Below are 71,681 nucleotides of genomic sequence, written 5' to 3' on the forward strand. Positions count from 1 at the left end.
TCTTTTTAACAGTTTCTCTAAGTTGTGATAAAACTCACTTAAAAAGTTAATAAAAAGCCCTACTATCAACTTTGAATAGCTTAAATATAAAACAATACAATGCTTGAATAGTAAAAACCTTCTATTTTGCATTTTCCTTTGAAAACTTGGCTCTTTATCTGTTGCTAATTCATTTTTTTTTTCTTTTTGCCAAACAAAATGAGAGAAAATTCACTGTTAAAGAACTGTTTTCCTCTTTTATTGTACTTTGAAAAATACTTAAATATATTTTCACTTTTCCACTTTATGCTATTCAGACAAACGTTTTACGTGTAATAACTGAGAACATCCCAAATTAACCAACTCTTGCGCCATATTTTATTTGAAATTTCTAAACACTCAAGGACACTTATATGGACTCAAATATTTTTTTTTAAAAAGTATTAAAAATGTGTAAAGTTGTGGTGATTTGAATCCCAGCTGGAATATTTTAATCTGGAGTTTATATTTTTTTCTCCAACTTCTTCCAACAGCCTAAAAAGATTCTTCATGGTGTCTCTAAATTCACCTGGGTGAACAGCAGTTAGGATAGGCTCCAGCAACCGTCTAATACCAAAAGGGATTCAGAAAAGAATGTAAAAGTTGTTTTAAAGAAACAAGTTTTGAGATTTGAGTTGAAGGTGGGTAGTAAATAAACAAAACCAAAGTAACAAAGACGGAAGGAAACCGGTCATATTCAGAGAATGAAAGCTTTAAACATTTCACCCTAACTTAATTTGTATTAGAAACATTCAGCCATTTTAATTTAACAGACACAAAACATCAGTATTCTAAATCAGGACAGCATGTACTGGCTTCAGTTAAATTATAGTTTTCTATACAAAAATAACACTTTTTTTTTTTTTTTTTACTTTTCATCTATGATTTCTGTAAAAGCTACTTTAGGGACAGGCGTTACAAATTAGCCATGGCTATAAATAAACACTGTGATACTGGCATCAGTTTGTTTTAACGTAATGATCTAAAAAAAGTAAAACAAACAACAAAAAAAAACAGCATAACATTTAAGAGAACACTAGATTTCCAGAAACAAACACACAATGACAGACAAAGGAATTAAATAAAAAATGTTCAAGTTATTTCCACAAATCAAAATGAGATGTTAAAAAACACAAGACACCAGAAAAGGGAGGTATTATGGGAGATCTCTGATTGGATGAAGACATTTGATTTTTATCAATGTTTGCATATTAATAAAAGTTTACTGATCAATTCGGAGCACATCCAGTATCGCTTCACGCCAAATACCTTTTGATTGATATGATGGACAAATGTCTTTATCCAATCAGTGATGTTCCGTAACATCCACCTTTTTCGTTTCTTCTTCTGCTTTCTGAAACATTTCATTTTTATTCTGTTGTAATTGTGTTTTAGCTTCTGGAATTTTAGTTGTTTTCTTAAATGTAATTTACATTTTTTTTTTTTTTCTTTTTAAGTTTTTGTGATTTTTTGTGTTGAGTGATTTTGCACCTCAGGGCCACCGTAGTTTTCACATATTTTCATGATCTTATATTTAGAACATTAGATTTATCGCAGCATTCAAACAAATTCAGTATGTTCATTTGTTAGAGATTCAGAAATGATAAATGAATCTAATTATCAAATATTGACCACTTTGGAGGTACTTAAAGAAAATAAATCAAATATACATCTGTTGCACTTTTCCATAAATAATCACTAAGTCCTTTATATTACAGGTCAAAACTACAAAAAAAATAAACAGAAGAAGAAAACCAAATTAAAGATATCTCACCAACATTAAAACCTGCATATAGCTGAACGTCTGGTGAAATCAAAAAGGTCTTCAGATGTTTAAACCTCAGGAGTCCGTGGAAGGTAGAGACGGAAGCGTTTAGACGCCATGGCTGGGAACGCTCTGTCCCCTCTAGTTTGAAAATGTGTCTGAGGGAAAACCAATAAAACCTGACCTGAAGATCTAAGAGCACAAGATGGTTTGTAGAACCGGAGAAGCTCAGAGATGTGATGTGGGTCTGACCGAGAAGTAAATAAGTGAAAATGGAATCTTAAAAAAATGACGTGAGGGTGATGCGAGCTGAAAAACTTCCATCCTGTTCGTCTTTAAAAACCATATTATTATATATTTAAACATGGATGATTTGATGACTTTAAACTGTAAAATAAACCTTTCATTTATTTGAGATTTCTGTTAAAATTATTTCAAAAAAGGGATTAAAATGTGAATAAAACAAGGATGTATTTTTAAAAAAATTAAAAAAAGTTCATGCACCACAAAGCAAATTGATTTTTATTTTTATCCAGGGCTAAAAATCTATTTAAACATCTGTTTAAAGGAAATGGGAGCAGCTGACACGCTTCACCTCCACAGAATCACATAAAACTGCAGTTTCCATTTCAGCTGCAGTAAATTGACTCCTGGCTCAGAAATAAAATAAAAAAAACACAGAGGATGGATGAGACAAAGTGAAAGAGGAAAAATGTATATTACAAAAAAAAAAAAAAATCTATTAGAGATTAGGGGAAAAATGGATTATCCGCTCAAGCCAAAGTCCACAACATCCTGGGTTTGTTTGCAGATAACGTCCAGCGCTCCCTCATGGACCACCGACACATCACTCACTGGTCAGCCGGTCCTGCCAGGAAATCTGCAGAACCTTGACCCGGTCTGCGCCACACACCAGCTGACCTGGGAGCTCTCCGGTTGGTCTGTTTACTTTAGCATTAATCATTTGTCCTTTCAGCAGTCACAGCATCCGCAGACGATGACTGCAGGCGTCTGCTCAGCCCATCACCTCCTTGGGTTCCGACCAGGGCTGCCACGATTAGCCGACTAATCGACGGTCGACGACTAATTTAATTGTCGATTAGTCGTTACTTTATATTATATGGAGTCTGAGTGTAGTAAAGTTGAAAGTTAGAATGGTATTCTGCTAGCTGTTCTGACTATTTTGGCATTTATTAAGGTTTTTAGCTAATTTTTTTTTGCTAATATTTCAGCTACATACTAGCTATTTTGGCCAATTTAGGAATTTTTCCGTTTTTAGGCTAATTTGGAGTTTAGCCAATATTTCAGCAACATGCTAGCTATTTTGGCAAATTTGGGATTTTTTTTCAGTTTTTTTAGTCCATTTTGAAGTCTAATAATTCAGCTGCATGCTACCTATTTTGGCTAATTTAGGAATTTTTCTTTTTTTGGCTAATTTGGAGTTTAGCTAATTTTTCAGCTGCATAGCTATTTTGGATAATTCGGGATTTTTCTTTTTTAGTCTATTTTAAAGTCTAACTGATAATTCAGCTGCATGCTGCCTATTTTAGCATATTTGGGATTTTTTTTTCTGTTTTTTAGTCTATTTTGGAGTTTAGCTAATATTTCAGCTGCATGCTAGCTATTTTACAAATTTTGGATTTTCTTTCAGTTTTTAGACTATTTTGGAGTTTAGCTAATATTTCAGCTGCATGCTAGCTGTTTTGGCAAACTTTTTTTTTCAGTTTTTTAGGCTAAGTTTACATTTAACTAGTATTTTAACTGACCATCAGCTTTAGCATTTTCAGCTATCAGCCTCAGTGACTTTCAGTTATCAATTTCAGCATCTTCAGCGGCTAAATTCAGCTTACAGCATTCACACTAGCATTATCACAGGTAATGCTTTATATAGTTTTTAGTTAGTTTAAAGCTAATGATGGTTAGGGTGTGTGCTTCACATCCAGATTGCATTTCAGATTAACCGACTAATCAGAAAAAATAGTCTGATTAGTCGACTATTAAAATAATCGTTTGTGGCAGCACTTGTTCCGAGACATCCATGACTGCATTTTCCTTCTACGGACATTCCTGGTCCTCGGTGGAGCAGCACAAAGACGAAACTCCTTCAGGAGATGTGACTTTTATTAGAAAAGGTTACAGGAATCCTAATAAATATGTAAGTCAGAAGCATGAATGAAGTTTGCAGTTTTTTTTTTTTTATAAGAGGCCACACATTCATGTCGGAGTCAGGAAGAGACCGGCCCTCTCTGTGGAAAACGTCTTCCCAGCTTCCAGTTTGAGGGATTCATGGCAGCAGGTGGAGAAGAAAGCAAAGGAGGCTCTCGCTTCATCACTGAGGAAGAACGGAAAGTCTGACGTGTGCTTTGAGCAAAGGCAGATGTTCCACATATCTGCAGCTCAATCCACCTGGGATTTATTGGGATGTGCTGGAAGTGAAGGATGAGGCAGACAGCAACTTGGCGGGACTTAGGGCTGCGAGCATGACCCAAGTTTCCTACTCGCTGCAGAATCTTCAGGAATGTTGTCCCGGAAAAATGGAAATCTGTGGATTCTTTTATTTTAGGATGTCGAGGAGGTTTCAGGGTAATGGATATTCCAAGAAAAAAAAAAAAGAACTGGAAACAGTGAAGTCAAAAAACTGTCCGGGAATGTGGCGGGAGGAGTCGATTAGACTGAATGATTCGGAGATGGGAGCAGCTGCTCTCCGGCAGGTTTACAGTCGGAGCGACTGGCCTTCCAGAAGGTGATGCGGAAAAACAGTTCACCGTTTTATCAGCCGTTCCCACAAACCACTTTTCCACAGGAAGCCGGTTCTGCCCAAACACAGTCAGGTGTGGGAACTGGCCCTCAGAGACCATGAACTCGGTCATGTGTAGACGACCAAAGACCACATTCCAGCTAAATAAATTCTTCTGCAGCTCAGAATCGTACATTATTATGTACAATGGATTTCCAGGAAGTTTGACACCAACTAAAAATCCTGATTTCTGTGCATTAAAAAAAACACCTAATTCATGCTTTACTACAAAAAGCCTCTCCATACTTTATAGAAAACACTTCAAAACTAAAGCAGGTTTGGGATGTTTAGCCTTCATTCGACCTTTGTTTCTGAACGCAGACAGATCTGAGTGAATGAATGGGATCAACGTTCAGGAAAACACTCAGACTTCTATAACATGTATAGTTTTTTATTGAACAGACTGAGAATTATACATCAGAAGATTATAAAACAAAGCTAGAATGACTGAGGAAAATCCAGAACAGAAAGGGGCGGGGCTTGGAGGCTGTTACACAGATGCTGAAAGGAAACCAAAGTGTTGGATCTTCCATCTTCTGATACCTGAAGAGGAAAGAAATGTCCGTAAGAAACAAATGCTAAATCAAACAAAAAGGACAGATTATCTTTTGATCTCTTAGCCAAAATTTAAAAAAATCTATTTTCTAGGACAGTTATCCCAGGAGTTCAGAGATCATTAGGGCAGAGTAAGCCAACTTTTATTTCCCATCATCCTTTTGTCCACACTAGCTTACAGCCTCTCACAACCCCAACTGCAGCACCTAACGTCACCAATATAGGCTGTTTTTTTAACAGCAATTTTCCACCAGATTCACAATATGAGTAAAGAAATACACAGAAATGTATTTTTAATCCAAAATATATATATATATATATATATATATATATATATATGTTCTTTTTAAATGATGAAATGCCTCAAAAACAAGTAAAAAATATAAAAAAGGGTTTAACATACCTGTTTTCTACCAGATAACTTAAGCCTTTAGCAGCTGAACTCCAGTTTTTATGTTCTTTGATTTACTGTAACTTTTCAACCGTTAACACAATCAGTGTAATTCCAGTGGGTTCTGAAGGAGAAAAGCGGCGTGATTCGGAATCTACTGGAATCGTTGATCGTGTTAACGGCTGAACAGTATGTTAAATATTTTATGGGTTAAATGTTTCTTTCTCTATAAAACCAAGCAGAAACATAAACGTAAGTTGGAATCAACTCAAGAGTCCTACCTTTTTTTTAACAAAAATCCGACAGAAGAAAAATTAGGACAAATGTTTTCCTGCATATTTTAGAAATTGCTCTCGCTGAGCACCCCCCCCCCTGATCCCGGCTTTCCCCGCTGTTTGTGTTGGACCTATGCAGCGTTGCACGTGATGAGACAGATGAGGTGTCGATGACCAAATTAGGGCCTCGGCGTTCTCCTCCTTTCTGAGACTGAAGAGGTGTGTGACGGATGAAATGCCGGCTCGACGGTAGAAGCTGCTCTGACGATGAACTTTTAATTCTGAATTCAAAAGTGTTTCCAGACTTCTAACTTCATGACTTATCGACATGAACTTCACTGCTCTGTTGGTTCTTGCAGAGTCAAAGAAGTTCAGCATGTATAGTTGGAATAATAGATGTGATTTGGGTTTAAGAGCAGTAGATGTTTGTGTGGGCTGACCTTTGCTGAAGGAGTGTTTCTACTCATCGATATACTCGAACGGCTCGGGAGGCTCCGGCTCCTGCTCTTCCTCCTCTATTTTGGGTCCGTGTGCCGAGACCGGCTCCACCAGCTCCTCTTCCTCTTCACTGGTGTCCTTCAAGATGATGATCCCACCAGTGTGCAGCTGATGGAGGACAGGATTAATTAAGCATCATGAAGACAGTGATGCTCGTTTCGGAGCAGAAATGTCTTTTTTTAACAGCTGGGATTTCAGTAAATCAATAAATGTCCTGATGCTGAGCACACTTCCACATTGGTGTCAAAAAATCGCCATTAAATCACAAACAAACCCTTAAAAGGAAACGTAACTTTAGACAAACTGCAGCAGCTTTGTAGCGCTCTTAACAGGACCCAAATTCAAACATTGCTTCCTCTTTATGAGGCGGGGGCGGGTGCTTGTGGGGGACAGCGTGGCGTCCTGCACAGAACTGTCCACATCACCAGCAAAGCTCTCTTTCTAGGTCGGTTCTGGATCAACTTCCTTCTATTCAGGTTTTAATCTTTCATTTAGTTTGGACCAAAGCAGTGGATTCTGCCTGGTTCCGGTCTCGCTGGATCTTACCGGTTTGAAGGGCTGGTAGCGGCAGCTCTCCGGCATGGCGAGGACTTTGAGCTGAGCTGGCATGGCTCTGGCCGGGTTCTCCATGAGCTGGAAGTTGGGCTCTGCTTCTTTTTTCTTCTCTTTCTCCTTGTCTTCGTCTTTCTTTTCTTTTTCTGTTTCTTGGACTTCCTGTGAAGAAGAAAGCAGAATTTTTCTGCATCAGAATCACTAAACTATTGAAGAGTTTTCTGGTAATAAAACTGACTGATGGTTGTAAATGCTTTCAAATTAGTAAGATAAACGTTTTGACGATTTTTCCGTCTGCTGTCTAATAAAAAGGAAAAAGCTCCCTTCTCAGCGCCTCAGCTCGGACGCCACACGGCAGAAAATACCAGGAAAACAGTCCCAGACGGACAGAGTCTGTCGGCAAACGCCGGGTCTGTGAGAGTGCAGCGATGAAGAAACACGGAGCAAAAGCAGGTCAAAGACTCAAACTCTTTGAAAGTACCCCATTAACTTTCAACTTCTGTGCTGAACCTACAGGAGATTCTCAGTGAAGCTGTTTTGGAGTCACCGTCAGGTTTCCTCACTGTGCTCTTTTGGTCTCAGAAAAGACCATTTGTGTGTTTTGAGGGTCATGGAGTTCAAGTTCCTTCCACAACAACAATAAATTGTTGTAGACTCAGATTACATTTCTTAAAGAAGCTTTTAATTTGAAAAGACCACCCACATTGTTTTTATTTCCATTAAATCTTTACGTTTAAAGTTGCTTACTTTAAGCAGTTTGTGCATATTAGAATAAACAAAAACAAATTCATAAAAAAAAAAAAAAATGAAATGAGTGAAAACAATAAAAGGCTTCAAAGTTGATGGCTTTTCCACTCACCACTTCCATCCTCTCCTCCTCCTTCTCTTTCTTCTCCTTCTCCTTTTTCTTGGCTTTGGCTGTGATGGAGAGAACGGCGGTGGATACCTGCCACGCCGAGACACGGTTCCACAGTGTAAGTTAATACTGCCGACATTTAGGCCTTCTAACACGAACTGTATGCAAAAGACTGTCGACCACAACCTAAACAACTTGTATTTTGCTCCTCAAGAGTGGAGAAAAAGGCTAAAATAATAAATAGGACGAGCCAGAAAACGGATTGAAATTATTCACAAATCAATATAATGAGGGTTTCATTTCAGAACACATGCTCGCTCTCACCTTCTCCTTCTCTTTCTCCTTGGGAACCTCCAGAGCTGGAGGGTAGGCGAAGGTGGACGGCTTACAGTTGGAGCGGTACTGCACCTTTGGCATCTAAACAGAAAGCGGAACATGACTGTGTGTGGATGTTCAAAAGCTGAAAAACACTAGTGATCATGAAAACCAAAGAACTTTCTGAACTCTCTATTCCTCACACAGCTACAGACTCCTCCTCATGGAGACGCGACGACCCGCTCTGTCAGCTTTTTGTAGACAATCAGCTACAGCTGCAGCGGCGAGGGCTTCATGTTTGGTGTATTCTTTAAATTATGACTCTTTGCTGAAACTATTTTTCTTTTACTCTAACAGTATTTGTTTTATTACTACATAAAAAGTCAGTCTACTGTGGAGAAAACACCACTTTTAGAAACCAGTACCTTCAGGTCCTTGTTGAGCCCGATTATAGCTGTTGGTGTGAAAGATAGTGACAGGAAGTGGGAGAGGGGGAACCAGAACCAGAACTGGGTGAAGACCAGCAGGCCGACCACGGATGGCATGTGAGTGTGCCCGGTTCTGGACTGCAGAGAGATGGTCACGTTTCTTCCACCTGGAGCACAGACAGGAAGTGAACAAGCAGGAAAATCAGAAGCTTGGAGCTTGAATGAAGTACAAACAGCTTTTGTTTGACATATTTTCCTTAAAAAAGGAAGCTTTTCCAAGGAAATGAGGGTGTGGGGGGTGGGACATTCACCACCCTAGGTATACCGACTTCTGTCTGTCCTCGGAGCTGTATTTTTTAAGGCGGTATTTAAGGAGACAATAAGGGGAGGTCGTCACACCCAGGACAGTATTGTCTCCCTTTGAATGTGCATGTCAGCTCTCATTTATCATGAAGTTCTGGATCAGACATGATTCATCAGGACATGAATCAACCAAAATTCCCCTTTTTCCAGCTGCACTGTAGTCGCAGGTGAAATTTAAACCGTATTTTGCAAAATATTTGTAATCTGGATTTACATGTGCTGTTTTATTTGCCTAAAATTAGACATACAGTATTTAGTCATCCAGCAATTGTGTAAGTTCTCCCACTTAAAAAGATGAGAGGCCTGTAATTTTGATCATAGGTATACTTCAACTACGAGACACAAAATGAGAAAAAAAAAATCCAGAAAAATCAAATTTTTTGATTTTTGAAGAATTTTTTGTGCAAATGATTCTGGAAAATAAGCATCTGGTTACCTACAAACAAGCAAGATTTCTGGCTCTACCTCAATGCTTTATAGAAGGTAAACACGGAGGGGGGGCATCATGCTTTGGTCTGTTTTTTAGTAAATAGATTAGGATGACTAATCCGTGTAAAGAAAAGAATAAATGGGGCATCAGCATCAGCATTGAAGATGAAACACAGCTGGATCTTTCAGCAAACACACTGCCAGGGTAACGAAGGAATAACTTGATAAGAAGCATTTCAAGGTCATGGAGTGGCCTAGTAAGACTCCAGAACCCCATTGAAAACCTTTGGAGGGAGTTGAAAGTCCATGACAGTCCCAAAACGTCCCTGCTCTAGAGGAGATCTGCATGGAGGAATGGACCAAAATACCAGCAATGGTTTGTGAAAACCTTGTGAGGACTTTCAGAAAATGTTTGATTGCTGTCATTGACAACAAAGGGGATATGACAAAGTATTGAGTTGAACCTTGGTTATTTGAATACGTGTTTTTCACCATAATTTACAAATACATTATTTAAAAATCCGACAATGGGATTTTCTGGATTGATTTTTTTCATCACAAAGTTGAAGTATATATAATGAAGATTACAGGTCTCTCTTATCTTTTTAAGTTGAAGAACGTGCACAATTGGTGGCTGACTGAATATTTTTTTGCCCCACTGGAAATCAATTCTGTGGACCGTAAGATTTCAGTTACAGATTATGGACCTTGTAATCATTTTTGTTGCGTATTGAATTGCCCACATATATTTTTATTATAAACTGAATGTATTAGTTTGAAGGTATAAAATATAGTTAAAACCTTTCAGACTGTATTTATACACAAATAATTAGGAAAATACAATAAAAGAAATATGATTTTTTGATTTTTTTACTTAAGAAAATCTTTAGAAAATGTGGTTATTTATGGTGTCATGTTGGGGGTGGGCCTGGCTTTGTGCATCTGTGCTGATTAACGGGGGTCAAAGTTGCAGCAGAAAGAACGTTCTCCACCCTCCTTTCTTCATAACTCAGGACAAAAAGCGGATTCATGAGCAAGCTCTACAAAGGTGAAACTTTAAAAAAAAGGAACACTCCTGAGGAAAAGCTGCCAGGGAGTAGCACTTCCAACTAAAGATGAATTCAATCCAAACAATCCCATCTAAATCATCTGCTGTCTCCTAGATTTGGATCCACTTTGATCTGAGGAGCGGTGCGCCTTAATCAGGGGAGCCTTATCTCCACAGCTGAATCAGAGCTTAAAGCTTCCACGTCCCTCAAATTAGCTACCGGCCCGAGTGACTAAAGAGCTGGGCTCGCCGCGCCACAGTCGACTGACGAAAAGTCTTTTAAATACTTAAGAGAGGTTGAGTGCTCTTGACCTGCCACCCCCTCCTTTCCACACCAGCTGTTTTTGCCAACTCAGACCGTGGTGGTGGGCCAATTTTCATTCCTAGGAGTTGTCAGGATAGCTACGATCCCTCTGAGGTGTAGCGTGACTATAACAACAAGCAGCTTGCGTGCTCAAACAGAAAACACTGGAATTTAAAAGAGACCCACCGAAGAAAAGACGTGAATAAAGAAAGAAAAGACGAGGATGAAAAGAGAGAATGAGCAGAGACGGATATTTCCTGCGTAATGAGCAGCGGTGGTCATGGAACTGGGCTCTAATCGCTTCCGCCAGTCAAATTAAAAGACAATTACCGTGCACCTCCAACACTCCTGACGCCCTGCAACAACCAGGCTAGTTAAGGATTCGTACAGAGGTAGTTGGAGAAGGTCTGACACACAACTAAAACTTTGCGTGTCCTGCTTGAAAACCACTCTGTGGATGATTACAGTGGAGTTTAACAACAAATAAACTGGGGGATTTGTACAGCATCACCGTGGAAAAAAAAGAAAAAAAATGCACATTATTGGTAAGTTTTTGCATGAAAAATGAAATGTGATGGAGACCAAAGTATAAACTTTATTTCAGCACCTCTGAATGAGCTGCTTTGCTGTTAACTGGTGTTTAAAACTCTCTAAGAGACATATTAAAAGGTGCAAGCTAAACTTTTTATATTTATATGAATCCAAGAGCTCGATTATTGATTTTTAATTGCATAAATGGCAAAAAAAAAAAAAGATTACAATTAAACGTTTTGCTGATTATTTTGTTTGTCTTCCATAACCTGGACAATAATCTACATATCATGATAGGACCACCTCACAGGAGATAATTTCCAAGACACACAGGATCTGGATATTTGCTTTCTTAATCAGAAGTGTGATAATTATAAATAATAATAATAAAAACAAAAGGGGCACACCAAACTGAAAGTAGAGGTTAAAAAAGAAAGACTGAGGACGTCATGGAAGGTTACGTTCTCCAGAAGCAGAAACTTAGAAAGGGTTTTCTCATGTTAACACGAGGCAGAGACTTAAAGTGTTTCTGCACACGAGTGAATGTACAGTTTGTGTGCGTTAGGTGGGGCGGCCTAGCTCGGCCTGGGAGGGTGTGCGGCTCTGTCGGACCTCACACACATTCACACACAGCGCTTGCCTGAGTCCACAAACAGCCACGCACAGACACACAAACACAGAGACAAACAGTAATCACTAGGAGGCCGACGGGCCACGTTGTGGAGAGCACGGCGGCGCTGAGGTAGGACCGCCAGGCGCTAATGCACCTTAGCATGATCTGTTCCAGAGACTGAGTGCACGGGTGGTCAACTTAAGGAGGTCTTTCTATGTTTGCATGAGTGTAAAGGCGATCCAATTAGGGTGCAGACATGTACACACAAAAACCACAAACCCACATAACATTTAGAGGAGTTCACTTCAATTACAGTATAATTAAGAAATACAGATTTTTTTTCTTCATACTCCACTAATAAGCAGGGGTCACATGAGTTGTACAGCACCACATACCCCTCAATCTCTGTGACAGACGGGGTAAACCCAAAGTTGCTGTGTTTGGAGACTGACCTGCATCCAGAATTCCCTGGGCCAGGATGGCGCCAAACTTGGCCATGACATCATCATGTTTGTCGTTGATCACTTTCGCATAAAGCTGCCTGAACTGGTTGACCTACAAATGAACATGAAATGTTTAGATATACCACACAATAAACAAGTGCTGTATGATCTGCTGACAGACGTGAGTCAGAAACTAAAACACAGAAACCCAACATGGCACTGATTCTGTGGGGGGGGTCAGCACCGGTTGGTGCACTAGGTAGTGCCTTGGCAGTTCCTCGGTTCATTAGGGTAGAGCTAAAAGTCCAACACCTCCCACAACGTTTGGTGTTGGGGAAAAAAAACCTTATACACTCTTACACAACTTAAGCTCTAGAGGCAGTTGCCACAGAGATTGAAATGGCTTTTTTTCCATGTCAAACTAGAAGTTCTGTGAGAGTAAAGCATGCAGGTATGCCTGAACCAATCCCAGTAGAAGTCTTCCTTGACCAAAACTCAACGCTCTACCTTTACAAGTCTTATTCTAGAGTCTTTCAGAAACTTCTCGTGATCCATCTCATATTTTAATCAGAACATTGTGATCTCAGAGGCATCAGGAATCATTAAACGTTCACTGAAGCATGCTGGTATTTAGCACAGAACCAGACGGGGAACGTGACAACATTGTTCTGAGCTCAAAGCTTTGCTATATAAAGTCTGGATCTCATTTAAAATAAAAATCCTCTGCTGCTTTATGGATTCTATAGGAAGTCTTAGATCCATAATGATGGCTGCACAATGCACTCACCTTGGGACAGGTAACCTCCGTCTGCTGGATCATGATGAGTGCTGAGGCGATGAGGGCGCCCTGTCTCACGTAATTCACCGGATCGTTAGTCATAGGTTCCAATAAGTTGATTGCTTCCTGCACAGCAAAACACAGAAGTTAAAAATTAATATAAATTTGGAGCCTTTTGTCCTGAAACTGCAAAAACTCAAAAACTGAACTTCAGAAATGCCAGATGGAGTGCTGGATTACTCAAAGACATTTGAAAGCGTTCCTGGAGAAGCACAAAATATTTACTTTTGGTGCTGTGCACAGTAACCATGTGGCATTTATTTGATTTAAGAATGACCAGCTGTTGCTATGTTTTCCTGGTATCTTTTGTAGGTACAGAGTGTTGTGATAGTGGTTTCTGGGTAATTGAGTTCTTCAGGTTGGTTTAACCTAAAAAATGTCAACAATCAATATTTTCTGTTCAACTAGGAATTTTTTGTAGTTCGAGATGGGAGTGTGTTGTAGCTGTATCAGAATGTATAAGTCAATACAAACAAAGGTTGTTTTTCTTTTCAAACTAAGAGATTACTGCCTCAGAGGCACTTCTGTCTGGTTAAATACAGGAAAAGGAATTATCAACAGAGACAAACAGAGCTCACAAATTAATGACATTACTGTCATCCATATCTGGTTGCCGCTGACAACCGAGTTAACAGTTGCCATCTTCTCATGATTACAGTGAAAGGAGGAGAGATTAAAGGAGGACCACCCCCTGTTCTTTTATGTCTCGGCTCTTTTCTGTTGCTTTGACTCGAGCAGAGATGGCAGGAGGGAAGAGTCAGCAGTGATAGAGGAATGATGGTGGTGGGAAAATCAGCATTCTAACTTCAACTGGAAAGGTAGCAGTACAAGTGTAAAGAAAGCATTGATAAAACCACATCCCGTCTACGATGGGCTCAACAAGGGGAGAGGTGGGGTAAATTAGGGTATTTACTGTCAGAATTAATAAGCAGAGCAGGTTTATAGTACAAGAAAATGCCGGTTCAAAAGCATTTCTGGGGTTTTCCTTCAACTTTTTGCCAGAACGTGAAAAGACCTTTAACCTGTTGTTAATTCAAGATGTCTGAAAACTGTCTGGAAGATTGTGTAAATAAAGCTCTCACTCTGAAACAAAGCAGAGAACGTCTAACCTCAACATCATTTCCATTTTAATGCACATTTATAAAAAGGTATCAGATGACAGGTTTGTGAAACAAACATTTCATTTCCACAAAAATGTGTTTGGGAAAATTGCTTCCATTCAGTGAACTGGGCAGAGATTATTATTTTTTTAGATGTCATTATGGAGCAAATATTAGGGCAAAAGTACCAGAATAATGAGAAGGATCAGTGAAGGTAAAACAAAGTGTGGTCCAGATCTCTTTGCACATCATCATCACTGTCACAGAGAAAACGCTGTCCTGAGAAGTCCTGCAGCCCTGGAGCTTATCTGCTTGGAAATATAAACGCTGGCGCTGAAGAGTACAGATTACAATGATTCAAAAACTGTGGCTGGGACTTTGTCGTGTGACGCTCGACAGCCAACCTGACTGAGACAACACTGGAGCTGAGAGCACTCTTGATTTCTGCCCCTACACACTAATATTTAGACTTCAGTGGGCTTGAATACAAACAACAACTTTGACTGGTTTCTGAGTCAATCTGCAGTGAACTGTTGTCTTTTAAGGTCTCCGTGCCTCCATAGGTTTGTGAATTTTGAGTTGTGTTAATTTGTGGAAGAAATTTAAGGAAAAAAAAAAAAAAAAGATATTTGACCATTTGCAAGGGGAAGAGTGTAAAAAGAACGTCATTCTGCCTGACAGAAACATGTTTTCCGGTTTCCTTGAAAGCCAACAAGGTTAAAGCTACATTTGCTTTTAAAAAATGGCCCAAAACATGTTTTACAACTAAAAAACTTATTATTGGGAGTCAACCTTAAACAGATTTATTGAATTAAAAGAAGTGAAAAATTAATTTCAGTATAAGTTTTTAGGCAAGCTTCTGCTAATTATTTTAGAACCAACAACTTTCTTCTATAGCAAAATTGGAGCTCAGTAACCAGAGAGATAAATGCACCATTGTGGAAATATTTTCCCTTAAAGACCATGGAAAAAAGCCTCACCTTGTTGCCAGTTCCTGCACAGCAAATTCCCAGAGCCATGGCAGCTCCACAGCGCACGTGAGGGTTGTAGCTCTCGGACAGAAGAGACACCACACTGGGACACTGTTCCGGGGTCCTGCAGAGACAGGCGGAGAATAATCAGAACTGGAAAATAAAAACACACCTGTTAGTCGTGCTGTTAGCCGTGTTTTCATTTGGGGGATCAATTGGTAGAACCCAAAATCTGACTTATCTACTTCAATGCAAAAGTAGAAGTATTTTTTTTTCTTTCGCTTTTAGAAAAAGGATAAAGAAGTCAAAGTTTTGCTTTTAAAAACACTCAACTCAAATTAATCTATTCAACATAGGAACACATACGGATAATATACATAACGTAAAACAAAATGCACAATAATAAAAATAATGATGAATGATTAAAATATATATAGATATATTTGCAAAATCTAGCTCAATTTTTTTCCCCAAACATCAATGCTGGTGATCCATGTTACACAATTTAATTACAATTTTGAGCTTGAGTGCAAAGAAGAAAACAAAAAACACGTTTGAGGTTAAATCCTAAATCTTTGTTTGGATGAGTGAGCAGCAGTGCCGACAACACAAGGTTTAATTTTTTTTGGAGCAGGACAGATGCATAAATAACAAGAAAACAAGAAAAAAAATTGTGTCGTTGAAAGTCACCTAATCTATACAGAACGATGACAAGTTTCTGTAGACTAGCAAAGGAAATATTCTTTTAGTCGGTCTAAAAAATCTGAAATATGTTAAATCTGAATTTGAGGAGGTTTTCCAGCTCATATCGTCACTTTTTAAAAATAGAAAAAAGCAGAGCAACAATGGCATAAAAGAGTTCTCCCCTTGAACCGTTTCTACCTCACCCATAGTGTCTGGTTTCAAATGGGGGAGAGAACAGAGAGTGACAAATGTAAACAGTGGGGTGGCTGTGTTGAAGGAAATTACCTCCCTGAACTGCTGGCATGTGGCCAGCGACAAGACATTCATCTGTTTTGTATAGAGCCTGACTCACTGGCAGGACAGAGGGGAGGGAGTTGAGGAAAGAGTGAGACGGCGAATGAGACAGGAGAGAGTGGAGCGGAGCAGGCTGTGAAGAAGAAGCAGTGATTAGGAATGGGAGCGAGGCGGAGGCGCCACAACATCTGAAAGTTTTAAACCTGTGATTGCAGCAAGTGATGCAAAGCAAGACTCCAGTTTGCTCTGACACGAGGAACCAGAGCGCAGTGCACGAGGACTGCACCGTCTAAAGAGACTTGAATGCAGCTACTGCAGCAACTCGTGAGAATCGGGGTACGAGGAATGGATAGAGAACGTGGAATAAAAAATTAAACAAAAAGTGTAAAGACTGAAGTGGACTGAGCTGTATCGCATTCTCCAGATTGTCAAAACCAAGGAAGAAAGCTTAAAAACCAGGACAATTTAGAGAATCAAACCACTTTTGGAAAGAAGGTAAGAATCTATTTTAATAAAATACAGTTTAATAATGTCAATAAAAAAAACAGGTAAGACATTATCATTGCTCCTTCAACAGACCTTTTCCAAATGAATGGATAAAAGCTCCAGCTGCATGGAAAGTAGGCGTCCTGCTGAGGAAGTACCGCTCTGGTTGGGATTATTTTAGGATTGATGTGTTTCTGCATCGGACCGTTTTACTTTTGACCCTGTCAAACAGTGAATCGTCAACCACTTGTTGTTTTGTGGATAGTGCAAAGGAAGATGCATCTTGTGCTCAAACCTTGAGCCACCCCACTACACTCTGCACCCTAGCCTGTGGGACCCTGTGACCATGCTGACCGCCTGTCCATCACCACAACGATCAGAGCCCCGACCCACGCTCAGGCCCGCTGGAATCTCAACAGCAACATGTCTCAGCCAGTCGTGGCACAACTCGACACTAACGGCTCACGAGCGGCTGAAGCGCCTGAGATTCAGCTGAAGTGGGCCGCCCTGCTCATCATCATAGTCATCATCCCCACTATTGGAGGGAACATCTTAGTCATTCTTGCAGTGTCACTTGAAAGGAAGCTGCAAAATGCCACTAACTACTTTCTGATGTCACTGGCTGTAGCTGACCTGCTGGTGGGACTCTTAGTGATGCCGATCGCCCTGGTTACAGTTCTCTACAGTAAGTCAAGTCTGGGACTTTGCATTTATGAAATGAATGAAATACTAAAACACATGCAGTAAAATATATGTCTATATCAGATATAAGTTATTAAAATAAACAGCAACTAACTTTCTTTCATTGGTAGTTCCTATAAAATGTAAAAAAAATATGTTTGCCTAAAGAAAGGAGATTTTAAGGAAGCACGGGTAAAATAAATAAAAATATAGGTACATGCTAATAGCTTTTGAGTAGTAGTAGATATAATCAAGGCCAAACTAATTACCATTAATGAAATGTAACAAGGTAGTGGACCTTAATAACTCTGGTAATGTGGCAGCAGCAGTTGCACAGCTTGCACATCTTGGGAACTTCTAACAAGTGTGGAAAAAATGCAAACAAACAAACAGAATACTTTTGTTAGCTCTTGGAATTGTGTTGTGTATAAACAACAGGGACACAAGTTTGTTTTATCTTTGGAACGGCTGATTTATTACAAATACAGTTCTCTGTGACAGCAAAGCCATCATTCTCCATTCATTTAATTAGAGGAAAATGAGCCCGATCATAATGACGTCTCTGACAACAGGCACACAGGGGTGAAGGATAGTGTATTGCAAACTCATTTGTAGCCATGCTTCCTTCACTTTGTAATGGTTTTCACAAGAACTGGATGAAATACTAAAGTTGCATCAAATTAATTTAACCCATAAGAGCCAGACCCATTTTTCCTTAAAGAGAAAATTATATATACTTTCAAGTGGCCCACATAACATGGGTCTGTTGTTTTTCAGTTACACTGATTTTTCACTAGCTGTTCTTATTGGTTCAAATTAAGTTGTGAAATCAGTTAAAGTAAAATTACCTTAAAAAGTTATTATAAAAATATATAAAATATAAGTAAACACGGTTTGGTTGCAAATTTGTACACAGTCTTCCTATTTTTTTTAAATAAACCTTCCTTCCATGAGGTAATAGGGGTTATAAGAACAGATGAAATCTGTTCTAGTGCTTGTTGTATTAAACCTACACAGATGTCATTATTAAACGGTTAACAGAGATGAAACTAAAAGGAGCTCTGTAAACACACACGAGAGTAAATTATCAGGAGGTGAAACAGCACAGAGTAGATGAGCAACAACACAGACGGGAGCAGGAGCAGCACCTCATCCTTTAACTGAAGGACTTCAGACACTCCCAGCCGTACACAAGGGGACAAAGTATGACCAGATCTCAGCCAAATATATGGTGCTTGTGTGAAGCAATGTGAGACCTGGTATAAAAGGTATTCTAAATAAATGACATCAAAATTTAAAAAGGAACGTGATCAATAGTTGAGTCAGATAGTAAAACTTAAACACATCAGTTTCAACTGAGCACAAACAGGATTTGAGCTGCACTAATGCATTTTGTTTCCTATGTTTTTCTCTCATCAATGTCTAAATGCTGCTCGTCTGGTAACAACACCCTGTAGACTTTTGTTATTTGGTGTGCTGTAGGATCCGGTTAAGATCCAGGAGGCTGTTCACCAATTGACACGGCATCCATCTAATCCTGCTGTCGTTTATGAGTTTTGATGGTGATAGATACATAGATTGTCGCATCTCTTGATAAACATAAAAACTTGAAAAAACCCTTCATCACATTATGTGCTCCATGGTAAGAAAACTACAGTTTCACAATAATAATCTTGGTTAAACTTCCTTTCTGCAGCGAAGTAGTAATGGGATAACAGTCTCTCAAGACTCAGTTAAACACTTGAAACACAACCTGCATTCCAACAACCTTCCTTGTGTCGTTTGCAGTTTGACTATTAGCCAAACATGAAAAAGAATGTAAAGCTGAAAACATGTCTTTATTCCTTTAACAAAAACACTTAAAAAATTAAGGAAGTGAAAATCTCTATAACATAATTTACAGGAATAGCTAAGTTCACTTTTTTCATTTACTAAACAACTTAAACTTCTTTAAATTAGTTTTAAACTGTGCCCTTTATTCCCAAAGAAAATATAAGGAAATACTCATAGGTTAGATTTGTTTAAACTGAGAGTTACAGGGTCATGTATATATGGTAAAAAAAATAAATCATATATGTAATTTCTCTACTACTGAATTTTAATTAAATGTCCAGTCGAGCCATTTTCAGTCCACACCTTACATGACCAACTACAGAGGGACAATTTACTTTGCTTTTTTTGCTTGATTGTGCAGCCAACGGGTATACAATAAAAGAGCAAAGGAAATTTGAGAGCTGAACCATTAGGATGCACTTATTCTCATCCATTTTCTCTGCTTCCCAAAATAAAGATGTTTTTTCTCTTATTTTTCCTCAGCAGATCTGCTTTAAGCATCGTGTCTGTGTTTAAAGTAAGGTTCTGTACTAATCCAAACTCAACTACAAATTGGACCAAGTTCTCTGGGAATCATTTAAAATATGCACAAAAGGCTGCGTTTACATGGCCCGTTAGAAGCTACACAACTAACACAATAACCTCCACTTTCTTAATGACACCTAATGGAAGGAACTTCCGTTCTTGAGTCCCACCTACCTGCTGCCTATTAACAAGATTATTCCATTCGCCACTAACTGGTTTTTGCAGAGTAAGGCTGATAAGCTGCACATTGGCAGGAATATGAAAAGATAATATCTTTCCACACCTGTAATCCCCAATAAATATTGTGCTAAGAAAAAAAAATAAAAAATCAGCTGCTTCATAAAAATGCTCTACCTGCATATGTTTATGTAAAGCAGTTTCCAACCTCGAACAATAAACATAAAGAACAAATAATAGAAACACAAAAATGTATTTCGATGATAACCATAGAGCTTCAAAAGGGATTATTTTTGTATTTAGTAAACTTTTAAAATATATTCTTCAACAACTGTAAAACAATACAAAAATGTTGCAGTAAAACACTAAAAAATAAAGTTGAACAAGTTTAAATGCACCAGAAAATAAAAGATTATCCTATTTTATTCTGTATTATTCATGTTCTATAAAATAAAAGATTGAGCGTAAGATTGTTTTACTTTGCATGTAAATCAGAAAATAGTTCCATAAAGTTTTTCTTGAGACAAAACTCTATTGTTTGTTGAATAAACTTCACAGAAACATTAAAAGTGTGACTCAAAGATTGTTGGAGTGAGGGGAAAAAAATGTGTTGAAAGGCTGAGAAAAGGGTAAAACAAAGCAGTATTATATGAAATATTTCCAGCCACAATCATTTGCAATGTTAATAGATGAGAGACAAAAGCCAGATTTCTTGCCAGTTTTAAGCCTGAGACTCAAAATAAACATTACTGTTGAGGATCGTCTCAGCCACAATCTACATAAAGAGCTTCTAGTTCCATAAACAGTCAGTGAACCCTCTTGTTTCCAGTAAAGTCATTCCTCACGGAGATAAACAAACACCAATCTTTTGCACGACTGCTACCTCTAATCTCCTGCCATTCTGCTAGACTTAAGATCAAGTTCTTGGAGGCATAAAAATAACATTACAAACTCACAAACTGAACTATAAGAAAATGCATTTGTTGACTGGTTTCCGTCTCTTCTTCTCTGCAGACTCTGGATGGCCTCTTCCGGAGTTCCTCTGCCCCATTTGGCTTTTTCTTGACGTGCTTTTTTCTACAGCGTCCATCATGCATCTATGTGCCATCTCCCTGGACCGTTACATCGCCATCAAGAAGCCGATCCAACACAGCCAGTACAAATCCAGAGCCAAAGCAATGGTCAAAATTGCTCTTGTGTGGCTTATATCCATTTGTAAGCATCAACTCAGACTTTTAAAACGAAATTTTGAATATTTTATGGTTTGGTTTGCTAAAGCAAAAGCACACCAATAAGCTGATCACCTGTTTTTGTTACGTTTCAGGTATTGCAATTCCCATTCCAATAAAGGGGCTTACGAACTACCATATTTCCAACAACATCACTTTCAACAGCAACCACACCTGCCTGCTGAAGACGGACACCTTTCGGGAGTTTATCATTTTTGGCTCTTTAGCAGCATTTTTCATCCCACTCATGATCATGATGGTCATCTACTTGCTTACTGTGCAGGTGTTGCGCAAAAAGGTTTATCTGCTCAAGTCAAAAGTAACTCAGCGCTTTAACTCACAGATAGTCTCCTCAGTTTTCCAAAGGGACGTAGTTACAACACCACCTGAAATGGAACCAGTAGACATGCTGGATACCAAACTTCCAAGGATGCAGGACAAACTGAACGAAGGATCGATGAGCACTCCTCCTACAGAGGACGAACTCTCCTTTCGGAGAATGTCCACAATGGGGAAGAAGTCAATGCAGACTCTTAGTAATGAGCAGCGAGCTTCAAAGGTGCTTGGCATTGTCTTCCTACTGTTTGTGGTCATGTGGTGTCCATTTTTTATTACAAACATCACATCTGCTTTGTGCACTAGTTGTAACGCGAGCATCGTTTCTCGCCTGATGGAGATCTTTGTTTGGGTGGGTTATGTGTCTTCAGGTATTAACCCGCTGGTCTACACACTTTTCAACAAAACCTTCAGGGAAGCATTTACCCGTTACATCACTTGCAATTATAAGAACAGCACAAGCAGCAGGCCAGGGCAACATCTGGCAGCAACACAGGGAGACTGGAAATTAACGGGGATTTCATTCAAATCGTCCATGACCGAGAACTCAAAACTGTTGGTGAAACAGGGAATGAAGAACGGCATCGGTGCCATGGGCTGCCAAAGCCCACTGAGGTGTCGCCACACGCCTGGCGGTGTTATGTTAGACACATTACTGCTGACGGAAAATGAGAATTCTAAGCAGGAGGAACACATAAGTTGTGTATAAAGATGATCTAAACATGAAAGAACTTGACGTGTATCAGATTAATGGTGCAAATTTAACGCCAAAAGCCAAAATGTCTCCTCACATAAAATAATCCTGCCAGCCCTAAAGGCAATAATGTGAATCGCCGGCACGACAAGTCACACAAAAAGACGAAAACATCAGATGCTTAAAAATGGAGGTGACTTCAAGACAACAGGTTTCCCTAAAACCAAACGAAGAAAAACTTTAATCTGAGATTTTCTTTGATCCCCACAAAACTCAAGCTGCCAGACATGATTATCTGGAAAATCTGTTGTACATAAAATGTGCTGTTCTGATATTTGCCTGTATGCTATAAACCATCTCAGACCACATGCTCCTATTTACTAAAACTTTTATGCAAAATAAAAAAAGGAAATATTGCATTTTTGAAATTACATGTCTTCTGTCGGCTTGGACAAACTTTTTGGGGTGCATCACCCTGCAGTTGTGGCGTGTTCCAACAGATATCAAAGGGGAACAAAATGTTAACAAATAAATGATCAAGTAATTTTTCAAAATATAGTGTAATATATACATGATATATATCATATGGTGCCACAAATGAAAATGAGAGGGTAAAAACCCAGAAAAGTGTGAAAAATCTGTTTTAGTTGGTTACAAGTTGTGTGGACTTAAACTTCACACATTTAAAGCTTTAAATTTGATCAAATAAAAAGGAGAAACATCACATCTGAGGAGGGCTAGACCAGCTTAATAGTGATTTGTCATTACTGTATTTTGGCTTAAAGCAATTCAGTCTTATATATTTTGGGATCAATGGTGATGAATAACAAAAAGTTATTGATGTGAGACTTTGGTAAATGTCCAACTTCTGTGTTGTTGTGCATGAGCGGGAAACGTAAGGCGTTATCCTTAAGTCTGGAAAGTGTAGACAAACTGTATTGCTCTGGTTCACGAGTCTTTCTAAACAAAGAAGATTTACATAGAGTTCATCCTGCAGCCAATTGATCACACGGACCATCAAAGCCTTTTTTGGTTTAAACATGTACACCCTGGTATGGTGTAATGGCTGAACTGTTCATGAAGCAGAACTCAGGTCTCTGATGAGTAAAGTCACAATAAAAGGGATAGTACTTCAAAATAAATGATAGAAAAACGAAATTAGATTGAAAAAAATAATGAGAAAAACTTGTACTAAGAAAGTATTTTTTAATACTAAGACTAATTAAGAGTTGTAAAGAGTTAAAATTAATGGATTTTATTTTATATTCTTTATGGTCTGACTTGTGATTCCTACCTGAACAAAATGAAGCCAATGGACTCCACAGCAGCTCTTCGGACATCGTCATTCACATCACTTACCTTTAAAAAAAAAGAAAGCAGGCCGACAATAAGAAAAGATTGAACTATGACCTCCTGGCTCTGATGACACTGTATGTTTTAGATTCTAAAGGACTGACATCCTCAATAACTCTCAAGTTTAGTTTGCATACAGTGCCACCTACAGGGCAACAGGTAAACACATTCTCCACAAACCCAAAGAGATATGCTTTTACTTAATTTTCCTTAGAAGGAAGAATGATTTGTCAAACTCAAGGAAAAGAAACTACTGAAACATTTTATCATAGGTGTGGGGAAGGACTTTACAAAAAACTATTTCATAACAAAGAAATTTGTTTTTTAGGGAAACATGTCAAAAAGGTTCAAATGAATAATTTGAGCAATTGTTGTTGAACACCAAAACAAGAAATATTAAACAGCAGGACACATCCAGGAGTCTTGGCATCGATTTCAATGCCAGCAGTATAAATATGCCCTCCTCATCCTCCAATTGATTATATACTCTACAGAAGGGTAAAAGGAAACACTCACAGCGACATGGAGCAGACGTCGGATGGCCTTGTTGTTCCCGGAGCCGCAGTAAGCCATCCCAACCGTGTACATGCCAGATCGCCTCAGAATGGGATCCTATGAAATACAGTGAAAGAAAGCAGCACTTTGAGATGGTGTGTCTGGATTCACAGCAAAGATCAACACAGGCTGAGTCATTTCCCACGTCTCGCTCTTAAAGAACAAATCCTGGCACACAGAACAGAGAAACAAGCTCAAGTTTGACATGGTATAAACACAACTTGCTTTGGTAAGAATACTAAGAGCACTTAATACATAAAGCATTTTAACATTACAACTGAAAGCATAATGAAGTTCAAGTACACTTACGTTTTTTTTTTCTCTGTGGAGCTCAACAAAACTGTTTTTTTCTAAACTGCATAAACATATAAGCATTTTCCATCTAAATACTAAACTTTGCATTAATATGACAATCTGCAGCTTGTTATGTCAGTGACTATTAATGTAAGCTAACAAAACATTTTGGCATTTAACTTGTTTTAAAGGGGCCCTACCATAAAAATTCTACTTTTTTAGATTTTAAGTGCATTTTACTGTTCATTCCTCACTATAAAAGAACCCCAAAGCAGTATGTTGTATGTGCATCCATCTTTGAAGAAGTCTAGATTATTTTTGCCGGAGAAATACAGAGACGCTGTCACAGAATCTAGGGTGATTTCATGAAATGGACGGCTCCACATGCAGTGGCAGGCGGAGCTTCAGGAATCGAGTTGTTTTACTTCCGGGTAGGAAAAAAACTCATGAAAAATAACTCATATTTCATAAATAATTTGTTTTTTAGTGTTCCAAAGGTAATATATGATCATATATATAGATATAGTTTACTCTGAAAGGCTTAAGAAAATCAAGGTATGACCCCTTACGTCGTACCTTATCTCTACAGAGGCTTTCAATGAGGGCATCTGCTTCCTCCATCCGTGCATACATGACCATGGCAATTCCCACTGCAAGGCCACGCAGGATCTTCTCATGTTGGGTCTCCTGAGCATAGCCCACCATGTCCTCGATTGCCTGGGCTGATTTTGAGCCAAGCATCACCAGACCCAGAGCCAAACCTGCAGCTTCACCTGAAAAATCACATCATGTTATTTTTGTGTTTAATACTATGAGAAAGAGGAAAGAGAAAACAATAGCAGGGGTCTAGGGTAAATTTTTGTACTGGTTGCACCGGTGCGCCTAACTTTTTTTCTTAGGTGCACCAACCAGCACAAAAGTTTGGTGCACCGACCTTCCCGACCTCATTGCATTTAACACAGCACTTTTACATGGTCACTTTTCTTTTTATTTGCCATCAATATCTGCATCAGGACTTAAACTTACATACACATATATGTTTTTTTTAATATAGAAAGAAGTCTATAGTGTAAATGCACACCTGTGACAGCATCGTCCTGGTAAAGGTTTGACTTGAGGAGGTCATAGACATCCTGCCTGGCTGTGCCAAGGGCAGCCAAACCCAGACCGAGGGCACCACCATGGCGAACAATCTGTGACAGAAAACCAGCCAGCAGGAAAGACAGCAGTGAGTTTAACAAAAGAGAAAGTTAAACATCAGATTGTCTCAGACAAACCACCTTCTATTTAGACAAATATTATATTACTTTTAAATTAGGCTGTATAGAATCTTATTTTGCAAATCTCTTTTTCATGAGTCATGAAGACATTTCTTGACCCAGCCTTTAGAGGTCTTTGGAGGAAGTGTATTATTTGGTACTTCCTGATGAGTTTAAATTCAGTGCAACGTAGAGGCTTGATAAAAAATATAAGAAAACTCTCACATCATTGCTTGCATTCTTGAGTTGGCTGAGCAGGTAATCGATGATGTCTCCGCCGTGGTTTGCATGAATGAGTCCCAGAGCGTAAAGGCCTCCTCCTTCCTGGTATGCAGAGCCGGGTGATGTGTCTTTGGGCAGATATGTGGCCATCAACTGGAGCGCCTCTTTTTCATGACCCTGTGACAAAAAAAAAAAAAATACAATCAACGTGAAAAAATGTAAAGAAAATTAACTGGTTTCAGGATTGTTTTGTAGTTAAATAAAAACAACTTTACCTTGTGGATGACACCAAGACTTGCTGTAGCTGTAAATTTTGCCCAGTTGGTGGCTCTGGCTAGCCATTCCAAGTTTTCTCTGCAAAAACAGGCAAACTTTTTTTTTACCTCTTTTGCCTTTTAAGAGCTTGTGAATATCCTTCTGTCTCCACTATTACCTGAGGAACTGGTCACTTGTGGTCCCTGAGTGCATAAAAGAGTTGGCTATGACCGTGGCTGTGTGACACACCGAATTCCGGACTGCGTCCTGGGTGAAACAAACAAAAAAAACTTCTTTAGAATTACAAAGCCTTCTGGGTAAGTGATGGTTTTCCATTTGAAGTAACTTTGAGCACCTTTGTGTTTTTTAGAATCATTAGATCTGTGTTGTTATTTCGGATTAAGAACTGTAAGTGCAGCTCGATGGCCATCTCCCCACTTAGAATCTTGATCATCTTGGCATTCTGGTCTTTAGGTTCATCCTTCTGCATATAATTCAGACAAGCAACAAAAGGATAAATATTAGTCATATGAATGCATCACAGGTAGAGTATGAAAAAGTTACTCTTTTTACAAGTATACCGTTTCTGAGGGCTTTCCTGCAGGAGAGCTGCCAGCCTTATCATCCGTCTCCATTGCCTCACTATAACAAGACAAACAGCTCCTTTATGTCATTACAGTAAACTGATAATAGTGAGCGGTAAATAGCATTGGTTAGCAAATTAACAAGTTTTTTTTTTTTAAGAGTTATGACTTTTTTCTTATATTATTTCATTCATTTATACAGTTCAATCAAAAGTACTTAAATGTTTTTTTTCATGATGTAATCTTTAAATTCATCCTGGTTGTTCATTATTTATAAATACCTAAAATCAATTCAAATACTGAGAAGAACCAGTAGATTTTCATCTATTCCAGTGATACCTGTCTTTGTCTGCTGTTGGAACAGTGCCTGTATTTGTGGAGCCAGGAACGGCGGGGATCGGCGTTCCAACTGTGTGCAAGTTCTGAATCACAGATGACAGGAACTGCTGACTGGCGCTCTCGTAGAGGTCGAAACAGATCTGGTACGCCATCAGCAGGTTGTCCTCTTTAACCAGTTTCTCCAGGATGTCACTCACAGCTTGAGGGTCATCCAGGAAGATCAAGCACTTTGATGAAAAAAAGAGAAAAGTCTAAGAGTAATATAAAGCTTTCATCATAATATATGAATAACCTGCTTATAATCCCTGGGTTTTGATCACATTAATGACAATTTACTATCAGGAATTACAATAGAATGTAATATTTTTACCAATTAGCGACAAATCGTTTTAAATTTATGATGGTGAACTGTAATATATTGCATCATTGAATAATTAAAACAAGAAACTTTACTATATTCAGAACATTTTGAAACAAATTATGTTAACACATTAACTTACTACAAACCCATTTTTAATATTTGAATAATGATTTAATCAAAATGTAATGTAGAAGCGTCAATAGAACAAGCAAGAATGGACACCAAAGAACTTACTTAAAATGAGCATTATGTTGATTAAGAAAAACAAACAAAAACATTATTCTCTACTTGAAGGGCATTTTTCAGTCTGTCTGAAGTGTAATCTATCTAAATGTCCCACAACATTACTTATTGTTTTTTGAGGCTAACAAAGGCTGAAGAAAATCTTTTCAAAGAAACTTGCAGATATGAAAGCACTGTAACACAGAATCCTCTTTTTATCTAAGTTGATGAGCTCCACTCACACCTAAGGACCATATGTCATTTACTGCACTTCTGAGATGGATATAAAAGCATTTTCTTCTCACCTGTTGTAACCCTAACAATAGAGGGAAAAATATAAAATACTAGTACGGTCTACTTTTTTGTGTGTAGAGGTGGGGTGGGAGAGGATTTTAACCAGAACCCAAAAGAGCATCCTTTTACTTTATATTCATTAGCAATTTATTTTATTATCGTGTTACTTTGAATTTAAAAACATAGTTACTATAACATTTCTGATTTTGAGGGACACTTTTCCAAAAGGAAAAAAAGGTCCTACTTGGTTTTTAATTTTTAAGAATCTAACTTGCTTTTCAATTTTCTTCTCACTTTCAGATTTGTTACATTAGATTATTTTTTGCAATAAAAACATATTTTGGTCTTTATCTCGACTTTGATTGAAATTTGTTGACGTTTTAGTATCTCAGTGAAAAGAAAAAAAAGAGAAAAGGATGAAACAAAAAATGAAAGAGGAATAGAAACAAAAAAAACTTAACAGTGTTGCAGTTACCTGGCAGACATTAATGAAATCGGGCTTCTCCAAGTTCATGTAGAGTTTCACCAAAACCCTCAGCACTTCGTTACGGAACTTTTTATTTTGCATCAGAGACATGCACACCTTTAGACTGTAGGCAAGGAGGCCACTGACATCATTCTGCATTTTGGGAAGAAAAGTGTTGGAAATTGGAGAAAATTTAAATAAGACCACAAAACTATATATTTTTTAAATTATTCAAAAAAATATGCAATAAAATGTTTAAAAAGTTACATAAAAATGTTCACTAGAATTAAGAAATTATAATAGCTGTAATTAAAATAGCTGGCATATATTTTGGAGATTTAGGACAATTCCATCCAAAGAATGTAAGTTATAATCCAGACAGAGGGCTGTTTAGCTGTAAATATTATTTAACATCTACTCTGTTTCATTTGCAACATTAATGAAGATGCTTAAAGAAGATGCTGACCGATTCCAAAATAGTTTTCTCAAAAATGTCAAGACGTCTAGTTTCCAAGGCAATGCCAATGGCCTGCTTGTACTTGTGATCATCAAGGCAGCGCAAGAACATCTTGTTGACAATCCCCTCAAGGCGGGGGTCGATGCTCTTCTTCTCCTCATCCTCTGGGAGCTCGGCATTCTCCACCCGCAGCTTGGTGTAATGATCAATGCATTTGGCTGCAGAATAGAAAGAATGGATTACAATTCTTAAATTTGTCTAAAATTGAAATCAGTACTCCAGCCTACATTAAAATTTGGGTTCAAATGAAAGCATACGCTCAAAACATTATTTTTGAGTTGATCCATTTAGTTTATAACTTTACATAAACTTACCAATGATAGTTTCCACATATTCTGAGTCATCTGTGACACTGAAGAGATCTCCAGCACCAAGAGCATAATTTAAAGATTCTTCAAAGGCTCCAAGGTGGTAAAAAACCTTTGAGGCCACCAGAGCAGCAAATGCTCTGCTCCGAAAAGTCTCATCTTCATACAGAACCTCGCTGGAAACAGAAAAGAAACGGTAAAACAAGACCAAAAAAGGAGTACTTGAGAAGCATGTTTGACAAATCTTTACCTATTTTATATTTAAAACATGATCCGAGATTGCATGGGCTTTAATTCTTAGTTAAATTTACATGTTTATGTTCTTGATTTTTCCAAGGGGGTGTAATGGATCACAAAACTCACGGCTCGTTAACCGTGTCACAGTTTTAAGGTCACGGATCAGTAAAAAGTAAAAAAAAAAAAAAAAACAAACAAAGATAAAACTAGGGTAGTACAATTTTGTCCTGTTTGTTTGTAGCTTTGAGCTTACATTTTATCAACAGATCCTGAAATCTCAGCCCAGAAGTCATTCACAATGGAGTCCAGCTTTTGCAGAGCAAACTCCTGTAAATGAAATAGAAGTGTTACGCACACACTCATTAACACAAGTTAAAATACTGAACTAATTTTTATTTCACGTTGGACTCTTCAGAAATATTTTTACCATTTTAAAAAAGTTGCAACAAGTTGTTTTTTTTTTTCAGTTAAAGACAATTAAATATAACAATTCATTATCAATGTTCAAATCTGCAACTGAGTCCATGTGTGTGTGCTTATATTGCTATTATTAACTACTATTTTTTTTTATTTATCTAAAGCATTTTGAGGTATTTTATAGCAGAAAATGTACTATATAAATCATGTTGAACTTGGATTTCTTCAAAATTGCAGAAAACATATCATGAAAGAAGTTAAATCTTTTTTCTAACTATAGTAAAATCATCATCCACCTCTGTTCAACACTATTCTCATGTCCTCCTTTACTCCATCCCATTGACCTCCTTTAATCACAGTCTGTTTCATCTGCATGCAATCCAAACCACTGTCGCATACATTACACACTTTAACATTAAAGATCCACCATCATAGATTTTTTTTTTTTTTACCTTGAGTTGAGGGTCCTCTTCGTCAAGGAGTGAAATTATTCCAGCTTAAAAAAAAGAACAATGTATATATTAGAACTTTTAACCTTTCTTCGACAAAACTACTGGAAATTCAAAAACCATAAGTGGATTCATGACCACTCATACACTTGTAACATTTAACCTAATCAACACTTCAATATTACAAAAACAACGTTACATAGCGTAATGCGTATAGCCTCACTCTATTTTTAAAGTTGAAATACTTTGTAAAACACAAAAACATGATAAATGAACAATAACTTCGGAGAGCATGGTAAAGAATGTCGCCATGCGATTATACGATTATTTAAACAATTCCTATTGGAATAGAAGCTAGGTGGTCACAGCAGTAGATGACACTGCCTTAGCTACGAGTCATACAGGAATGCATAATGCGTTTTTTTTAAAAAACATCTAACAACTACTGAATGATAGTAAACACAGTTTTTTGTAGTTTAAGCAAGTTTCGCTGGGTAAAACACTCGGATTATGAGATCAGTTTCCCTGGTAAACGGCTGGTTAGGGTTGCTGCTACCGCTGTGTGACTCAGCTAATTCAATGGCAGCTAGCTTAAGTTGCCGCTATCAAAAATATGGAGTTTTTGGAGTCTTACCCGCCGATGTTATCATGACTGGTTCTTTTATCGCTCCTTAATTTAAGAATGTTAGTTTAAATTTGGAATTTGGTACCTTTATCTGAGACTAATGGTACAAAACACTTGTACTCTGTAAGAAAAACCAGACCAGTAACTAGGCTTTTTTGTCCCTCTCTGGAGGACCTCAATCATAGCTGGCCAACGTGTGCCTGTATGATAAGGCACAAATATTTACAACATTATTTGTAAGATTAAATTTTAACGTACCTTTATTCATTTTTAACGGACCTTTTTATGTTTTCTAGGAGTTTTAAAGTGAAATAAAATTAAAATCTAATGAATTACAAAATATCTTTGAATGGCAAAGTACGCAATTCTAGGCAGGCAATTTAAAGGGTTCAACCTCATTCAATTAGCTTTCAAAGCTTGTGCAATGTGCAAATGTGGTTGTGTCAAAGAAGTAGCATAAAAATTTGCTGATTTCTTTTCCTGTTTTGTTTTCAAAATGCAGGATGTCTAGAAAAATCCTTGTTCTTATGCAATATTTTTACATGCTTAATTTAAACAAGGGGTTGTAATGATAAGGCAGTCACATTAATTACTTTGATTCTGTGCAATCAAATTCTCAACTGACTAAATGGTCAGATATATTTATCGTAAAGTTAATAAATTTTAATTGACCTCTCATGCTCATTTTTGAGACAACAATTGTATGCACACAATGGCTTTCTAATCAATCAATAATACAGACTTGAAAGCTGTGATGTTATAATGTTGGTTACACAAAAACAAATCAACGAGTAATACATTACATGTTAAAGTTGTCTTCAAGAGGTCCACCTTCATAGGTTTATTTGCACAGAAAACAGACACAAGTTATATTACATGTTTATTACAAATATTAGTCATGTCAACAAGGCTTATCAAATGTACTAAAATATGTAAAACAAAAAAAATGTCACTTTAAAATGAAATGAAATAAAAATCTAATAGTTTTAATTACTTTATATTCCTGTTCAGCAGGTTCCTGAACAGGATTCTTAGTCAGGAATCTTTTGCTTACAGTAACACCGAACTTGAAATACTGGCACACTTTAGGAAGCAGATGCTTCTAGATCTTTACTGTCAATATTAAACTAACATTAAGTCAATGCTGAAACCAAGATTTGACATAAACCAAACCTTTTCAGTGTGCAATGATTAATTTCAGACTAAAAGGTCAGCTGATATTGAGCTTTTGTGTAATCAAAAGTAAACTTTAAGAATCCCCTAAGCTTTCAGCTCACCATTCTACTCTTCAGCATCAAATTTAAGGCTACATTAGCTTTAAAAGGTTTTTACTTTTCACAGTGAAAACCCAATTGTTCACAGTGATGGCCTGCAGCCGGTCCCGTTTCCCAGCATCCATGTCGGCTGACTATCCATTCACATCAGGTTCAGCAGAAGTGACATTGGTTTTCAGAGGGATTCCTTCTTCTGAGTTTTCTGTTTCACCTGGAAATAAACTGAAGTTTAATTTTACAGAAGCTGCATGTTTTTCAATATGTTAAAAAAAGCATATAATAAATATAAAATCAAGACATTCACTTTTTGAAAATGATTGTCTGAGCTGTGCCATTTTCAATTAAAAAAAATCATCAAAACACATCATATCTGTTCTGCCCCTTTAATATATTTCTTCATAATTGCATGACATTTGACCTAGATAAGATTATATTTATTTTGTGCATCCACTGTTGTCCATGTTGCATAATGTCCTGCTGTAGTATGACTAACTGCTGAAAGCTAGTGTCTAAAGGCTTAAATAAAGGGTTTAGATAAAATAAAAAAAAGACATTGTTAAACACTGCAAGGATAATTATACCTTTTTGCTGACTGTTTGAAGATTTATTATTATTCTGTCTGCTGGATTCCCTTCTCCTGAACCAAAATGGACACAGGGACTGGTCTCTTTTATCCCTGGTATTATCTGAAAAGCAGAAAATGAACATTAAAAAAATGGCAACCACAAGGACTAAAAACTTTCTTGAAATGACAAAAAAAGGTTAAAAAGTGAAACATTAATAGTTAAACTCAAAATTAAAAATGAGAGAATTACACTTAACAAAATGGCCTAAATTGCACATTAAAGTTTCCTACACATTTGGAAAAAAACCTTGTGAATCAAAGCTGAAAGGAGATTTTGTGGTGCTGTAGCCAATTTGCAAAACCATTTACGTGAAATCTCACAGCTAGAAGCCTAAAGTCTCAAACTGAAGCTAAATAATAACATAATTGCAGATAAATAACAATTTTGCTGGACGAACTTACAAAAGTGATTTGAAAATGTAACAAGGACACCTTTATTATAACCATTAATTAAAATGAATTCCTTAAGAAACTTATCTTTTGGAAAAGCTTAATTCTGATAATCTTTCAAATATCAAATGACAAAAACTGAAACTTGTAATGTCAGCAGTTTTTACCTCATTTGTTATTTAACTCTTTTTTTATTTAATAATACTACATTGTTTCTTACTACTTTTTTTTGTTTGCCATTCAAAGGCACTCTTTGTCTTTCACTGTCAAAGCACTCATTTTCTTTAATGAATACTTCTTTTGTCCAGAGGTATTTGGGTGGGAACAAAAAAGAAAAAAATCAGTAGCCTTGTGAGTGTCACAACCTGACCTACATGCCAGAGTGTATTATCACACATATCTGCCTATGATCACTTATTATTATAGCAATTAATGTAGATTTTGCTGTAAAAATGGCTCCTAACATTCAGTTTTACTCAAGGTAAACATGTTTGCACCTGCTGCCTGAGATGCCCAAACAACTTTGCAAACATTTTTCTTGATGCTGAGAATTTTGGCCTCCGTCTTCGGGAGGAAGCAGTCGACCCACACGGCTTCAGATGGATGTTTGTGGAAAACTGCGCGCAGGTGCATCTCCAGGACCTGCGCGCACCTGTGAGTCTCCGCGCTCTCCTGCGTGGTTCGGACCAGTCCAATCAGAGCGGGCCGGGGGGGTGACGCGCGTTTTGTGCGCGCCTTTACGTCCTTCAGGATCTCTATCAAACACCCCTCATTCGTGTCGTGGCTGATAAAAGTCTGCGTGAAGATGAAGACGATGATGCGGGAGTCTATCGCCCGCTTTTTGCTGTAAACGTTTGGCCTCCTCGCTGCCTTGCTCGCTGGTCGCTTCTCCTCCTCGTGCGCTTTTGACCCCTCATCCTTGGACTTCACTCCTGAAGGCGTTTCGCTGCTTTCCCCGGTCTCCACTTTGCAGTCCTTCTCGTGACGGGAGCGCTGCGGCTGCTTCTTGCAGAGCACCGGGACGTTTTTGTTAAACATGTCACGGATGAACTCGTAAAAGAGTCCGATGTCATCATCTCCGTCCGTCGCCTCTCCTCGGTGCGCCTCACCGACCAGATAAATCCTGTCTTCGCCGCCGATTTGTGCCACCATCTTTCTGAATTCTGTCTCTTCTTCGGGCAAACTCAGCGAATCTGCCATCTCTGACGCCTTCACGGCATCTGTTTCAACCAATTTTCGTAACTAACATTCATGCGACTCTTCCTGACAGGCTCTGGGAACGCCGACGTGTGGCTGAAGGCAAGACTCGCTGATTGGTCGATGCGTTCAGTGGGCGGGGCTAGTAGTAAAAACGGGATGTTCCAAAGTGATTAAGTTAATCTTTAATAAGCAGGTATGATTATGACAACTTTGAAACAAAACTGACAATAATTAGCACATAGTTAAAGTAATCAGATCTGCTAATTAATGAAAAAAGTAAATGTTGCATTAGGGAGTCACTTTTCTTATTCCAATTATTTTCATGGAAAAAGTTCCAGATGTTTCTCCAGTGTTGAAGAGTCCAGGTTTCTAAAAGACAAAAATGATGTTGAGTTACTTTATTTTAACATCAAACGCTTCTCCACTCTTCATCAAAAGTTGGCTGAGTCCTCCTGACTGTAATCCTTTAATCCACTCATGCCAGATCTGTAATTAAATGCTGAAAGAGGCTAAAAATGCCACAGAGTGTCTGTGCTGAAATTCAGAAGAATTGCCTTCAGCTGCAGCCGCTTTTATCAATGTTTACTGAAAAATAAATGATAAAGTCTAACTAGTATCAATACACTGATTCCAGCCTGTGATCTTTGGACCCAGGGAGCACTGATTAGTTGAGTTAGTGTGAGACTTTCACAGCACCAGAAAATCTGCACATAAAGTTGCTTCATCACTGGAACACAGCCTGGCACAGATTTTTACATTTACAGATTTATACATACAAAGATTTTTATTTTACGATTGAGCAATAATAGTTTATGGTTTTAACCCTATATAACCATTTGCATCATATTTGATACACACATTTTTGAGACTCCTATCTCCCAACAAACTTTCTTTTAAGGACTTATTTCATGCTAATTTATTGTTTTTGAACTTTTAAGTGTATTACAATGCTAATTCATTACGAAAAACACCCTTCAAGCTCCATTTACGCATGAGCGTTCCTCTCCAACCCAACCTCGTTTCCACTGAGCGTTCCAGTACAGAACGGTCCGATATTTTGAGCGTTTCCATTGTAAAATGGACAATAACAACTTGTACCTCTTGTGGGCCCCCATCTGTTGGAGGTCCATTGAAAAGTGGAACGAAATGGTTGGGCCGCTGTAGCCATTGATTGGCAGAAAGTAATGACGACATTAGAAAGCATCAATATAGCCCTCATTTAGTCACGTTCTTTTGGTCACGAGTCTATCTTGAAAAATACATGCAAACAAAAGCAAGGCATGGTCTGTGGTGGAACTGCAAATGTTCCTTGCCATCCTTGGTGACGGTGTGATACAGGGTGAGCTTGAGGGTTGTTGTTGCTTTTGTCGTACTACAATGACATGCTAGCGGTCTACACCACGTGAAAACAAACCGCTCAGTAGAAGCGATGCTTGGCTGAGTAGAAAGACTTGCCAGAATTAACAGAACCACACCGAACTACTCCTAAATGTGCTGTACTGTACCGCTCAGTGGAAACAAGGCTTTATGGCACCAGCCCCTCCCAATCCGTGAGAACTACATGGTTCCCACATTCATACATATGAGCGTTCGGGGAACTTCCCCTTCTAAAAGTCTGCGGTGCCAGCGACCCCCGCTAGGCTAGCACAAACACCTACTTTCTCCGCGTAGCTAGTGGTGAACAGCAAAAAACTTTAATTTTATATGCACAATATGTACATCCATAGTTGCAAAAGTTTGAATGTTGTTTGTTTTTGTGGGCGAAACACAAACGCGTGCCAAGGTCTTATCGTGAAATGGGTGGAACCCACAAGGAGCGAAAGGCGGTGCCTCAGAGGTCAAGGTATCTTACTTCTGGGTAGAAAAAGAACTTCATTTAAATAACTCAAATTTCACAAACAAAACTTTACAGCTCTTTACTGTGCCAAAAGTAATACAATATGTATTATATAGTATGATAGGCCCTTTAAAAATCCATGGGATATAACTTGGTCCATGTTTCCTTCCCTGTAGTTCATCATCATTCCACTAGGGGCAGCAGAAGGGCTTTTCCTGCTCATTTCAAAATTTTATTTTTATTTTTATTTAACCATTATTTAACCAGGAAAAAATCCCATTGAGATCCATTGATCTCTTTTTCAAGGGAGTCCTGGTCAAGAGGCAAGAAATACACACACCCAACAGGTCATATTAAAACACTCTAAAAATAAATGAATATGATGAAATAAACAGAATAAAACAGTAAATAATTAAAAACAATTACAGATTAGTGATTTTGTTTCCAGGTCCTTCATTATAACATTAAACTGAGGCAAAGTTGTGAGTTTTGAAAGCTGTATTGTTTTTTGGAGAAAGTTCCAGTCTGTAGGTGCCCTGTACTGAAAAGCCATCTTTCCTTTTTCTGTCCGAACACTCGGGACAGACAGCAAGTACACGCTCCGAGACCGGAGAGCATAAGGTCCATCTAATCTGCGCTGCAGAGCCACACTCAAATATGACGGAAGAAGTCCGAGGAGTCCCTTGTATATAAATTTGTGCCAGTGTGTAGGTGGCTGCTTCTGTGAAATCTCAAAAATACTTTTGTTGTAAATTTAGCTAATTTTCAAAACTTTATGGTGAGAATAATTCATCTATTGTTATTAATTAAAAATATACTTTCTATATTCAAATGCCAAATTTGTTGATAATGAATTATCTATAATGCAGTTACAAAATCCTAAAAATGTGTGGATCAAATTGACACGGTGGATAAATAAGGATCCTTTTTTTCCTCTGATCTAGATATTGTTATGTTTCAAGCTAACATTTACGTGAGCAAAAACTTACTTAATCACCCAACATATCATAGTTGATACTATATCTCACAGAAGATGATATGGAAAAAAATGTTTGTGGATTTCATCAAAGGGTTTAAAAACATCTTAATTCCAAAAATATGAATTTTCTGTCAATTATTTAAAGTAGTGGACTTTACAGGGTTAATGTTTAAATCAATGTTGACATACTGACCTCGCCGTTGACCATAACAAGCAGCTGAGGACTGAGAAATTCCTTTGGACCGCGGAGTGAAACACGGAGACCCAAACGAACTAGAAAAAAAAATGATAACATATTCTTTTTGAGTTTTCCGAAAATATATTTTAAACCTTTGTTCATTTGGTAAACTATCAAGATAAAAGTAAATATAATGCACAATAAAATGCCACTACTTCCTCCTTTAGTTATAACTTCAAAAAAATAAGAAGTTGGAAACTTCTGTTAAAAAATGTAACATGAGAAAATAATTACAGCTGAGTCATACATTCATTTTTTTGGAGCTTCATTGATTGACTTTGCAGTTTCTTAATAAGGAGAAAAATGACAGATGTAGAACAGATGGGCTCCAAAAAGTCTGGATATTGTGGCAAATTGCTATCTAAACTATCCTGCTTGACATGTTTGTTCTCATTGCAGGTCTTCCTGACATAGCCTTGAATCCACCACAACTAATCTAATAGCAAAAAGGTTGCGTTATGTATCATTTAAGTGGCAAATGAGTGTTCATCAACCATGATACATTCTGGGATTTAATTAAATTCCACATGTTTAAGCTTGACTTTGTTAAAAACCTAAAAGCAAAAACAGAATAATATTTCAGTACTTGTTAGTAGTTTAGTCTAAGTAATTAATTGGAGATCTGCTTGAAGTTTGTCTGACAGAAGTATAATCCTGGTGCAACTTGCTAAGAGATTAATCAGATCATAAATTTAAGACAAATGAGACTTTTGCTTGGATTTGCGGGTTAATCTGCACGGAGAAAAGTTTAATTCAAAATTTTCAGCTTTAAAGTATCAGAAAATGCGACATCATTTTGCATGCCGGTGTTCCTGGGGGGGTCGAACACATTTCAGTACCTGTGATTTTCTTTTTTGACAACAGATCTCTGAGGGAAGAAAGATCAGAGGCAGTCAGAATCCTCGGAGAGTCCAAAGGTTCTGCAGACATCATGTCAGAGCTCCTTCTGGTTCTGTTGGCATCTTGCTCAGTCACATTGATGTTATTTGAAATCTGCAGGGAGGAATGTGTTCCTATGACAAATAAAATCAGAAATATTAAATGAAGTTTGATTGTAAAAAAAAATCAGTAAAACATGGGACAATACTTATTTTATTTTGTATTTATTCGCATGAATACTAAGATGCTAAAGTGTTAATATTGTAATTTAAATATTGATAACCTAATTCTAGAAAAATAAACCAGAAGACATCTAGTTTTTCTGGCTATTTCTTAGGGATCTCAATTTAGGGGTTTGGTAACCTACCAGAGAAATAAATCAATGTCAAAGCCTAGCTGCATTCTATGTCTACTGGAAATAGTTTATAAATACAATATATTGCAAACCTTAAAACCTTTATAAAACATTTAAAATGTGAGACAAACTACACTGAATGGAATGAAGTGGAGTAGTTCAGTATTTTTAGCTTTCCAAAACCTTTTCAAGCAAAGTTGCTTTATAATTTTTCTTGTCAGTGAGGTGACATTAAACTTTTTTTTTAGTAAAAAAAAAATGAAATGAAATAGAATCTTTTCTCATCCAAATAAAAAAGTGAAAAGGAAATTAAATTATCAAGACGTTAATCAAGAAAAAACACAATAAAAGAATCATTAAAGTTTTGCAAATCCTAAAAGGGGAGATAAGTAAATTTTGCTCATTAGCAAGCCCCCTCCTTTTAGTTAAATTTAAGCAGCTAACTGTACAAATGAGCATACACTAAATAGAAAAACAACATTTTTTTCTGCAGATAAAATGTTTTATAACAAAGCAAGGGAGTTCCACACCTGAACTCTTTATTTAACACAATGAAACTGTTTTAAATATATACTTATGCTTAAAATAAGATATTTTACTTAATGAACTTGTCAATTTCATCAGAAGCTGTTTTCTTTCATTAATCACTATAACTCATTTAGATGTTTGCGATCCAGCGCAGCTGAAAAGCTGGTGGAGCATCATGGAGGTAAAATCTTTCACCTGGTTTCTAAACTTGTACGTGGACATTTACAAATGTGTATTCAAACATGTATAAATGCAATTAAATTTGTAACCAACCACCAACCTGTTAAAAAAATAAGAAAATTATTTTTTCTAATTAAACTTTTAATTTAAATGTAAAAAAAAGCAGACTATTTTGACCAAATCTGACTCAAAGACAAACAATTAGGATGAACACAAAGAAAAAACATTTCTTGTCAACTATTCATCTTGTGGACAAAAAACATTGTTTCCCCTCATAATCAGACAGAAAACAATTAACTCATTTAAGAGTGAATTACTTACCAATGAAGAAACTTTCAAGAAGCAGTAAAATCAGAGAACTCTGAGAAAACCCAAAGAAATCTTTAATCCTTGCCATGGTGAGCAGGTAAGCAAGAACAAGGGTGGTTCTGGGAAGAAAAATGACAATGCTTCTGTGTTATACACTATACAATAGGAGGAAGAGAGAATGAGAGGTTTTTAATTTCACACAGGTGTTCTCTTATATGTAACTTCTACTTATATATATGTGGCAAAATGTTTCACAAATTCATTCTTGATTTAACTTCATGACTATCACTTTTATGTATTAAAAAAAAAATCATAAATTTTTTTGTAAAATCAGAAAATCTACATCAGATTAGCACCAATAGCTTGAGCTCACATCTCTTATAACAGTTTATTTGAAAAAAAGATGAAAATGATACAAACCGTGGCAAAAAAAGTCTCAGTGACACGAAGAAAGATTTGGAATTTTACAAAAGACAGGATACTAGACGGTCACAGAATCCTTTGTTTAGTGAAAATAAATCCTTCATGATACCCAACATGAGCACAAACACTCTTACAGGGCCTAAATCTTGCTATTCTTGAGCCTTTAAGAAAAAATCTCTCATATATCCATATATAATAATATTTTACCTTTGGAACACTAAAGAACATTTTTTAAATTAAATATTTGATATTTTTGTGAGCTTGTTTCCTAACCAGATGTAAGACGACTTGATTTTTGAGATTCCGCCTGTCGCTCCTCATCCTAGAGCCGGTCTCTGCAGCATGTCTGATTTTCTCCCACCAAAACAAACAACATCCGTACTTTTGCGTAGGTGGATGTGCATATTGTGCATATAAAATTAAAGCTTTTTACTGATCACGGCTACCTCTGTAGAGAAAGTAGGTGTAAGTGTTAGCCTGTGACTCTTCCTGAAAGGGGCTGTTCCCCTCTTTGTGACATCACAATGTGACGACCTACTAGTTTTCATGGATTGGGAGGGGCTGGTGCTCAGTTGTGAGGAATGCTCAGGATCAAAATACCACTTTGGGGTGGTTTTTCATAAAGAATTAACATTATAATACACTTAAAAGCTCAAAAAGTGGATTTTACATTATATTGGCCCTTTTATTAGCTGAACAGTAGAACAGTAGATGAAATTAGAATTTGATCCCTTGCTGATTTTTAGGTTTTCCCACTTAAAAAGAATTTGTCATCCTAATGGTAAAGGTTCAAAGAAATAGAAAATCACTCACACACACGCACACATGCACGCAAGCTCGCACGCATGGTCGCACGCATGCACACACACTCACACAAATCCACTTTAAAAGAATTGATATAAATGTATTTGCATTTCAATAAGGGAAATGAGTTATGCATCCCCCTGGAATCATTAAGAGTTCTGGTTTACACAGACCAGATATACTCCTAATTAACTTAAATTGAAGACACCTGTTTGGCCTTATCACCTGTAGAAAAGATGTGTCCACAGAATCGGTCAGACCAGCAGAGGGAGACTTCTCTATTCATGTCAGAACAGAAGATTCTGTCAAAACTAGAAAACAGTTTTTTTTTTGTTTTTTATTTAAACTAAAAACAACATAATCATAATTAAAAGACCACCGGGAATGCTTATAAAATAGGTCAAAAGATGATTGGAGCGGAACTTTAAAGATTTAAATTAAAAAGCACGACTGAAGAAATTCACTTCAAATGTAAGGCTTTTGATTTCCTCCTAATATTTTAAAATTTGAATTTCAAATTTGTTTATCGATCTTATAACAAACTGTAAAAACAGAAAATTACGTAACTTAGTAAAAATAAAATGTGAAAATAAAAATTTCGTGCACAGCAGATTCTGATGTCCTGGTAGTTGGTGTAATGGATTTTTGGCTGTTGGGTCACTGGTTTGTTTACTGGAACCCTTAAGCGAGGACTACACTGTCATCCACAGAATCCTTTTTTATAGTCCTTCTACACAAGGAGCTAAAAGAAAAGAAGATTTAAGGGACAACTGTAGGAATATAAACATGTATTGCACATAGGAAAAAGACAACATAATAATAATAACAACATTTTTGCACTTTCATGCCTGAAAACCGAGCTACTGAATACTGCACCTTTATTTTTATTTATTTTATGCCTGAAAACCGAGCTACTGAATACTACACCTTTATTTTTATTTATTTTTTTAGGTTCATGATTTATTTGACATGTAAGCTGCTCTGGGGAAAATATGTTGTCCACATGAGGGCGCTCTCAATTCTGAAACCTCTGTGGTCACACTCAAGTTTTCTTCCTGATCACTCATTGTTGCTGGATAACCTTAAAAAAACCACCACCTCTAGTTCACAGCTCCCACATGAAACCCTTCAATATCTGGTAACACTTTGTTCTTCCAGTATTGAGATTTATGTGCAAACTGTGTAAAAAAATACATTTTTGGGTAAAAGTGCAATTGCAAGAAACAAAGTTTGCAGTCTAAGAAAAGTAAGTGCATGTCATGGTCTCGTCTCGTTGGAGTTTTGTCCTGAATAATGAATCTAAGAATCAGAAACATTGAAAGATGAAACCCTTTTACGAAGCACATTCCCAATGGTGGGGAGAAGGCCAAAAACACTATGTTCCTAATGGGATATCTGAATTTCATAAATGACTGGGAAAAGGAAAGCTGCACAGGAAAATATAAATGGCAATTTGTTCCCATTCAGAAAGAAGATCAATTCTCTCCACTACTCTTTTCATGCATTTTCAGGACAGGATATTGAATGAAATTAACGGTTAGAGCCTATCACATGATCTTATGAGCAACTGAAATTTTGGGGAATTTTATTAGGAATTGGAAAAAATATATGGTATTAACTTTTTCAAAATTTTACAGAGATTCTGAAAATGGATTAGAAGTTTATAAATTTGGTTTGGATAATTTTTTTTTCTGCCTTAACAAAATCTGCTGGGTTTACAAACATATTCATACTTCAGTGCAAAGGATTTTGGAAAAAAAACACAAAACAAACAAAAATGCTGACTGATAGGAAACACAAAGCAAATTAGAGCTTTTGAAACAAACATTTTTGACATCTGAAGATGCTCTTCAAAAGAGATTATGCTTTAATCAGAGCAAAAGCACAACATATGTCTGCATGTGTAACACTGAACGGGCAGAATGCTTTTTCATTAAAAAAAAATCAAGCTTTTTTTTTAAGAAAGAGTTAATTAAAATAATAGCAAAACCCAAAACTACTATAAAAAGTTTCTGTTAAAAGGTTCTAACTCTTTAGTGCCATTTATATGTATAAAAATTACATTTAAAACTAAAAAATATTACAAACACAATAAGGATACAATGAAATATTTTAAACATTTCACTGGAAAATATTAATAAATAAAAACACACCTCCCACTAGATGGTAGTACTTCCCTCTCTTGAGCAGCACAAGTCCTTGTTAATGGATCACCACTTTATCAGATGACAGTTCACCAACTCTACAGCGCACTCTACTGTTGGATCCACGTCTGTCAAAAATACTGACTTTTGAAACCATTTGGGTTTAGAAAGATCTATCAGAGTGATATGAAGCAGTCTTTCTGAGCAATCTCTTTGTAGTTGTGGGGTCCTGACAGTCACATGACGTCTACCGCAGCTTCATCTGCCATGGATTTGAAACACGCTTTATCTGGTTAAGAGGGCTGATTTGTACATTGATCATCTGACAGGATTTAAAACCACACAGACGTCACTGATTTTCCTTCAAAAGACATTCTTTGAGTTGATGCTCTTCATCGGGTGTCGGTGACACGACGGCGAGGCTGCCTGCTCCGTTTGAGGCCTGTTTCAGCTTAAGCACCAAACAAGTGTGATGAGTGACGTGAGCTAGTCTACATGCTTAAGAACTCACAGTCCAAACGAGGAGGGTTTGAATGACAGCAGCTGCATGCTTTACCTTTTCCTGTCTCATAGGATTTTTGTGTTCTCAGGAATAAATAAATTGAAGGTCCAAGTGCTCTCCAGTGTCTCTTCTGCTTGAGCTTTCTCCATCCCCTGTAAGCATCTTTTCCAGCCCAGTGGGCCCGGACACTCGTCCAGGAGGAACAAGTGATTGGGGGCGGGTGAGAGGGCACAGATGGTTACATCTAGAATACGTCAGACTAAATCCACAATGCGTGAAAGGTCAGGGGTCCTCAGAGACGACAAGCTCCACAAACCTGAGTGAAGGATGACTGGAGGTTTCTAAGGGTTTTGGAAAGGCTTTCTAAGGCGCCCCGTGCTAAACTACAGAAGATCTGTTCAGACCTGGAACACGAGAAGCTTCAAAAGGATGTCAGGAGGATAAAAAATTACAAATAATTTTCTAAGACACTTTCAAGATAAAAGTTTGAAAAACAAAATGATACGCTTCACTTTACTATATATTAATTATAATGATAAGAACTAAAGAAATGTTCTGAATGCCTTCATAAAAACATCGTATGTATTTTTGATTGAACTCCACTTAAGGAGCATCTCAAGTAACTCAAAGCATGCTTCCATTCTCCAATTTGACGTCTTCTATCCTTCATTTTTTCTCTTGCCGCATGGAAGACAAAGCATTTTTTTTCAGTGTTTTTCTAAAAGACATATTCTTTCAGATTTTTATTATGATTCAGGGACCAAGAATTACAAGTAAAACTTTTAATAACCACCAGACTGAGCTTGAATTGAAAATCCAAGCACATGAAAACACAAAGAGGATGTTCTGGCCTTGTCTGCCGCCTTAAGATTTATAAAGTACAAAAGTCAGAGAACCTTCAGTGACGCGGTGAAGTTTTATGATGCAAATCTCAAAGCTTTCCAGCTTTTGGAGTCCTTGGTTGCACTAATTGAATTATCTCTTGTAAGCTCCAGGCATGGAGCAACATAAAGAAAAGCAATGGAGAGAAATAACAAGTGTCCGTCGCCAACCTTCCTGTACAAAGTTATCTGCAAGTTGCTTTGTATTTCTAAAGTGGGACATGCATATTTATCATGAGATTGAAAAGTTTCAGAATTGCGTGGCATCGGGGTATGAGCAACCTGAACCTGAAGCAAAAGAAGAGGAAAAAACATGCAACAACATGGCTAATTTCCCAATTACTACCACTAATTGCTGCCTCCTGAGGAGAGGTTAAGAGAGACAAGTCAGAGCCTTCATGGGTGCTGCCAAATTGTAATCCATCCTGCAGTCTAATCAAGTTATATCTCCCATCGGGGGGGGGCTGCACAGTTGACACTCACAAAAAGATACTCAGAGGGCGACAACAATTTTTAGCAGCAGGAGACGAGAGCAGAGCAACCGTGAATGCTACCTGCTCTATCTGGACACTCCATTCCTGTTGCCCTGGATGTGGCTCGGAGATGAAGGCAACGTTCCCATCAATTCAGCTCTGCACACAGGAGCGGAGGGGAACGCATTGTTAGGGAGTTTTGTGGTGGAGACTGCAGACCCCCTGTGGTGGTGTAGGGGGGACATAAGGTCAGGTTTTAAGAGTTGTGCCGTCTTGCCTGGGGAGTAGGTTAATGTTCTGTTATTCTGGGGTCAGAAACACTCCTTCACTCTCGCGTATCATCAATCAGTGTTGACTACCGTCTCCGTCGTAAACTCTTCACGTTGTTGCTCCTGAAAAATGAATGAATTTAGTTGCAATTTAAAAACTGTATGAGTCATCACTTTGATTTGGTAAGAAGAAACATTTCAAGAGCTGAATTTGAAGGTTTTACAAGCAAAGCTGGACTTCAAAAGCCTGACAGAGCAAACAGGTATGAGTGGTGGCAACCTGACACAGTACGGGCGATGTCTAGCTCAGCAGAATGACCACATTTGTCCTTTCCTGCATGCAAACTCACAATGTACACACAAAGCTGAGATGTTATCAAACAGTTGGTTTTGGGTAGTTTTATCCCCACTCAAGTGCGAAGAAGAGACTGGCTCTGTTGGTTTTTCTCCCTCAGCAGCTCATAAATGAAATTATGTATTCATTGACAAGTGAGGAGTGTGCTGAATTAATCCCTCCGCTCCACTCTTTTCCCTATCTTAAAAATCTGCTTAATGGCGTGATGACTGGTTTCCATTGTTTGCAGCTGAAGCTGTCTAGGCTCGTGGGGGGGCAGTGTGGAGGGGTCGGAACAGGGCAGGTATGGAACAGCCCACCAGGGGGGCTAACCTTTGAACCTGTTCTGGAGAGGGACCCGGATCTATCCAGCAACACAATACTTATAGCATCCAGCCTTCAGTGGCTGCCTGCTGCTACCCATAATGAAGCCCTTTGCCTGGGTCTCTGTAGGCAAAAAGGCCCCCTGGAGCGCTGACTGCCATCCGGAGGTCTTTCACCACTTTTCCCCCTCTACCTCCGGCTGCCTCCGAGAAGAGAGGAAAACTCAATAACAGAGAAAGATACAATGGCCTTTGGAGGGCATCTTAACCCGCAACTAACAGTGTCAACATCTGTGGCGAGCGGTTAGCTGGATAGACGCTGTGTCCACCACGCACAGAAAAGGACCTTTCCCTGTGGGCAGTCACACTGAAAAGGCTACAGTGTTGTTTTTGTTGTCTATGAGAGGGATTTGGTTCCCGTCTCTTTTCAGCTGCAGTTGAACCGTACCGTGGTCCGGGTGAAGCGATTTCATCTCACCAGAAAGTCGGGGGCAACAGATAAAGCAAAGCCTGCAGATCCGAGCCTTTTTTTCCCAGAGGCCGGTTCTTTCGGAAGGGTGAAGAGATCACTGTCGAACACGAAGAAAACTTATGCATCAAAGTCGGCAGGAAGCGTGGCTCGGATTGAGAAAGTGAGGAGTTCATGTTCAAAAGGAGGGCACGAAGATGGACACGTGTTTTTCTGTGTGTGAAGGCCACACACCAGCTCAGACGTGTGGGAGTGTGTTGGATTCTCATGGGCTGTCTTGGAAAGACAGTGTCCCGTTCTCTGCTCCTCTATTTCATCCCTTCTGAAGCGTGTGGTCTGCTGTCATGTGAACACACTGCCAGCATAAAGGATCTCTTCATCTCTCTTTTTGAGCTCTCTTTTGCATCCTGATGTGAAAAGGGTTCATTCACTCAGGCTGTGCCTTCTAACTCCCACTCATCCCAATTTATCAGTTACTGCCAATTGGATGTAACTGGGAGCTTGTGGGAATCCAGGTGCTTATCATTAACGCTTCCTCTGTGTGGTTTGTGAGGATACGCTGGAGGAACTATGTGTCATGTTCCTGCTTGTCTGCAAGGGATTCGCCAAACCGCGCTCCCCCCCTTTGGTGCACAGCATGCAGACACTCACGCAATTACACACACGCACACACGCATGCCTGCGGTGAGGCTGCAGACTGTTGTCGGGGCAAAACATTCAACAGCACATTAACTTAAATGTCTTTTTGGGTGTGTAAGTCGAACTGCCACTGTACGATGATCCAGCAGCCCCATAGTTCTTTTCACTGACATGTGCTTTGGGTCAGCTTATAATATTTCTTTCAGATCAGCAACCGCTTTCAGCGTCACTCAGATAATCACATAGCTTCACATTTGAAAGCAGGAATTCATAGCACTTGAAGCCCTTCAAAAGAAAATGGGCTAATGACAAACAAAGGCAGACTTTGAGGCACTGTATCATCTGAGAGCTAAATCTTCCAGAAAAACCCACATCCTGAGAAGTCACTGCCGCAACAAATATATAACTCGAGTTGGACTTCCTCTGGACGTTTCAGAAGTGACACAAATAGACACATTCATGCTGAGATCAAAGTTGTGTGCATGTTGGTGCAGACCGAGGGAGCAAAGGTTTGCTTTAAAGACTGCACCCTTGGATGACTTTCAAAACAGGCGTGATGCCCTAATTATCCTAATTTTGCATGACCACACACCGTCAAATGATGTCAAAATACAGTTTTATATTCATATAGTGGAGTGGGGTTGAAGAAAGGACAAGAGCAAAAAAAAGAAAAAAAAACATCCCAACATTGAGTAAAAACTCATAAAACACAAACAAAAAATGGGATTCTTTTCGTTGTGAAACATGAGGGGATGGGAGGGTAAAAACAAGCTGCTATCTTCAGCCTCTCAGTGGAATAATGTGCACTGTTCATCATCACACCTGGAGAGAGGGCCAGAGCACAAGGTGCTCCTTTGTTCTGCAACACTGTACCAGGAGAGGTCTGGTAGCATTAGACATGGCTGAGCTGAGGTGAATGTCTGTCGAGGTGGGGGTGGTGGTGAGGGGGGGCAGAGGTTACACACTCTTAACTGATAATCTCTTGTATCCTTTACCCCCTTAGTGTTTCTTATTTCCAACATGTCGCCCCTGTTCCATCCGCTGGATGGTGAAGCTGCTAATGACTGTTGCAATCATTGTATGGGAATGACTCCCAACCCCATCTAACACAGGAACTACAGAAAACAGTAAAGACAAACTTTCTCCATGAGGTATTACCAACATGTGATAAAGTCACCACTTCTTGTGATCTATTGTGATCCAGTGGTCTCTAATTATGCTGTTTTTAGCCAAAATAAGGGACATAGTTTCTGCGGACTGGCAGTGGTTCATTAGTAATTTGTCTCTGATTTGTGGGCAGGTCAATTAGCGTGGTGTATGCCTTCCCACATTTCCCATCATCCCTATATTTACACGCTCTCCTGCTAGCTTACAGCCCCTCGTGACCTCAAGCTAACATTAGTGTAGCAAAAAACAGCAAGCAATATTTGAGCTATCCAGCCGTACACTTAATAAATAATCGATCCATAAAAGTAGTGATCGATCTAATCTTAGCAGACTTTAGCATAATACTAAAGTCCGCTAGCTTGATGCTAGCATGTAATGGGATTTCCCATAGGCAGCTAATGCTAACACTCGGCTGACATGAACATACGTTGCTGACTAAATCAACATCTCTATATACTCACATGCATGCATTTTCCAAGCTCTTTTAAGGAAATATTTTTTAAAGCAACCATTTGTGTTCTAAAGCAGGGGTCCCCAAACTTTTTCATGTGAGGGCCACATAACTGTTTTCTTCTCCGATGGGGGTCGGGGTCAGTTTGTAAGACAACAGAAAAAGTGTAACAATCACAGCCTAAACATAAAGATTTATGGTTTTCCAGAAACCACTTATAGCCAAATTTTAAATAATGCATTTCTGTAATCTTCACAGAAAAAATGATAATAAAACAATTTAAAAACTATATATATATAGCATTAATAGCCAAAGCTCATTAAATTGATAGCTAAAAACACTGAAGCTGATAGCTGAAAATGCTGAAGTTAATAGCTAGCTGAAATATTAGTACCAAATTAGCAGAAAATACAAAAAAAAAATCTAAATTACCCAAAACAGCTTGTAGCAGAAATATTAGCAAAACGACAAAACAGCCAAAAAACAGAAAAAAGCCTAAATTAGCCATAACAACTAGCATGTAGGTGAACTATTAGCTAAATGTCAAATTAGCTTAAAAAAGTGGAAAAATATCTAATTTAGCCAAAACAGTTTGGGCGGCTGGGCCAAATGTGGAGGAGGGCCGGGTCCTGCCTGCGAGGAGTAATTTGGGGACCCCTGGTGTAAAGGATAGTTTTCCCCTCATTTTCTTTCTTCTTGTTCTGGAATAAGGTGTAATGTTATAGCTCGATCACCACATAGTGGCAAAACTGAAACATCCTCCAGGAGAGGCAGAACAATTGTTGGAGCTTCTCTGTTTGAGAATCCATGTAACACTAACAATCTCATGATTATTTCATTAAGAAATTTTACATTAAAAAAAAAGATTGGAATTGAATCGATCCACGAACATGGATCTAGTCTTCTACAAGTGGATAAAATGGAATGGAATAGGAAGCTTGTGGTCTGTAGATTTTATGTGACAACTTTATCAAGTCTGTTTCTGATTCATAACAATTAAAAATTGAAATACTCAGATACAAAGTTTAATTTCTTTATCTGTTCTCCATCATGAGAAAATGCCACAAGAACATGTTAAAAATGCTAAAATGTTCATTGGAGTGGGTCTTTAAAAGATGAATAAACAGGAATCTATTATGGCAGTATGATGCAAACGGGTTGTCGTGACTAAGAAAAATGAACAACATATGGTGAGGTAGGTCCTACAAAAAGGAAATAAAAAGACAGCGCTGTAAAAGGTCACTTAAACAAGAGCGCAAATTTGTATCGAAACTGTAAAACACGGCAGCGGTGGGAAGAAAAACCATAAACGGGCCAGTTGTTTCTGGGGGTACTTTATATGCCACAACAAATGGCAATCGGAATGGCTGTTCCTGCTTTTCCTCCTTCCACGGCAAAGCATGCTGAAAATACACCCTGGTTCAGTTAGAAACCACAAAGCACCCTCCTGTTAGGATCAACCTTAACGAGGCAGGAGGTGTGTCTGCGTTTAGGCAGAGGATAACACCTGGACCAGCTGCCAGCCATAAAGTGTGAACACTGTCAGAGACTATTAAAGCACCTCTTGGGCAGCTTTCTTTCTTCCTTCCCTTCAATCTCCAGCAAAGCCTCCAAAATCACTGAACAGCATCCTCCTTTTATAGACCTTCAGCAGACTCCAAGCTGCATAAATGTGGGCATTTATAATGTGGGAATGCTTGTGCGATACCACAAGCAAACACACACCTTCAGGTCAGACAAAAACAATGCTTTCCCCCCCCTCATGCTTAGTTTCTTGCATCAGAAGAAGGCAGGGGTATGTCTGTGTGTTAAAGGCAGACAGAGGAACTGCAAAGAAGGTTAATCTGTTTCGGCATCACAGCTGGAATGGTTTGCTGACAGTCATTCTTGTGCGGGTGTGGAGAACGTGTCTTTGTTTTTCTGGGAAAAACAGACATCAGTTGCTCAAACAGCTACACAAAGCAAAGTCTTTAGGGCTAAGGACTTTAAAAATTAAGCTTTAAGAAAGCTAAAAAACGAGTTTTACAAAAATAAAAGCCTAATTTCTCTGCTACATTTGGGCATTCTGTGTGCAAAAAGACACTTTATATGACTTGATTTCAAAACTAGTGTGACCTCTGTAGAAAATGCCTTTCAAAATCAAATAAACACTGAAACAGATACACATTTTTTAAAAAATTAATTAAATTGCAAAGCAAAATTTACTTTTCATGATTATTCAAGGTCATCACAGGTAGGACTGCTTGTAAGTATTTCATTTAACCCCATTCAAAAAGAGAGAGAAAAAAAATCTCTTCAGGGAAAGACTTCAAAACCAAACACTTTTATTCTGATGTCTGACATTTGACCTCCAGTGAAATGTGGTAACTCCTGCACCTGGCTCTCAGCTAAGAAAAAACAAACCGTGAGAATCATTTGCAAATGTTACTTGACTCTGATCTGCTCAGCAGCTCAGCTGGGTGTGTGCCATCCACAAGAACATGTCAGCGTGAGAAAGATTTACAGCCTCAGAGGCTGTCATGGCGAGGAGTGAGATTCTGATTAACTGAGTATGTGCTGAGGCGGAGGACGTGTGCGGAGGTGCGCTTGCGAATGTGAAAGTGGACACCAGTGTGAGAGAGAATGTGCTGTCTGCTGATGATGTGACATCTGTATATGCGCTTGGAGTTTTTTTTTATTTTTCAGAAGGCCGTGCATTCCTGTTGGAAGGTTTCTGTGTTGTCTTGGAGGGTGGGCAGCACGCGTTACTGCTCTGTTTGGGGAGGAGCGGAGGTAACATTAAAACCAATTCATTATGAGCCACTTCCACTTTCCTTGTGATGTTGGATGTAGCACATTTAAAATAACTGGGGTCTAACCTCTCACAGTCTGTGGGTCTAACCCACCTACAAATGGGGGTTACAAGTTAGTAATCTTGTTGTCGGAAATGCAAGATTATCCACAAGTGCAAAGATCAACTGGAAATTGGTGACACCTGACACTTAAAGCAGTTAATTAAGAAAATTTAAGTTTCAAAAGCCAAAAAGGTTATACTAAAGGAAAATATAAGCAGAAATAAAAGTGTATTTTTATTTTACAAGTGAAATTTCAATTTTTTTGCCATATAAGTGGCATGAAAACCTATTAAAACGAGACAAAAATTTTCAGCAGTTTAGATAAAACAGTTAATGATCAAAGATAGATGTGGCTTTTTCTATTAACGAATCAATAAAAGCCATTTGAGGCAACTTTTTTTTTTATTTCCTGCCAATAAAATATGTATTTTTTTACATCTTTCTTGTCTTACTCAAACAAATGACCAAATGACAATCGACAGGTGCTCTAATATATATATATATATATATATATATATAAAATGGGAAGCAGCAGAAAAGAAGATTACTGAGGGGTGATGTCATGATGAAAAACTTTTCCAAAAAAGAAAAGTAAATTGATTAGATTAAGAACAAAATAGCTAATGGAGGAAACAGACAAACAAAAAACTGAACACAAAAAAGACTACAAACACAGAGATGCAAAAAAGAAAGAAAAAAAAAGAAAAAGAAAACCTACTCCAAAAAGTTCCTGTAAGTTTAAAAGGGGAACAATTGTTATTAGATAAATGAAAAAAACGAAAACATAACCCTTAGGCTACGGACACACCCGGGATTTGACACACATTCAAGAATACGCTAAATGAGCTAATTGTGCTAAACTCAGATGGTGTTCACAACAGACAAGCAAGGAGGGGCTTCTTCTTTTTTTGCTTTTACTACCGTTTAGTCTATTAGTGCATGTCCACCACCTACAGTTGGAAGAAGCTTGTTGTGAAATGTTAAGGTGTTGCAAATCTTGCTCCTGTCATTTTCTTTCATGGCTCTATTCCAATATACAAAAGACTTGGTGTCATATAATTTCAGCCGGGCACAAACCAGAATTTTACTTTCTCCTTCATGACCAACTGTTGGCACTTCCGTGAATCAAAAGGGATGCCATCGTTTAGTAGCATTCATTCTGCATGCAATTTTCTGCCCCTCTTTTGCTGCATGGCAAATTCTCTGCTCTCCCCCCTGACCAAAAATGTGGAAAGAGGAAAACTATCGGATTGATCCACATATTGGATGTATATTTTACCTGCTATCAAACGTCTCATGGCCAAAGCTGAGTCCTTGATTGGTTCACATGCTGTGGCAAACCAGCAAAAAAATCAACATTTGAACTCTGGCAGTACCGCACACATCGTGCCACTGCCAGACCGCTGCGGCTGTCGCTCAAATCATGCTGTAGGACCTCAAATCGGGTCTATATTGACTTAGCATTGAAACTGTCCGCCTCTGCTGTGCGAATCTTGTTTGGTGTGAACGCAACATTACGTCACTACCAAATCCGAGTCCCTGATTGGTAAAAGTTCGACCTGGTTTCCCTTTCAATGCATGTTCAATGGCCACGCATTTTGTACGTACAGCCTAAAAACAGTTGTAGAAATTTGTGTGAATGCAAGTTTTTTAAATGTGCATTTACATGCGTTTACATGTGCATTGATGAGGATGAAAATGTAGTTTTAAACCTGAAACAAACACAGAAAAAAAATAAAAACAACTAGCGTTTAAAAGATAGCTCGCACCCCCCCACCACTTTACTCACACACATCCATTTATATCTGACAGCTGCAGACACACGGTTCTCAGAGGGAGACTGTCTGAAGCACAGCTGCTGGAGGTGTCGAGACGCGCTCAGGGACTATTGGTGAGTATTTGTATGTCAGTAATCTGGCCCTTAATATTCTGACCCTCTCAGCACCTTCATTTGTAACTCAGGACAGGTCTGAGCAGACAAAGAGCTGAGGATGGAGATCAAAGAGACTGAGGAGAGTATCAGATGCAAAGATATGCAGACTAGAAATTATCTGCAGTCTCCAAAGGTTGCGACCCTTGACCTTTGCAGGCTTATTCGTTTACACTTTAGACAAAGAGGCAATAATCCTCACCCATTTTGTAAATAGAAGCATAATGTACATGAAGTCAGACTTGACTGTTGGAAATGTAAAAAAACTGGTTTTGTTTCTTCCTTACAAATCATCAGCTGAAAAAGAAACCTGACAACTACCCACTTCTTACCCACGATCACTTGGGGCTTTGTATCACTGTCATCAGTCCTAAATTTTAGGGCATCTCTCAGTTACTACAATGGCTGCTGATGGCCCTCTGGAGGACTATCGGCTGTCCTTGCTTCAAAAGCCGCCTATTGTGGAGTGAGTGAGGAAGAAAGGAACTCAATCCGCTTATTATGGCGCTAATAAATAGAAGCATATGGACTTGCAGATCACAGGCCTCTTGGAGCGTCTTTATTTTGTGCTTTGGGTACAAATTCAGCCCTAAAAAGGTATCTAGGCTTCAGCAGAGGGGTTGATGAGGTGAGCGGTCGTTACCTTCTCTGCATTTTTCTTTTCAAGCCTCCACATCCCTGACCTCCAGAAATGAAAGAGAAGAAAAGCCTTAAAACCTATTTTCCATTACGTCTCTTTAAAGTGGTGCCCGCGAGTGAAGGGATGGAGGGACAGGGAGAGAAAAGAAAATTGGCTTCTGGATGCTGTTTACATCACTCACTTGTCAATGCAAATAAGGTGATTTTGCCGCTCCGAACTTCGTTTGCTCCCAAAACAGAGAAACCAACAAGCTTCTTTGTGTCCGTAAACGGTGCGATGAAAGTGTTCGGGCCCATGCATCTCCTCTCCCTCTTAATTACAATAAGTTGGTGCCATAATAGGATTGTCAACCTTCAAGGAGCGACAGTTTAAAAGAAATGCTTTCCAGCTGAAATGTGCCTTTGAGGGCCGATTTTCCAGAGCTTTATTGCTTCACTTTAAAGCTCCATCCAGTTCAGCGCTCCTTTCAGTGTAGCTGGGATACAAATCCATGCCACTGCAGCTATCACAGGGCCAGAATGAGCATAAAAAAGCTGCATTACATCTTGCTTCATTTTTAAAGGTTCCCTTTGGCTTCTCATGTGCGGGAGCCTTATAAAGTGCCCCACTTTGCTCTGCCAAGTGTCTGTGTTACCGGGATTCGTCATAGAGAAGTCAAAGAATTGCTACGTGAACAATGCTAGAGGCCTTCACTCCTTTATAGTGTGGGCTCTCCATCTTATTTCAGAAATAGCATTGTCATGCTTCCTCCTGCCAGAATGAGGACCTTCTGCAAAGCTACCAACCAGCTGTCCACTTCTTTTTTTCAGGGAGCCACTCTCCTTTAAGGCTCTTCATTGTATCCTCATCTCCATCAACAATTTGACAGGTTCCAGGAGTGCTTTTTTTAAGCCAATGTTCCTGTAAAGGCTGTGGCAGCAAGCGATAAACATCCCCAGCCAAGGGCTACTGCTGTGCTTTCAATCCCTTTGTGGCTGATTTCAAGGCATGCAATCATGCACCAGCCACCCTCCAAGTGCCTCTCCACAAAAGGGACACATTTTGCAACCTTTGCTGCAGATGTGCCAGTACTTTAATGAAAGAGGAGAGGCAAAGCAGACCCCGCTGATGATTTTTAACTTGTTTAGCAACAGGCCGGGCCAAAATAGAGACAGATGTAGAGGAGGAGAGGTAATAGGGCAAAGAAAAGAAGCCCTGTAGCATTTCCTGGTGCCAACCACACAAATGCAAATTGCAGAGAACATCTCGTACCTGTAAAAACTGCAACATCTGCACTTGCTTTTTTTTTTGCTTTAGAGTCTGCAAACTTAAAAGACTAGAGAATTATCAAATAGACATAATTTCAACCTGCTCCAAGCAACAATATTAAATAAAAGAAAAGAAAGCATTGTTGTAACCCTTGTGCCATCCTTAGCATGTTGACATTAAAAGTGGGGTCATCTGGACCCCACAACACTGAATTTTTCTTTTCAGGGATTTTTTATCTTCACTGGTGTTCCTGGCAGACATAAAATCCTGTCCACCTTTGTTCACCTTTTGTCATGGGAGGAATCACACATCAATATAAGGGTGGGGTCATCTGGACCCCATAAGATAGCTCAAGGGAAACTGGGCAAAAGCAAAAAAATATAAACAAAATTGGAAGTGGTTACTGGCGTTTAGTGCTGTATTTAGAAACTATATATATTATACTCAAGAAGAAAAGTGTACATTTTTTCTACACACTCTCATTTGCTACATGTTTAGGATGGCGTTTAAATCATGCTAAGGAGGATTTTGAGAGGAAAAAAAGTTGCTAGCACCTAATTTAGGTTCTGCTCCCCTCTGTAAGACCTGATAAAGCAGTGAGGCTCAACTATTGCTCTACTCTGTTCACTGAAATAAATCTAGGACGGAGGGGAGAACTCGTAAAACATAATCACACTTTACATGGACCCCTCAGGACTTTGCTTTGCATTGTAGTTACGCTATAATTGAAGTGTCTACCAAAGGTCATGAGGATCAAAGGGCTGGGGAGTAAAGATGACATCAATTTAAAAAAAAATGAATTTAATATCATCTTCTTTTGTTAAATCAGATCAGGGTTACAATGTAGGTGAAGGGACACAGAAAACACATTGAGTAACTGTGTTTAGAATCAAATTTCTTTGTACAAGCTTTTAAAAAATCCACACATTGCCAGTTACTTTTTAGAAATGTGAAATGTTTTTTAGATTTAAAGTATTTGATTGTTAAATGTGAAAACAGCAAATGGATTGCAAATGAAAAAGGATCCCATAAAATGCTAATGCTAATGAAACCTTGAGTAAAATCTTTAACTTTGCTTTATTGTTTAGAATTTACTATACTGCACTATTCTGCTTTTCATAGTAAAACATGTTTTGTGTGATCCTTCATTCTGTGTATGAAGGATTTAAACTTGAAAAAACTTTTGTTAAGAAAATAAGAATTATTGGCAACACCAAGGATCAGTCAATGCATTTGTAATTAAAAATATCCCACATTTGATCAATAATGATAAAAAGGTATAAATGATAAAATATGGTGAGTACAAAAAAGAGAGAAAAATTGTTTTTGAAAAGTCAGGAGAATAGAAGAACTAGGTGATCATGGAGGACAAAGTATACAGAGAACCCCATCTTCACAACCTGCAGATCCTCCAGACTTTGGCTTAGCAATTATAATTACTTTTACTGACAAGCAACACAACATTAAAAATAATAAAGAGAGGAAGGGCTAAATGAGCTGCAGACTTCACATACACGCGGCTTAATGAATGGCTGGCTCTCTGCAGCCAGTAAGACCTTTAAAAGAGTCCAAAGGTGCAGCAGCCAAAACTTTGATGGACCACCTGAAGTGAAAGGGGATCTTTACTGGTCAGACTGCAACCTGAGCCGCACACAGATGAAGGGTGGAAACAGTCACGGAGCATGGCTGTCAGACTCCAGGCACGCCGCTGCTGTGGGCTTTGAAGATGAAGAAACATGTGGCTGTTGTCAATATAATGTTGATGTTAGTCCCACTGGATAAAAGAGCGACATTGGAGACCCATGACACAGTCTGTGAACAACAGCTGTCTGGATTTGTGTCTGGTGAGTAAACCAGACGTTTACCCCACAGAAAATGATGTTTCATCTTCTAGGTTCTTCACATCTTTAAGTGGTGAGAAGGACAAAATAACATGTTCCAAACACACAGCTATGCAGTGAGAATCAAGCAGTAAAACTACGTTTTCTTACATCACAAATCACATAAATATGCAGAAATTCTCCCCATCAAAACGAAACATTTATCCCATTTAACCTGAAGTACCCTCATGTTTCTGTGCTGTATCAGATCTTCTTTGTTGCCCAAATAGAAGCTGCTTTACTTGGAAGAAAAGAAAACGATCAGCTGAAAACAACAAAAAAAGCAGAGTTGCCTTTTTTGCTTAACTTGATGAGCAAGCAGAGATGTAACTGATACCTCCAACTACGTTAATAGCTGAAGGGTAAGACAGGCAAGTTGTCCGGTTCATCAAGGTACGTTTTTTAAAACAATGTGAAAAAAGGACTTGCAAGAAAAAAATAGAGGTTGTTTAGTCATTTTTCAGTGGTTTTAAGGTTTGAAGACCAAAATTTTGAAATAATTATTTTTTTTCTCAAGTTCCGGGTCACAAGCGTACACATCTCTTTAGCTCTCTTCATCTTTATTCCCTTTCGGCAACTTTAACCATGAATTATCACAGAATTACTACAAAAACATAGTAATTCTGTAATATTTATCGATGACCATGGCCATGAAAAAAATCCAGGGCACATGTGACATCTCTGACATCAGGAAAGTGCTCAAAGACAACCAAGCTAAGCTTTCTCCACTCTGAACTTTGATAATTGATCTTCATAGGCTAAGATAAACACTGATCAAGTCTACTTACATAGTGTGTAATGGGATTTATTGTTACTTAAGGATTCTTATTGTCCTTAAATTTGTGTTAGGAAGGTATAAAGGGTAAAGTAGAGCTGGAGTGGGATTATATAAATAAATAAACCTTCTTCGGCTTATTGTGCTAATAAATGTCTTACTAACATCCTATAAACACAATAATGATGTTTGTTAATGTGTTAATAAAGCTTGTTAAGGAAACTTATTATAAAGTGTAACCTAACTATTGAAACTACTTCAGAATCAGCGAGGCAAATGCAGTCAAGCATAGTGAGAACAACCATCAGAGTGTCCACCTCTGCATGGCGGCAGCAGCACTCAGATTCTCTCATTCGATCCAGATGACCTTATAGTTGAGGTACCCCAGCAAGAACATGTAAAAATTGTCCAAAATTGCTTTGTTTCTCTATAAAAAAACACAGTTTCTCTAGAAGTTCCAATTCATGGTGTCAAATCAGACGCTAGTGAGGATATTCAAAAGTAATAATGCATTTTTTATGTAGACAATTCAGTTAATTACAATTTGATTTCAGTCATGTTTGAGTAATAAATTCTCCTTTTTTTATATTTATTTATAATTAAAGTTTGAACAAAGTTGTCAGAGTTTTAATAAATGTGCCTAAACACTGGAAAGCCTCTCATACAAGCTGCTATGTAGAACAGAGGATGTGCCAGTTTAGGGCTTTATATTCTTTCATTAACTATTTTTGTCGAGTGATAGGACTTTTATGATTTTACTGGGTGACTCCTCTTCTGCTTTTTCCCTTTATTTTCTTTATTTCTATTTCTTTTCAGGTTTTTTTTCCCTGTAAATGTATTATTACATTTATTATTATTTTACTGTTTTGTAATATATGAAAATGTAATAAAAACTCTAATTATAAAATAAATGTGTCTTAAAGTAAACGTGATATCTGTGCCCCGAATGCGTTAGCATTCAAATTTGCTTTAGCAATAGTTCGTTTGTAGTATTTGTCCCTGGATGAGTTTTTAATAGTAAACAATATATATATATATATATATATATATATATATTTTTTTTTTAAACATTGAACATTTACAGCAACCAGTTTGAAACAAAAGCTGAATAAACAAAAAAACAAACAAAAAGGAACTGATTGCTGTATTAGACAGTCGCCGTTTTGAAATTGGTAATGTTTCGTGCAGAACAATGGTGCTACAGGTACTCAGACTAAATATTTTTTGTAGAAAGTAAAATCAAGGATATTTTACAATTGAGGATTTCTGTTGAAGAAAAATAAATAAATAAACAAAACTTTAACTAACACATTTTAAGATGAGCAAAAGGAATGAGCTTTGAAAGCAAACCATCACGGCTGCAACTCAATGCACCAGTCAGTGGGGATAATACCCTCCACATATGAGCCCCTGCAGAGAAGTCAGTGATGAATTTGTCGGCAGGTCCAGTTTCTGCATCACAATGCGGAGGGCCGCCTCACCCACATAGGCTGTCACTCTGCACCGCCCCGGGTCACGGGCTCTGTTCTGAGCGCCCGTGACTGCTGCGGTAATTACCTAAATTTGTGTGCAAAATAAAAGCCTCTGCATTCCATCAGTTTCACATGGGCTGGGTTTGTGTGCGCTGAATGTGCGTTGGATTCCCTGAATCCCGGGTGGATGCAAAAGGATTTTAAGCACTCAGGAATTTTCCCTTTCTTTATGTTCTCCCCTGTCACCATCCCACCAATCACTCCACCCATCCCTTGATCTGCCTCTGTTTCCCAACACGGGAAGAGAAAGTTAGTGGGAGGGGAGAGACGCAATGGAGGTCAAGTGAATTATGTGGTCTGGCCTCCCTGGTCAATACAGGAAGGTGGGACGAACTGGGGCTCAGTCGATAGGCGCTGGTACTGTCAGACACACAAATCCCTCCAGATTCAGATCAGTGCATTGACTTGTTATAAAACAAAGGGTTTACAGTGGCATAATGAGCTAAATGAAGTGTGTCTGCTTCATTCTTGGCCTCAGAATTTGTTATTTTTCACTGTTTCTCTCCCGGCCTCCTTGCAGCCAAGCATGCTCCCCAGATATGACAGCCTCGCGTCACTGGTGCTAACAAGGTCCAAGCTTTTTCTTTTTCCACCAGGCCTGCCAACTGTTCCCAGGAAGGGCCTCCACGTCATGCCTGCCTGCACAAGGTGTGTGACTCAGTGTTGGCCTCCTGCCTGATTAAAAGGGGGGGATGACAGAGGAACTTTCTTGCCTAACACTTGTGTGCATCGTCACTCTGATTTGTGAGAGTGCTGTAACTACAGCTGTGGCGGGTGTCAAGAGGACGTTTCTCGGTTGAAGTTACACGCCGTTTCTCTTTATCCAATCAGAAACCAATGGAGGTCCCCAGCCTGGTCAGGCAGGGGGTTGTGGGAAATGTGGTCAGACTACAGGAGTTGATGTGATTTAGGCCTCGCTGGAAGGGAACACACAGCTATTTTGACAGACGCTGGCGTCCTGCTCGGATTGAGGTCCGCAATTACACAGGACATAAACGCGGTGCACCGCAGCCAGGCTGGAGCAAGACAGGCTGGAGCTGCAGGGGCCCATGGGAACGGAAAATGAACAGCTCTGCGAGGGCCGCAAAGACCTTGGCAGACATAGCCATGGCGTGATTGTGGGAGTGGGATGACTTCTATAGATTCTAACACCTGGGTAAAATAACATCCTACAAAGTGACAATGTGCTTCATTGCACCCAGCTGTGTCCAGTCCATAGCTCCCCTAAACAATTAACCATTTAAGTGGGCTAAACCAACACAGCTTGCAAAAACAATGCAAGGGCTGTCAGTGTTATTTACTATAATGAGTCGGGTCTTATTGAAAGCGTGCTGCTGTTGGAGAATTTCACATGCCTGAAAGCAACAAGCCTGAATGGATGTCAGGCTTCGTAAAACTTTTTAAGCAGCACCGAGAGTGTTGCCTTGTGGATGAAAAGAGAGAGCGTGAGATCATATTTACCCACCATTCAGGCTGTTTTATGCACGCCCATCGACCGCATCCTATTCGGATAAATCGAGGAAGGAAGGAGAGGCCGGGAGACGAGAGTGTACTCTCCACAGTCAATTCATACTGAGACCTGACACAAGCATGGGAAAGCAAATAACGCGGATTAGGCTTCTTCAAAGACCTTTTTCCGTAAAAGATGGGAGTGGGAGGAGAAGACAGAGGTGGGAGTTGGCGGCGGCACACACACACACAGAAAGGATAGGATTGTGCCAGTTCAGATGAGGTGTGGATTTGTTGGCTGCATTTGACCCATTCTCAGGTGGAAAAGGCAGCAAGAAAGAAGCAGATCGAGCTTTAGCTCATTCGGCTGAGATCTATGGTCTCTGCAGCACCACAACCGGACTGTTTGTAGATGAGTATGGAAATTCTGCATCCTTGCTCTAAGTGCAAAGAAAGTTCAACAATGGAAGTCTGTGTTAAAACCACTAGCGCTCCTTTTTGCAGCAAGAAAACTCTCCAAAAACGTGAGGGAATCTGCAGCTTTGAAGGCAATTGAAAACATACACAAAGTTTAAAAGACGCATTATTTCCGACCACAATAAAATGAATGGTGCAGCGGGTAATCTGCTTGTTAGAGGGCTGTTAGGACTGTCAGAGCAAGGACAAGAAATCCTCTTGTGCACGTATGCCACATACCTGCATCCCTGTCTGTTGAGTTGACATGAGTTGTTCTTAAAAACCTATTCAGCTGCAAGAATGTTCACAGCTGGGTGTGTGTGTGTCTGTGTGTGCAATAGGGGTTTCAGAGTCACTTCCTTTTCTCTCCATGCTTCAGTGGAAGTTTCCCTTCTTCGCTTCCTATCTTTTCATATCAAAAAAAGCTCACCCTCTTCTCTCATCACGGCAGCCTCCAAACTGTAGGCAGGCGCACACTCACAAAGGCACGCAGAGGACACAAACACACACACACTTGCACATGCAGGCACGCTGCGCTCCACTCCCTCAGGCGGTCTGGCTGTAAGATGATACTTGGTCTACGAGCATTTCACACATGCCTTCCTGGACAGTTCCCACACTCCCGGCCGCCTCAGTTCGTCTGACCTTTGTCAAGCTTTCCACCCCCCCTCCCCTGCCCCACTCCTTCCTCCGTCCCCAGTCTTCCCTCCTCCTCCTCCTCCTCATCTTCACCCAAGGCTCGCGGTTTGGACAGCTGCAGCCAAGCTGGTTGCTCAGCTTGTGGAAAACATCCGCTGCACATGCAGCCTGTGGTGATCTCCCTCCGTCTCTGCTTGCTGGCTGGCTGGCTGACTGGGGCCCTGTGCGACTTGCTGCCTGGTTCCATAATCAACACATCATTTGAGCTGTGTGCACATCTGCATTTGTTCCAGTCAGCTTCAAGAGCTCATCCACTAAGAAAATGAATATACAGGATGAGAAACATGTCACGAAACAATTAGGCTAGAACTAATCTAATTTCATATTTAATTATCTCGTTAAAGGAGAATAATAAGACACGTTTCTTATTGGGGTCTAATATAAAGTCCCTCTCCAATAGTCTTTTGTTCTATTTTCAAAGTGTTCCTATTGCAACCTGTGTGTTTTTGTAGGACATAGTTTCTTCAGAGCGGCAGTAGTTCATAAGTAATTTGTCTGAGTTGAAAAACAACAATGGTGAGCAATGTTGGAACAGTTTTCGGTGATGCCAGCTCAGACGAGGAAACAAACGTGGCTCTATCGTCTACAAATGGAGAGAACATGTTTCGCCTGCTCCTGATTCACAACGATTTGAATGAAGAAATTCTCAGGAATTTGATGTTAAGTTTAGCTTTCTCTATAAATCCATCATTAAATGAATGCCACAGACTCATTAAAAACATAATTTTCAGTAAATACAAGCAATAAAATCAATTAAAAATTAAAGCCATCAGTGGTGTTGTATGGCCCTCAGGCACTACCCGCCCTTGCCCTCGCCGTCCCTCACTACTCGACCCGCTGCCACCATTTAACCCAAGAATCTGTAAAATCTGTAAAAGTAAACTAATAGGATTTCCTTAGCAACGGAGTTTATTTACTAACCACGCCCACATTCCTAAAGGTGCATTCACACTGAACGTGATTAGTGCAGCGGAGGCGGGTTCAATGTTTAATCAATGTTACAAACGCGAATTGAGGCGATCTGAAGTACCGCGGCGCGGCAGTCTGGCAGCAGCTCGATTCGAGCAGCGAGCAGCGAAATCGCAGCGTGGCGGAAGTGGAGCTGGCCACACAAATTTGTCGTGCATTCTATGTTATATCATTTTGTTCGGCTCTTGTCAGGGATTCAAGGATACAATTTTCACAATATCTTGTTAAAAATGATTGATTAACAGGAAAACGCCACTTGTGCGAGCACGACATGTGCAAGGCATTCAAAATGTATAACTTTTGGTTACAGGATATTTTTCTCCAAATACTTCCCAGTGACACCAGAAGTTGGGAAACAATCGATGAAAAATCCCTAGGACAAGTTTTTAATTTGAAGCTAGTATTAAAGTTTTTTTTTTTGTGGAAAATTCAAGATGGCGGCCTCTTCTCGAGGTCAAAGGAATCTTCCATGGTGGTAGACTCAAGCTAGCACCTGGCGGCATATAAATCGCTTGAAAAAATGTTCCTAAAAAGTGAAAATTGACAAATCTCAACCTTTGCCACAAAATGGCTCCACGGGTTGTGCGGCCATCCCATAATTATTTTTTTGGATATCACCCACCAACGTGTGTTTTTGTTTCATTTGCGTATTTCTATTTTATTTTATTTTTTCAGCTCCGTAAGCGATTTTTGGCCCACTCATTTTTTATAATTTTGCTCGCCACAATGATATCGTCTTGGTCGGGATGTTGTTCACTCTGCCTAAAATTCATTTTCACCGTGTACTATGTGTGTGCAAATTTTTTTCTGTATTTTTCTGTAGTCAGTGGTTTCTGCAGGTCATAAAAATGATTTAATTGGGATAATTTCCTTAAATCTGAAAAGATGATGTTCCTAAAATAAACTTGTTTAGGATAAAGTTTTTGATTTATTATTATTTTTGGTGGATACAAGACTGACTGGTGAATAATGACCTAATCCCGTGCAGCATGGCTCCAGTTTAAGACTTCCACATGGACACAATGCAGTGAATCACACACACACACATACTGTACAGACTCTTCTATCAGCACCCTGTCCTCTTCCAGATTCACATATGAGACTGATTTTGTTTTGGATCTGGACTCTGGCCTGTGCTCAAGGCACAAAATAAATACACAAAGTTATGCACGTTTCCTGCGGACACACATAATTATCATACTGTGAAAAAAAAAAAAAAACAGACCAGACGGACTGAGGAGTAGTGCAATGAGCGTCCTTTAGACCAGCTCTCTTGTACTGAACAAATATCTATATTTGCACTGACAGATATAGACTCACTCTCTTTTCTCTTCGCTGTGATTTTGTAGCTGGCGACATTCTCTTTGTTGCTCATTCAAACAGAGCAAAGTCTTTCCTCCAGTTTCCTCACCTTTCCTTTTTTCACACAGGGATGAAAAATGAAGTGTGATGAATAGAAGAAATGGTGTAAGATGCAGGATTACACCCCTGGATGGAATTTTGAAGGGAGTAGCTTTACAGTAAAGACAGAAAAATACAATCCTGATGGTGTTGCAGGCACCTTGCATCACATTTTCTCTCTGTTTGAGGTGGGATTACAGTGGGGAACCAGAGTCTTTGCAGGGTGCTTGCATCCTGACCTGAGAATGAAGGATTCCTCTGTTTCTGTCTGAATGAAAGATATTCTGTCAAAAAAACAAAAACATTTCATCTGCTAAGACTCTCTGAGTTAGTGCAAAGTTGTAGAATGCCAGACACAACATACATGAGAAGTTTTGCTGGAATTAGAAAAATAAATCAGAAAAATTATCAGGATGTTTATAATGAATTTCTTGATAATTAGTTAAGAATTCAGTAGTGTAGAAGGAAGGGGTGGGGGGGGGTCCACACATGTGAGTTGCTTTTGAAATATTAGGCCAAATTTGTGCTTTGACATGTTTTTTAATATTCTAAACAGAAAATTTTCACTAACTGCATCAATTTTTATAAAATATTGTCAAAAGTCTAAAATATTGCTTTCAATTTATTAAAAAAATGATTAAACTAATCACACTTTTGTGTTGTGATTAATAATGATTATTCACAATGTTTTATTAGTTCAGTGATTTATGACAATATGCAGTTTTTGAACAAAAACAGGCTGTAGAGAAAATCGTTTTCTTATTTTTATTGTCCAAAATGTTCAAACTTACATTATAAAGTGTTAACTTAGAAGTGTAATTTGTGAGCAGAAAACACATCAACATTAAGAAGTAGAACTCTAAAGAACTATAAAAACCTTACGTCTGCTGTATTACTCCAAGAAAACATAACAAACAGAGTTTTTGCACTTTAAATGAACTTACACCATGGTCTGGTGCATACTTGATTCTGATTGGCTGCCGATTGGTGATACGCATCTAAAAAACAATTTTGGGTCAAATAGCCTTTGTGTTCTAGTGCGCAAAAGCAAACTTTTGCTTCATCATCTGAACAATGACAACCGGTAAGAGGGGAACCTTCTCTCCGAACTGATGCTTTATTGATCAGCATTTACTTCACTTTGCTTTGCTGCTGACAACGGACCGCACCATGTACCAAATAGTCTGCTTTTTGTGAAAAAGCGATCTAAGCTGAAAAAATAACGAGAATAAAGTACTAAAAATTGGTTGAATATTTATTTCTTTTATAAGTGACCATGGTATAAGTATGATAATGCCCGATGAAGTGTGCATTATCAGAAATTAAAACACGCCGTGAAAGCCTGATCTTCTGACGCAAAACAGAAAAAAGTTGCATCGTAAAGTGTAATTAATTTGCATTGATAAATAATAATAATTAATAATAATATTTTCTTCAATTATTTGCATATCTTAGCATGTTAACATCGACAGTTTTAGTTTAAAGTCCACTCAGATCATCTTTTATTGTTAAAGCGTTTCCAAAGGTCGTTTTTTTTTTTTTTTTGCATTATGCTTTTTTATCCAAAACAAAAATAAAAATAAAAATAGAATTATTGTTTTCTAGGACATACTTTCTGCAGAGCGAAAGTAGTTCATTAGAAATTCATCTCTACATTGTGGGCGGAGCCATTGCTGAGGCGTAAGACGAAGAAAACAAAGAAGTACATGAATCTGTTTGTTTGCAAAGTGGATGCATCTGAAAGGAGAAGAGCAGGGAGCTTGTGGCATGCCATTCTAGGTTCTACTTGACAGCTAAAAGCTTTTTACAACTAATTTATTATATATATAAATATATAAATATGGACAAAGTGTTTTAATGCACACCGTGGATGCCTAATTCGGTGAGGCAAAGCGAAGGACAGCTGCTCCAATGGTGCAATTAAGTTGCGTTAATTAATATTAACATGTTAATTTGGATTGATTAATCGCATGCATTAACGTGTTAATGTTCACAGCCCTAATATATATCCTCTATATTGACAAAAATGCTGCAAGAACATGATTTTTTGGTCCGATAAAAACCATATTTAAGGATCTATGCCAAACTCTATAGGTGCTGTTACTTCTTGATGTTCGAATGATGGTTACTCCTCTGAAACAATCGTGCTTTAACCACAAACCAGAGCTGAGAAGCTGGAAACACGAATTCTCTCATGATGGTATCCTCACTAATCTTGCAAGAATCCAGATGCCTGTCAGAGCTTATGAGTAACGAAAGTTCAGAGGTAAAAACAAGTTTTTCCTAGAAATAAAAAACATCAAACGGAGCAGTCAAAAGCATGTTTCAGGATTTCGGACAGAAATGCTAAAATGTTCTTTTGAATCATGAGCTCCATTTATGCAACAGTGTTATGAGTGTGTACTGTGAGAAAGAAGTGAAGCCAGGAGGAGCCATTTGTGAATATGATTAAAAAAGAAGAAACGAAAAACAACGCACTCACATTTAAATTGACACAGATTATCACACATACACACCCACAAAAAAGCGTGGAGGACTCAAACTTCAGTGCCTCCATCCATCCACCAGTCGGCTTCCACAAAAAGCTGCTGCTGCAAGCACTCATGAAACAACTCTACAACAATATCCCTCAAAAAAAGAAAAGAAAAAAAAACAACAACAGCAGTTTGAAAAAAAAAACGTGTTAAGCTGAAAAGTGAGCATTTTCTCCAGCTCTGAGCTCCTGGTCCAGGCACAGAGCATCCCTGGATAACTGAGTCTTTCATCATTTGGCAGCTTGGCTCCGCAGTTCAGTTTTACCTTCTGGCTGGAGGCAAGTGAAGCATCCCTCTCCAACACAGCAAGCGAGAAACACAAAAGGGAGAAGCTGAAACAAAGGACAGAGAGAAAACATTTTTCATGCAAAAACAACCTCTGAAGTCCTTCTCAGCCACGCACAGACCCGCCGTTTCAATCCTTCCCTCCACTTCTCCATCTGGTTGCTTGATTTTCTGATCTGCTTTTGCACGAAAAGTGAAGCCCGTATCATTATATAATCTGCAGCAGTGGATTGCTCCCAGTGATGGATATGTTGAAAGCCAAGTGGGGGTGGGAGATGCTGGCAAGGCGGAAAACGGTGACCTCTGATGGGCTCCTGCTCTTTTTGGAAGGAAAAACAGTCTCAGTGGTATGGTCTCTAAAAACCCGAAACATCCATGTTTGGAGGCTTGAAGACAGCCATGCCTTCGTAGGCGGTTTTCAAACAATACCTGCTGCCCCGTTTGGCCCATTCGGAGGCAAACTCCACTCTACTTCAGGCTGCTGCATCTTTTTTAACTTCTCCAGTTGTGGTAAAGTAATGAACCCCTCAAACTTATTCTCAGGACGGCTTATTTATATTTTTTACAAGAAACCTGAGAAGTTATTGACAGCATTCAGAATCAAGTGGTTTTATAAAGCGTGCTGCAAAGTACATAGAAGAGTTATCCAACTGCACGCACAGACGGGAAACCACACGCAGTGAAATAAGATCACAACCTCCTGCCAAGCGAATAAACTGCACCGACTGTGATGAGCAGTCTTTAAATGCTCTCCACCGCTGAGAGTGAACACAGGTTCCCACAGGGCTCCATAAAGCACCCCTACCACACGCATTCTTCCTCCATGGATGTGCCACCATGAACATAGACGTCCGGGCATGTCAGGGCAGCCTGAGAGGAAGACTGATGTGTCTCGTCATTAGGTCTGCTGGCCTTTACCCGTGGTGAGTTTGTGTTCCTACTGTGGCAGCACAGCGGGACTTCCCTGGCACCCCGCTAAGAGTTCTGGGAGTGGAGGCATCTGGCTGAAATGTCTTCTTACACTCACTCACCCATAGATTCTCAAAAACACACAGATCTCCCCTATGTGCACTGTGATCCTCATTTAGGGGTGCATACATACATATGCAGACACATACACAAAAGCCTGGCGCAAAACGGGTGCAATCTGGTCCCCGGGGAGCCTGCCCGCCGCTCGTGGCCCCTGCTGAGCCAACCCAGTGGGAGCTCCACAGCTAGCTGATAGCTGCACAGTGGGGTGTCTGGGAGATGCAATCCTGGATATTATAAGGGTAGGATTGGTGTAGTGACCATGAAGGCCTCGTCCTTCAGACAGCCCGTTTTTCAGACACATGTGCATGCTCTCAGACATGTATGATTGTGCGGATCTCTTTGCTGCTGCTGTTCCCATGGCCTCGTGCTAAGGGGTCCTGAGAAACGCTTTTAGAGGTGTTGATCGTCCGAAAAGGTCTGTGAAAAAAACTGAGCATCAAAGAGTAACAAAATTTGGTTTTCTGTTCAACGATGTCTTGAAAAAAATGTTGATAAATGTGTCTGCCTCTGCCTTATCTCAGAAAAAGAACTTATAAATGCTCAAAAAGGAAAGATTTTTCTCATATTTGTTGTTCTGACATTGTTGTAATGAAAAAAAACGATTAGCTTTTCCTAAAAGATTACACCAGCATTGACAAAAAATATTAAGAAAAGCAATATGGATGCAAAGAGAATCTAAATGTTTATTTTAAAAAATCCTTGCTGCATCTAATAGTACGAGGACCAATATTTATAAATAAAGATAGGTACTAATGATTCTGACTTAATGAGATCAGTTCGCTCAAGTAACTTTTTTATGTAAAAGGTGAGGTTACTTTCTAATTACTTTTACTATAGTGGATTTACGAGGAAAAAACGGTCATTGTACCTCTTATTTGTTTGCCATGTTTACCTTTTTTCACTGAATTACAATCCTTTACAGCACAGAAGTGGGATGTTATCTTCTCTTCTCTGGGTTCTATGCTGCAGGTGGGCCAGCTATCGTGATGTAAGCAAGTCTCAGGAATTCAAAATGAGTTTTTCTCGAACAGTTTGAGGTACAGCGACTTAAAAGGAGAAATACTCTGAAATGCAAACACGATATGATTTCTCATTATATTTTTTCTCTTTCAGAAGAAAAATGCCACAAATAGATGTTAAAAACTCAAAAAACATGACTTTCATTGGAGGGGGGCTTTAAGGACTAAAATGAGTAAAGTTGAGTGTTTGTCATCGTATTGTGCTTCTTGTACCTATTAGCAAAAAGAAAAAAAAACAGAAACAACAACAACTATACCCATTGTGCATGCATATCCTTCTCACCCAAGTTGGAGGGTATCTTAGCTGCAATATTCTGGACTGAGATGTTTGACGTTTTTCCAGGGATCGGATGTAGCCACATCTTCAGTTTGGGAGTTAAAAGTGCCGTGAAGGACATCACCGTCACCTTCAATTTCCAAGCTTTTTCCAGTTCTTTACTGAGTCCCTGGTATTTCTTCTGTTTCTCGTGTTCCTGCTTCTTGATGTTACCAAAGCTAAGTACTGCCACATCCACCACAACTGCTTTCTGTTCTTTATCCACCACTACAATGTCTGGTTGGTTTGCTATTACCATCCTGTCAATCTGTATCTGGAAGTCCCTCAGCATCTTTGCTCTCTTATTCTCCACCATTTTTGAAAGTCTTTCTAGTCCATATTCTGCACACATGTTCCTGTTATTCCAGCTAGTTGGTTTTGATTCTCGACGTATGCTTTCCTATGCCCTACAGTTATGTGCTGGATTTTTTCAGGCGCCTCTTTACACAGCGTAAACCTTGGATCTTGCCTGGTGAGGTATATCTGGGTCCTCATTGCTCTGGTGATCAGGGCTTCTTTATATTTGTCACTTTCAAAGCGACAAATAAAATGGCTCAAAAGAACAGAAATCTCATCATAACAAGCCATTTAAAGAAGACTTAAATCACTGACATAAATCGTTAAATCACTGTGTTAACTTACATTGGAGGAAATAAATTTACATTTTAAAAATATGCATTATATATTAAAAATGAAATGCAGAAAATTTGCTATAAGCCAGCATGGTTGACTTATAGGAAATCTAGTAAAGACTGGATGCACACACATTTATGGTTCATGTATGACATGCACACACTTCTTCCTCAGCTTCAACAATCAATCTGGATTATTTTAAGGAGATGGTAGAGATGAGCAAAGCTGCAGGTGAGGAAACCTGAGATTAACCTGGGCTTGTTTTGAAGACGTGTTTAGTTAGTTGGTAAGACGAGTGATTGCCATCCCAGAGAAGCAGTTAGCTGAAGCCACCAATCGTCATTTATTTAAAGTTAAGAACTCATGCAAAGATTGTAGGAATTTCTAAAAGATCTCCACCTTAAAATCAGTTATTTAAGTGCATCTAATCTTTCTAAAGTCACATTTTTTCTTGTTCAATACATCAGATGTTAGTTTCAGTAAACTGAACAAAGACTTTGTCTTTATCCCTCCTTGTGTGTGTGCGTGGAATGATCTAAAACTTTTTTTTTTAATGGGAAGGTGGATTTTTCCTTTAGTTTAGCAGCAGACTTGCTGGTTTGGACACTGTTTCTGACTAGTGAGGATTTGATGGTGATTGATGATCCATTTTATCACAGTCACAGCTACCTGCCACTGCTCAGGATAGACAAAACATTTGGGCCGGGCCAGAACTAACTTAATTCTTGTCGTCCGCCCCTTTGCAAGGTATGGGAAAAATGGCAAGAACAGAAGAGCTTCAGAGATGAGAGGAGTGAGGCTTGAATGAAGAAAAAAGGAGAAAGGAACTGAAAGGAAAAGGAACTTGGTCAATGGGAAGGGGGCAACAGAAGCTGAATGCACCAGTTCTTGGTCTACAGTGTTGATATTTCCCTCAATGGTCTGGTCTAAAGTGAGTGCTTAAAACCACCTCGACACACTAAATTTGCCCTTTGTGCACCAAGAGGCCCCTAGCTGCCGTGATGCAAGGTGAGGAGGCACTGGGGGCAGATGGAACCTGCTTGTCACCTCAATGGTCTCCAATCTCCCCCCGTATGCCCTTTCTGGCCCGCCCCGCCCATCAGAACCATTCACCCAGCACTCCAGTGGGAATGTCCAGAGACCGTGCATTTTGGGACAGCCCCATATAATGAACCCCTCTGGAAGGGTTGAATGTGGTGCCATTGTTCTACCCGGGGCTATTAAACCACCTCCTGGGCAAACAAGAGCGTCCCTCTTCCTTTATGGGGCCCAAGAAGGCAACAAAGAGAGAAGTCATTGAGACAGAGAGGGGCCGCCCTTTGTTTGGTGTCCTTTTTGCTGCTCCTCAATGCCTGGGCTGAGAAGGGGAGGCTCCTGTTGGTCTTTAGCGCTCCTCTTTTTGCCACAATCTCTTGTTTGGGCAACGTGGAGATGTGAACTTAATTGACTTGAGTGGCCTCAGTGTGCCATGCAACAAATAAGATAGAGGAGACACAGAGAAGGTATCGTTCACTGTCCTACAACGTGGTGTAGAAAGTTTGTTGTATTTTGTTTCTTGAACTTCAAACTGCTGCTGATGATAGTGTAGGA

The 71,681-nt window shown here is 38.9% G+C and overlaps 4 protein-coding genes across 4 annotated transcripts; 1 reads left to right on the plus strand and 3 right to left on the minus strand.

Annotated features, from left to right (window-relative positions):
• Window positions 1–4,955: 4,955 nt before the first annotated feature.
• psmd1 (proteasome 26S subunit, non-ATPase 1) lies at window positions 4,956–30,967 on the minus strand. The gene is made up of 25 exons (XM_024278772.2): window positions 30,796–30,967; window positions 30,165–30,208; window positions 29,549–29,622; window positions 29,065–29,234; window positions 28,700–28,908; window positions 28,243–28,386; window positions 26,891–27,117; window positions 26,549–26,609; window positions 26,323–26,451; window positions 26,146–26,234; window positions 25,988–26,066; window positions 25,716–25,889; window positions 25,313–25,424; window positions 24,808–25,004; window positions 23,899–23,994; window positions 23,324–23,388; window positions 15,100–15,214; window positions 12,969–13,085; window positions 12,191–12,293; window positions 8,448–8,617; window positions 8,032–8,124; window positions 7,711–7,797; window positions 6,846–7,013; window positions 6,242–6,407; window positions 4,956–5,123 (listed from the first exon to the last, which is right to left on the minus strand). Exons 1-24 carry the CDS (start codon window positions 30,809–30,811, stop codon window positions 6,261–6,263), a joined length of 2,886 nt encoding a protein of 961 aa, XP_024134540.1. The 5' UTR covers window positions 30,812–30,967; the 3' UTR covers window positions 4,956–5,123; window positions 6,242–6,260.
• Window positions 15,969–22,524, plus strand: htr2b (5-hydroxytryptamine (serotonin) receptor 2B, G protein-coupled). Its single transcript, XM_024278773.2, has 4 exons — window positions 15,969–16,563; window positions 16,646–17,239; window positions 20,785–20,985; window positions 21,095–22,524. The coding sequence occupies exons 2-4, from the start codon at window positions 16,978–16,980 to the stop codon at window positions 22,042–22,044; spliced, it is 1,413 nt and encodes a 470-aa protein (XP_024134541.1). The 5' UTR covers window positions 15,969–16,563; window positions 16,646–16,977; the 3' UTR covers window positions 22,045–22,524.
• A 682-nt stretch (window positions 30,968–31,649) lies between the features above and the next one.
• On the minus strand, window positions 31,650–34,377 carry LOC118597849. Its single transcript, XM_024279493.2, has 3 exons — window positions 33,573–34,377; window positions 32,642–32,746; window positions 31,650–32,271 (listed from the first exon to the last, which is right to left on the minus strand). Exons 1-3 carry the CDS (start codon window positions 34,273–34,275, stop codon window positions 32,195–32,197), a joined length of 885 nt encoding a protein of 294 aa, XP_024135261.1. The 5' UTR covers window positions 34,276–34,377; the 3' UTR covers window positions 31,650–32,194.
• Window positions 34,378–34,441: 64 nt separating this feature from the next.
• On the minus strand, window positions 34,442–40,844 carry LOC112150939. The gene is made up of 5 exons (XM_036211520.1): window positions 40,823–40,844; window positions 39,593–39,699; window positions 38,169–38,342; window positions 37,285–37,364; window positions 34,442–34,644 (listed from the first exon to the last, which is right to left on the minus strand). Exons 1-5 carry the CDS (start codon window positions 40,828–40,830, stop codon window positions 34,564–34,566), a joined length of 450 nt encoding a protein of 149 aa, XP_036067413.1. The 5' UTR covers window positions 40,831–40,844; the 3' UTR covers window positions 34,442–34,563.
• Between the last annotated feature and the right edge of the window lie 30,837 nt (window positions 40,845–71,681).

Source organism: Oryzias melastigma, linkage group LG4 (assembly GCF_002922805.2).
Source record: "Oryzias melastigma strain HK-1 linkage group LG4, ASM292280v2, whole genome shotgun sequence".
Taxonomy (NCBI): domain Eukaryota; kingdom Metazoa; phylum Chordata; class Actinopteri; order Beloniformes; family Adrianichthyidae; genus Oryzias; species Oryzias melastigma.

Coding starts and splice junctions, on each gene's coding strand:
- psmd1 (XM_024278772.2), bottom strand. Junction 28,909..29,064: donor ATATGTGGAAACTATCATTG/GTAAGTTTATGT, acceptor TCTATTCTGCAG/CCAAATGCATTGATCATTAC. Junction 28,387..28,699: donor AGAAAACTATTTTGGAATCG/GTCAGCATCTTC, acceptor CCCAAAATGCAG/AATGATGTCAGTGGCCTCCT.
- htr2b (XM_024278773.2), top strand. CDS start 16,978: ATGTCTCAGCCAGTCGTGGCACAACTCGACACTAACGGCTCACGAGCG. Junction 17,240..20,784: donor CCTGGTTACAGTTCTCTACA/GTAAGTCAAGTC, acceptor TCTTCTCTGCAG/ACTCTGGATGGCCTCTTCCG. Junction 20,986..21,094: donor TGTGTGGCTTATATCCATTT/GTAAGCATCAAC, acceptor GTTACGTTTCAG/GTATTGCAATTCCCATTCCA.
- LOC112150939 (XM_036211520.1), bottom strand. Junction 38,343..39,592: donor TCTTGAAAGTTTCTTCATTG/GTAAGTAATTCA, acceptor TATTTGTCATAG/GAACACATTCCTCCCTGCAG. Junction 34,645..37,284: donor TTGTTATGGTCAACGGCGAG/GTCAGTATGTCA, acceptor TTTGTCTTTTAG/AAACCTGGACTCTTCAACAC.
- LOC118597849 (XM_024279493.2), bottom strand. CDS start 34,275: ATGGCAGATTCGCTGAGTTTGCCCGAAGAAGAGACAGAATTCAGAAAG. Junction 32,747..33,572: donor TTGGGCATCTCAGGCAGCAG/GTGCAAACATGT, acceptor TCTGCTTTTCAG/ATAATACCAGGGATAAAAGA. Junction 32,272..32,641: donor TTCAAACAGTCAGCAAAAAG/GTATAATTATCC, acceptor GTTTATTTCCAG/GTGAAACAGAAAACTCAGAA.